The 72089-nt window shown below is 45.9% G+C and overlaps 1 protein-coding gene, 1 long non-coding RNA gene and 1 pseudogene across 3 annotated transcripts; all 3 read left to right on the forward strand.

The window, feature by feature from the left end:
- Positions 1-14960: 14960 nt before the first annotated feature.
- On the forward strand, positions 14961-17131 carry LOC125548537 (annotated as a pseudogene).
- Positions 17132-30784: 13653 nt separating this feature from the next.
- Positions 30785-37658, forward strand: LOC125544513. 2 transcript variants are annotated; one of them, XR_007299528.1, is made up of 4 exons: positions 30785-31596; positions 31732-31797; positions 36942-36980; positions 37163-37658. It is a non-coding gene; the product is annotated as an uncharacterized LOC125544513 (long non-coding RNA). The 2 variants fall into 2 exon arrangements; XR_007299527.1 differs by having other exon boundaries at positions 30785-31797.
- Positions 37659-45443: 7785 nt separating this feature from the next.
- LOC125544514 (formin-like protein 15) lies at positions 45444-46685 on the forward strand. Its single transcript, XM_048708236.1, has 3 exons — positions 45444-46076; positions 46170-46229; positions 46317-46685. Exons 1-3 carry the CDS (start codon positions 45552-45554, stop codon positions 46320-46322), a joined length of 591 nt encoding a protein of 196 aa, XP_048564193.1. The 5' UTR covers positions 45444-45551; the 3' UTR covers positions 46323-46685.
- The last annotated feature ends 25404 nt before the right edge of the window (positions 46686-72089 follow it).

Consider the following 72089-nt stretch of genomic DNA (forward strand, 5'->3'; position numbering starts at 1 on the left):
GGATTTGTCACTCCGATTGTCGGAGAGGTATCTCTGGGCCCTCTCGGTAATGCACATCACTATAAGCCTTGCAAGCAATGTAACTAATGAGTTATTCACGAGATGATTCATTATGGAACGAGTAAAGAGACTTGCTGGTAACGATATTGAACTACGTATTGAGATACCGACGATCGAATCTCGGACAAGTAACATACCGATGACAAAGGGAACAACGTATAGTGTGATGCGGTTTGACCGATAAAGATCTTCGTAGAATATGTAGGAATCCATATGAGCATCCAGGTTCCACTATTGGTTATTGATCGGAGACATGTCTCGGTCATGTCTACATAGTTCTCGAACCCGTAGGGTCCGCACGCTTAAAGTTCTGTGACGGTCGATTTTATGAGTTTATATGTTTTAATGTACCGAAGGTAGTTCGGAGTCCAGGATATGATCACGGACATGACGAGGAGTCTCGAAATGGTCGAGACATGAAGATTGATATATTGGAAGCCTATATTTGGACATCGGAAGAGTTCCGGGTAAAATCGAGATTTACCGGAGTACCGGAGGGGTTACCGGAACCCCCGGGGGCTAATGGGCCTTATTGGGCCACAAAGGAAAGAGAGAGGGGCTGGCCTAGGGCAGGCAACACGCCCCCTTCCCTCTGGTCCGAATTGGACTAGGAGAGGGGGGCGCCCCCCTTTCCTTCTCTTTCTCTCCCTTCCTTTCCCCCTCCTAGTAGGAGTAGGAAAGAGGGGAATCCTACTCCTACTAGGAGGAGGATTCCTCCTCCTGGCGCACCAACAAGGGCCGTCCAGCCTCCCCCTTGCTCCTTTATATACAGGGGCAGGGGGCACCTCTAGACACACAAGTTGATCACAAAGATCTCTCCCAGCCGTGTGCGGTGCCCCCCTCCACCATAATCCACCTCGGTCATACGGTAGCGGTGCTTAGGTGAAGCCCTGCCACGGTAGCTTCATCAACATCGTCACCATGCTGTCATGCTGACGAAACTCTTCCCCGAGCTCTACTGGATCGTGAGTTCGCGGGACGTCACCGAGCTGAACGTGTGCTGAACGCGGAGGTGCCGTATGTTCGGTACTGAGGATCGGTCGATCATGAAGACGTACGACTACATCAACCACGTTGTCATAACGCTTCCGCTTAACGGTCTACGAGGGTACGTGGACGACACTCTCCCCTCTCGTTGCTATGCATCACCATGATCCTGCGTGTGCGTAGGATTTTTTTGAAATTACTACGTTCCCCAGCAGTGGCATCATAGCCTGGTTTTATGCGTAGATATTATATGCACGAGTAGAACACAAGTGATTTGTGGACGATACAAGTCATACTGCTTACCAGCATGTCATACTTTGGTTCGGCGGTATTGTTGGATGAAGTGGCCCGGACCGACATTACGTGTACGCTTACGCGAGACTGGTTCTACCGACGTGCTTTGCACATAGGTGGCTGGCGGGTGTCAGTTTCTCCAACTTTAGTTTAACCGAGTGTGGCTACGCCCGGTCCTTGAGAAGGTTAAAACATCACTAACTTGACGAACTATCGTTGTGGTTTTGATGCGTAGGTAAGAACGGTTCTTGCTCAGCCCGTAGCAGCCACGTAAAACTTGCAACAACAAAGTAGAGGACGTCTAACTTGTTTTTGCAGGGCATGTTGTGATGTCATATGGTCAAGACATGATGATATATTTATTGTATGAGATGATCATGTTTTGTAACAGAGTTATCAACAACTGGCAGGAGCCATATGATTGTCGCTTTATTGTATGCAATGCAATCGCCCTGTAATTGCTTTACTTTATCACTAAGCAGTAGCGATAGTCGTAGAAGCAATAGTTGGCGAGACGACAACGATGCTACGATGGAGATCAAGGTGTCACGCCGGTGACGATGGTGATCATGACGGTGCTTCGGAGATGGAGATCACAAGCACAAGATGATGATGGCCATATCATATCACTTATATTGATTGCATGTGATGTTTATCCTTTATGCATCTTATTCTGTTTTGTTTGACAGTAGCATTATAAGATGATCTCTCACTAAATTTCAAGGTAAGAGTGTTCTCCCTGAGTATACACCGTTGCCAAAGTTCGCCGTGCTGAGACACCACGTGATGATTGAGTGCGATAAGCTCTACGTTCATCTACAACGAGTGCAAGCCAGTTTTGCACACGCACAATACTCAGGTTAAACTTGACGAGCCTAGCATATGTAGATATGGCCTCGGAACACTGAGACCGAAAGGTCGAGCGTGAATCATATAGTAGATATGATCAACATAGTGATGTTCACCATTGAAAACTACTCCATCTCACGTGATGATCGGACATGGTTTAGTTGATTTGGATCATGTGATCACTTAGATGATCAGAGGGATGTATATCTAAGTGGGAGTTCTTAAGTAATATGATTAATTGAACTTGAGTTTATCATGAACTTAGTACCTGATAGTATTTTGCTTGTCTATGTTTATTGTAGATAGATGGCCCGTGTTGTTGTTCCGTTGAAGTTTAATGCGTTCCTTGAGACTGGGTCCGTAACTTGAGGATTATCCTCATTGCTGCACAGAAGAATTACATCCTGGAAGCACCACTGAGTGCCAAACCTGCTGCAGGAGCAACACCACATGTTATGAACGTCTGGCAGAGCAAAGCTGATGACTACTCGATAGTTCAGTGCGCCATGCTTTACGGCTTAGAACCGGGACTTCAGCGACGTTTTAAACGTCATGGAGCATATGAGATATTCCAGGAGTTGAAGTTAATATTTCAAGCAAATTCCCGGATTGAGAGATATGAAGTCTCCAATAAGTTCTATAGCTGCAAGATGGAGGAGAATAGTTCTGTCAGTGAGCATATACTCAAAATGTCTGGGTATCATAATCACTTGATTCAACTGGGAGTTAATCTTCCTGTTGATAGTGTCATTGACAGAGTTCTTCAATCACTGCCACCAAGCTACAAAAGCTTCGTGATGAACTATAATATGCAAGGGATGAATAAAACAATTCCCGAGCTCTTCGCAATGCTAAAGGCAGCGGAGGTAGAAATAAAGAAGGAGCATCAAGTATTGATGATCAACAAGACCACCAGTTTCAAGAAAAAGGGTAAAGGGTAGAAGAAGGGGAACTTCAAAAAGAACAGCAAACAAGTTGCTGCTCAGGAGAAGAAACCTAAGTCTGGACCTAAGCCTGAGACTGAGTACTTCTACTGCAAATAGACTGGTCACTAGAAGCGGAACTGTCCCAAGTATTTGGCGGATAAGAAGGATGGCAAGGTGAACAAAGGTATATGTGATATACATGTTATTGATGTGTACCTTACCAAAGCTCGCACTAGCACCTGGGTATTTGATACTTGTTCTGTTGCTAATATTTGCAACTCGAAACAGGGACTACGGATTAAGCGAAGACTGGCTAAGGACGAGGTGACGATGCGTGTGGGAAATGGTTCCAAAGTCAATGTGATCGCCGTCGGCACACTACCTCTACATCTACCTTCGGGATTAGTTTTAGACCTAAATAATTGTTATTTGGTTCCAGCGTTAAGCATGAACATTATATCTGGATCTTGTTTGATGCGAGATGGTTATTCATTTAAATCTGAGAATAATGGTTGTTCTATTTATATGAGTAATATCTTTTATGGTCATGCACCCTTGAAGAGTTGTCTATTTTTGTTGAATCTCGATAGTAGTGATACACATATTCATAATGTTGAAGCCAAAAGATGCAGAGTTGATAATGATAGTGCAACTTATTTGTGGCACTGGCGTTTGGGTCATATTTGGTATAAAGTGCATGAAGAAACTCCATACTGATGGACTTTTTGAATCACTTGATTATGAATCACTTGTTACTTGCGAACCATTCCTTATGGGCAAGATGACTAAAACGCCATTCTCCGGAACTATGGAGCGAGCAAAAGATTTGTTGGAAATCGTACATACTGATGTATGTGGTCCAATGAATATTGAGGCTCGCGGCGGGTATCGTTATTTGGTCTACTACTTAATGAAACATAAGTCTGAAACATTTGAAAAGTTCAAAGAATTTCAGAGTGAAGTGGAAAATCATCGTAACAAGAAAAAATAAAGTTTCTACGATCTGATCGTGGAGGAGAATATTTGAGTTACGAGTTTGGTCTACATTTGAAACAATGCGGAATAGTTTCGCAACTCACGCCACCCGGAACACCACAGCGTAATGGTGTATCCGAACGTCGTAATCGTACTTTACTAGATATGGTGCGATCTATGATGTCTCTTACTGATTTACCGCTATCGTTTTGGGGTTATACTTTAGAGACGGCTGCATTCACGTTAAATAGGGCACCATCAAAATCCGTTGAGACGACGCCTTATGAACTATAGTTTGGCAAGAAACCAAAGTTGTCGTTTCTTAAAGTGTGGGGCTGCGATGCTTATGTGAAAAAGCTTCAACCTGATAAGCTCGAACCCAAATCGGAGAAATGTGTCTTCATAGGATACCCAAAGGAAACTGTTGGGTACACCTTCTATCACCGATCCGAAGGCAAGACATTCGTTGCTAAGAATGGATCCTTTCTAGAGAAGGAGTTTCTCTCGAAAGAAGTGAGTGGGAGGAAAGTAGAACTTGATGAGGTAACTATACATGCTCCCTTATTGGAAAGTAGTTCATCACAGAAACCGGTTCCTGTGACACCTACACCAATTAGTGAGGAAGCTAATGATGATGATCATGAAACTTCAGATCAAGTTACTACCGAACCTCGTAGGTCAACCAGAGCAAGATCCGCACCAGAGTGGTATGGTAATCCTGTTCTGGAGGTCATGTTACTTGACCATGACGAACCTACGAACTATGAGGAAGCGATGATGAGCCCAAATTCCGCAAAATGTCTTGAGGCCATGAAATCTGAGATGGGATCCATGTATGAGAACAAAGTGTGGACTTTGGTTGACTTGCCCGATGATCGGCAAGCCATTGAGAATAAACGGATCTTTAAAAAGAAGACTGACACTGATGGTAATGTTACTATCCATAAAGCTCGACTTGTTGCGAAAGGTTTTCGACAAGTTCAAGGAGTTGACTACGATGAGACCTTCTCACTAGTAGCGATGCTTAAGTCCGTCCGAATCATGTTAGCTATTGTCGCATTTTATGATTATGAAATTAGGCAAATGGATGTAAAGACTGCATTCCTGAATGGATTTCTGGAAGAAGAGTTGTATATGATGCAACCTGAAGGTTTTATCGATCCAAAGGGTACTAACAAAGTGTGCAAGCTCTAGCGATCCATTTATGGACTGGTGCAAGCCTCTCAGAGTTGGAATAAACGTTTTGATAGTGTGATCAAAGCATATGATTTTATACAGACTTTTGGAAAAGCCTGTATTTACAAGAAAGTGAGTGGGAGCTTTGTAGCATTTCTAATATTATATGTGGATGACATATTGTTGATTGGAAATGATATAGAATTTCTGGATAGCATAAAAGGATACTCGAATAAGAGTTTTTCAGTGAAAGACCTCCGTGAAGCTGCTTATATATTGGGCATCAAGATCTATAGAGATAGATCAAGACGCTTAATTGGACTTTCACAAAGCACATACCTTGATAAAGTTTTGAAAAAGTTCAAAATGGATCAAGCTAAGAAAGGGTTCTTGCTTGTGTTACAAGGTGTGAAGTTGAGTAAGACTCAATGCCCGACCACTGCAGAAGATAGAGAGAAAATGAAAAGTGTTCCCTATGCTTCAGCCATAGGCTCTATCATGTATGCGATGCTGTGTACCAGACCTGATGTGTGCCTTGCTATTAGTCTATCAAGGAGGTACCAAAGTAATCCAGGAGTGGATCACTGGACAGCGGTCAAGAACATCCTGAAGTACCTAAAAAGGACCAAGGATATGTTTCTCGTTTATGGAGGTGACAAAGAGCTCATCGTAAATGGTTACGTTGATGCAAGCTTTGACACTGATCCAGACGATTCTAAATCGCAAACCGGATACGTGTTTATATTGAACGGTGGAGCTGTCAGTTGGAGCGGTTCTAAACAAAGCGTCGTGGCGGGATCTACATGTGAAGCAGAGCACATTGCTGCTTCGGAAGCAGCGAATGAAGGAGTCTGGATGAAGGAGTTCATATCCGATCTAGGTGTCATACCTAGTGCATCGGGTCCAATGAAAATCTTTTGTGACAATACTGGTGCAATTTCCTTGGCAAAGGAATCCAGATTTCACAAGAGAACCAAGCACATCAAGAGACGCTTCAACTCCATCCTGGATCAAGTCCAGGTGGGAGACATAGAGATTTGCAAGACATACAGATCTGAATGTTGTAGACCTGTTGACTAAGCCTCTTCCACGAGCAAAACATGATCAGCACCAAGGCTCCATGGGTGTTAAAATCATTACTGTGTAATCTAGATTATTGACTCTACTGCAAGTGGCAGACTGAAGGAAATATGCCCTAGAGGCAATAATAAAGTTATTATTTATTTCCTTATTTCATGATAAATGTTTATTATTCATGCTAGAATTTTATTAACCGGAAACATAATACATGTGTGAATACATAGACAAACATAGTGTCACTAGTATGCCTCTACTTGACTAGCTCATTGATCAAAGATGGTTAAGTTTCCAAACCATAGACATGAGTTGTTATTTGATCAATGGTATCACATCATTAGGAGAATGATGTGATTGACTTGACCCATTCCGTTAGCTTAGCACTTGACGGTTTTTGTTTACTGCTATTGCTTTCTTCATGACTTATACATGTTCTTATGACTATGAGATTATGCAACTCCCGAATACCGGAGGAACACTTTGTGTGCTACCAAACATCACAACGTAACTGGGTGATTATAAAGGTGCTCTAAAGGTGTCTCCGATGGTACTTGTTGAGTTGGCATAGATCAAGATTAGGATTTTTCGCTTCGATTGTCGGAGAGGTATCTCTGGGCCCTCTCGGTAATGCACATCACTATAAGCCTTGCAAGAAATGCAACTAATGAGTTAGTTGTGGGATAGTGCATTACGAAACGAGTAAAGAGACTTGCCGGTAACGAGATTGAACTAGGTATTGGGATACCGACGATCGAATCTCGGGCAAGTAACATACCGATGACAAAGAGAACAACGTATAGTGTTATGCGGTTTGACCGATAAAGATCTTCGTAGAATATGTAGGAACCCATATGAGCATCCAGGTTCCACTATTGGTTATTGACCGGAGACATGTCTCGGTCATGTCTACATAGTTCTCGAACCCGTAGGGTCCGCACGCTTAAAGTTCTGTGACGATCGGTTTTATGAGTTTATATGTTTTAATGTACCGAAGGTAGTTCGGAGTCCGAGATGTGATCATGGACATGATGAGGAGTCTTGAAATGGTCGAGACATGAAGATTGATATATTGGAAGCCTACATTTGGACATCGGAAGAGTTCCGGATAAAATCGGGATTTTACCGGAGTACCAGAGGGGTTACCGGAACCCCCGGGGGCTAATGGGCCTTGTTGGTCCATAAGGGAAAGAGAGAGGGGCCGACCTAGGGCAGGCAGCGCGCCCCCTCCCCTCTGGTCCGAATTGTACTAGGAGAGGGGGGGCGGCGCCCTCCTTTCCTTCTCTTTCTCTCCCTTCCTTTCCCCCTCCTAGTAGGAGTAGGAAAGAGGGGAATCCTACTCCTACTAGGAGGAGGATTCCTCCTCCTGGCGCACCAACAAGGGCCGGCCGACCTCCCCCTTGCTCCTTTATATACAGGGGCACGGGGGCACCTCTAGACACACAAGTTGATCACAAAGATCTCTCCCAGCCGTGTGCGGTGCCCCCCTCCACCATAATCCACCTCGGTCATACTGTAGCGGTGCTTAGGCGAAGCCCTGCCACAGTAGCTTCGTCAACATCGTCACCATGCGTCGTGCTGACGAAACGCTTCCCCAAGCTCTACTGGATCGTGAGTTTGCGGGACGTCACCGAGCTGAACGTGTGCTGAACGCGGAGGTGCCGTACGTTCGGTACCGAGGATCGGTCGATCGTGAAGACGTATGACTACATCAACCGCGTTGTCATAACACTTCCGCTCAACGGTCTACGAGGGTACATGGACGACACTCTCCCCTCTCATTGCTATGCATCACCATGATCCTGCGTGTGCGTAGGATTTTTTTTGAAATTACTACGTTCCCCACCATTGATGTAAATGCAAGGAGTAGGGATTGCCATGCAACTCATGCACTAGAGCTATAAATGTATGAAAGCTCAACAAAATAAACTAAGTGGGTGTGCATCCAACTTGCTTGCTCACGAAGACCTAGGGCATTTGAGGAAGCCCATTGTTGGAATATACAAGCCAAGTTCTATAATGAAAATTCCCACTAGTATATGAAAGTGACAAAATGAGAGACTCTCTGTCATAAAGATCATGGTGCTACTTTGAAGCACAAGTGTGGAAAAAGGATAGTAGCATTGCTCCTTCTCTCTTTTTCTCTCTTTTTTCTCTTTTTTCGGCCTTCATTTTTTGCCTTTCTCTTTTTTTTAATTTCCTCACATGGGACAATGCTCTAATAATGATGATCATCACACTTCTATTTATTTACAACTCAATGATTACAATTCGATACTAGAACAAGATATGACTATATGAATGCCTCCGGCGGTGTACCGGGATGGGCAATGAATCAAGAGTGACATGTATGATAAATTATGCATGGTGGCTTTGCCACAAATACGATGTCAACTACATGACCATGCAAGGCAATATGGCAATGATGAAGCGTGTCATAATAAATGAAACGGTGGAAAGTTGCATGGCAATATATCTCGGAATGGCTATGGAAATGCCATAATAGGTAGGTATGGTGGCTGTTTTAGGAAGATATAAGGAGGTTTATGTGTGATAGAGCATATCATATCACGGGGGTTGGACGCACCAGCGAAGTTTGCACCAACTCTTAAGGTGAGAAAGGGCAATGCACGGTACCGAAGAGGCTAGCAATTATGGAAAGGTGAGAGTGCGTACAGTCCATGGACTCAAAATTAGTCATAAAGAACTCACATACTTATTGCAAAAATCTACAAGTCATCAAAAACCAAGCACTACGCGCATGCTCCTAGGGGGGGGGGTAGATTGGTAGGAAAAGACCATCGCTCGTCCCCGACCGCCACTCATAAGGATGACAATCAAAGAACACCTCATGTTTCAAATTTGTCACACGGCGGTTACCATACGTGCATGCTACGGGACTTGCAAACTTCAACACAAGTATTTGTCAAATTCACAACTACTCAACTAGCACGACTCTAATATTACCATCTTCATATCTCAAAACAATCATCAAGTATCAAACTTCTCATAGTATTCAATGCACTTTTTATGATAGTTTTTATTATACCCATCTTGGATACCTATCATTTAGGACTAATTTTATAGCCAAAGCAAATTACCATGCTGTTCTAAAAGACACTCAAATAATATAAGTGAAGCATGAGAGATCAATAATTTCTATAAAATAAAACCACCACCGTGTTCTAAAAGATATAACTGAAGCACTAGAGCATAACTATCTAGCTCAAAAGATATAAGTGAAGCACATAGAGTATTCTAATAAATTCCGATTCATGTGCGTCTCTCCCAAAAGGTGTGTACAGCAAGGATAATGTGGTAAACTAAAAAGCAAATACTCAAATCATACAAGACGCTCCAAGCAAAACACATATCATGAGGTGAATAAAAATATAGCCTCAAGTAAAGTTACCGATGGAAGAAGACGAAAGAGAGGATGCCTTCCGGGGCATCCCCAAGCTTAGGCTTTTGGTTGTCCTTGAATTTTACCTTGGGGTGCCTTGGTCATCCCCAAGCTTAGGCTCTTGCCACTCCTTATTCCAAAATCCATCAAATCTTTACCCAAAACTTGAAAACTTCACAACACAAAACTCAACAGAAAATCTCATGAGCTCCGTTAGTATAAGAAAACAAATCACACCTCAAGGTACTGTAATGAACTCATTATTTATTTATATTGGTGTTAAACCTACTATATTCCAACTTCTCACATCGACCGCTATCCAGCATGCATCTAGAGTATTAAGTTCATAAAGAACGGAGTAACGCCTTAAGCAAGATGAAATGACGTAGACAAAGTAAATCCAACCAATATGAATAAACGTCGTTGTTTTATCCTTAATGGCAACGATACAAATACGTGTCATGTCCCTTTGTATCATTGGGATTGAGCACCGCAGGATCGAACCCATCACAAAGCACCTCTCCCATGGTAAGATAAATCAATCTAGTCAGCCAACCCAAACTGATAGATCGAAGAGAGATATAGAGCTATAATAATCATGCGTAAAAGAGTTTAGAGAAGACTCAAATAATATTCATACATTATCTGATCATAAAACCACAATTCATCGGATCCCAACAAACACGCCGCAAAAAAGGATTATAATGAATATATATCCAAGAACGTTGTATTGAAAATCAAAGAAAGAGAAGAAGCCATCAAGCTACTAGCTATGGACCCATAGGTCTGTGGTAAACTACTCACACATCATCGGAAGGGCAACAAGGTTTATGTAGAGGCCCTCCTTTATTGATTTCCCCTCCGACAGAGTGCCGGAAAAGGCCTCCGGATGGGATCTTGCAAGAACAGAAGCTTGCAGCGGCAAAAAGGTATTTTGGGTGGCTCTTTGTTGGTTTCCCGATTTTAGAGAATTTATAGAGTTGGAATTAGGTCAAATGAGGAACGAGGGGCCCACAAGCCACATGGACGCGTCTACCCCCTGGGCGTGCCCATGTGCCTTGTGTCCTACTCCCACCTTCTGGCCTCCTCCCGAAGCTTCTAGGGTCTCTTATGTAAAAAAAGAGTAAAAAAGTTTCGTTGCATTTGGACTTTGTTTGGTAGCGATTTCCTGGAAACAAAAAAACTGGCAAAAAATAACAACTAACACTTGGCACTTGGCACTAAGTTAATAGATTAGTCCCAAAAAATGATATATAGTTACATATAAAACATCCAAAATTGATACTATAATAGCATGTAACAATCAAAAATTATAGATACGTTGGAGACGTATCACCTAGCAACCAGCCCACGTCGTCCTGGCTGCCCCCTTCGCCGAGCGTGCCCGTGGCTCCGCCCACTGTTCAACCGTGACCCGTGCGACATCGCGACACATAGGCCGGTGTAGAGGACCTTAGCGGCTTCCTCCTGACCTCCTAGCGCTCGCCCGACCCCCGACCAAGCTAGTCGTAGTCTGGCGCAGGCCCAGCTGGCCATCAACGTCGATCACTATGGAGCCATGACCCTCGGCCATCCTTCAGCCTATAAAAGGAGACCCCCGGAGTCCAATCCAACTTGCACCACTTATTCTCCTCCCTTACCATTATCGGCTGCCGCCCTCATGCTATTGCGCCTTCCGCCTCTTTCCACGGCGAAGCTCTGCTGATGGCGAGCCTAGCTCAATTCACTCCACCCATGACTCCTTAAGCCCAACCGCCGCCACCACTGGCCTCGCCTCACTCCACTAACCTCACCCACCCCTCGAGCCAGCTCAATTAGAGCCCTCTCGCCGGAGCTAAAGCTCACCGAAGAACACCGCCATGCACGAGGAAGGGAACGCCACGGTCAGAACATCTCTGGCGATGCCAGGGTATGAGAAGGTTCGTCGGAGAGCCCCTGATAACCCACAAGTATAGGGGATCGCAACAATTTTCGAGGGTAGAGTATTCAACACACACTACAAAAAAATACACTTTCGTGATGATACGTGTGTCACAGTAGGTCATGTTTTCTGTCATGCATGTACATCCATGACGATTTTATGACAGGATGAAGATAGTCATACCTGTGATGTCATAGAAGTGTTCCATGACATTACCAAAATTATCATCACGGAAGTGTCCACTTCCATGACGATAAATCACGCGTCATAGAAGTGCTTTCGTCAAGGGTGACCGACATGTGGCATCGACCGTAACGGGTTGCCATTAAGCTATCGGGTCCGGTTTTGGATCTGGTGGGCCCTTCTTTCATGGCTAAGTAGGTAGGAATACCATGTTTTGTGAAATTACTATACCTAAAAGGACTCGTCAAAAGATCCCCCCTCTATTTGATGGTCACCAAGACACATGGTGACGATTAGGGAAGCCAAGAAGACATCAGAGCCGAGCATGACCTCGGAATCGAAAGCCGACAAGGAGGATGGAACTCGCCTACGAAGCCGAAGGCTCAAGCTCATAAAGTCATCTGGAAGAAGATACCCAACATCCTGGGCTTGAAGACTAGTTCATGGGCTACAGTTGATGTCTTGGATCAGGGGGCGTTTGCCACGTTGGCCCGCCAGTGATGGGTCGGGCCGATGACCCATTGAAGATTGTTGACATGGCCATATTGGCACTGGCCTTCAATGTAATCAATACGAAGATCTCCTGGAGGCTTGGCGTACACTTCAAGCGTATTTTGAATAGTTGGCATGTTTATCCCTACATTGTAACCGACCATGTGTAAACCCTAGGCACCCCCAGCATCTATATAAGCCGTGGGGTTTAGTCCATAGGACATGTATTCACATTCGCAAGGTTTAGAGCTTAGATAAACTCATACGATCTCGAGGTAGATCAATTTGTACTTTACCCCATTACAATCAATCTATAAGAAGGAGGACGTAGGGTTTTACCTCATCAAGAGAGGCCTGAACCTGGGTAAAACATCGTGTTCCTACTCTCCCTGTTACCATCTAGCTCTGACCATCAAGTTTGGGACCCCTACCCGAGATATGTTGGTTTTAGCACCGACGGGGAGGGGGGCGTCGCCCTGGCTTGGAGGGTGGCCAACATGGCTGCACCCCTCACCCCCTATATAAAGAGAAGGAGGGGTTGGGCGCCACCACTCGAAGCCTTGGCCGCCACCCTCCCTCTTTTCCTACATCTCCTCCTCCGCTAGCGCTTGGCGATGCCCTGTCGGAGCTCCACCATAACCACCACCACGCCGTCCTGCTGGCCTAGATCCCATCTACCTCCCCCCCCTCGCTTGTTGGATTAAGTAGGAGACATCACCGAGTCGTACGTGTGCATAACTTAGAGGTGGCGTTCGTGCGGCGCTCGATCGGATTGGGTTGTGAAGAGTATGACTACATTAACCATGTTCGTTGAAAGTTTCCGCTTTCGGTCTATAAGGGTATGTAGACACACTTCCACTCGTTGCTAGCATCTCCTAGATTGATCTTGGGTGAATTTGTAGAAAAAAATTGTTTTTCATGCAACGTTCCCAACACCAATATCTCTCAACTAAGAAACAAAATAATTAAGCATTACTAAGATAACTTGGTCAACTATTATGTTTTCATATGATTGCCAACTACTCCCTCTGAAGCTAATGTAGGATGTTTTAGGTCACTGACACAGGGAGTAGCAAGTTATACTTGCATCACACGTAAAAGACTGGATAACCAAAGTACACCCAAATATTGCCAGAACACATTATAAAATGCAAATGTGAAAATTCTAAGTCACAAAACATAGATTAATTTGCGCACACCATCATAGTCGCAATCAGATTATAGCTATAAAATATTCAGAGATAGCATGGTATTGAAAATATGAAAACAACATACTTTTAAAAGGTACTCCCTCCATAAAAAAATGTAAGATTGTTTAGATCACTAAAGCGATGATCTAAAAGATCATTTTTTTCAGAGGGAGTACTGCCGTGGCCTTGAACCAAATGAAAAATGGTAGTTCAATATAGATGAAAAAGATTGTGGAAGAATTATTGCATAGAGGAGTCTAGAACAAAGGAGAAGTGGCAATGTGTTTGAGATTTGTGCATAAGACTATGTGATTGTGTACTCTTAAAAAACATAAGTGGCAAATTTATGTTTAATCCCATAATGTGATGTTACTCATAGTGTCCAATGTCTATTTATCGTGCTTAATCCCAATCATGGAATCTTTTGAATACTAGTGCACATGAGGTTTGTACAAGCTTGGATCCATTTCCCCGTGTTCCCGGTGCTTTTCTAAAGCTGGCTAGTCATAGTGGGAGTAACTTAGCTAGTAATACATCGCATTTCAAGAAATTTTTGCTTATGTGGTCAGTAGTTAGTGAAAAGTTGTAACGTAATACTACCTCCGTCATGGTTTATTAGTCCCCTTTGTATTTTGTGCCAAAGTTTGACCTGAAATTTAACTAATAAAATATTAATGCATGTCACAAAAAAATAATATAATTGAAAACTATGTTCAAATACGAATCCGGCGATACAATTTTCGATGATGCATTAATATTTTGTTAGTTAAATCTATAGTCAAAATTAGGCACAAAATGCAAAGGGAACTTATAAATCATGACGGAGTTAGTATCTTACTGTAACATAGCGTTTCCCAAAATAAAATGAGTCTACAAGCTAATAAATGAAGCCACCTATGATACTACTACATCCGTCCTGGTTTATTAGCCTCCCTCTTATTTAGGGTCATATTTTGACCTTTATTTTAATTAATAACTATAAGTTATATATAGCAAAAATAATATCATTGGAAACTATGTTTGAAGACAAATCCAACTATATAATTTTTTATGACATATAATTACATTTTAATAGTTAAATTTATGGTCTAACTTTGATACAAAATATAAAGGAGACCAATAAACCAGGATGGATGTAGTACTACTATATTATTTTGCATAAAAATAATAATTTAGACTAATGTCATATGCATAACGCTGATATAAGTTACTACTTCCAAGTGTGACCAGCCTGGCGTGACCTGAAGAGCTGGAATCACCCCTACATGGCCCACGATAGCTCTGCTTTTTTTTAAGGGTCACGATAGCTCTGTTTTGATTCCAATCGTTTTCCGTGATTGAGCTACGTGATCAAAAAAACGAATGCACACGGTGCTTTTATTACGGATATTACGAGCTTTGTAGAGATAGATGCGCCGTCTCTTCGTGGAGTAGTGCAACCTTTTCGGTTTATCTTCCCAGAGCTCCCATCAGTATTAAATTAGTCTCATCAGTTGTTTGGCGTTGCCTCTCGTCGGCAAGTGTATCTCTTCAGCTCCCTTCATTTGCGATGACGGAGACCGGTGATGACCTGGGCAGCGCCGTGATGGGCATCGACCTCGGGACGGCGTGGTCGTGCGTCGGCGTGTGCCGGCAGGGCCGCGTGGAGATGGTAACCAACGAACACGGCGGCCGGACAACGCCGTCATTCGTCGCGTTTACCGACACGGAGAGGCTCGTCGGTGACGCGGCCAAGAACCAGGCCGCCCGGAACCCCGCCAACACCATCTTCGGTGAGTGCACACGATCTCTTTTTCTGTTTTGAACATTGTCTCGGCTTCTCGAATGGCTAACCGGTTCTGTGTGCTAGGTACCAAGCGATTGATGGGAAGGAGATTCGGCGACGCGTCCGTGCAGGCCGACACGAGGCTGTGGCCGTTCAAGGTCATCGCCGGCCGCCGCGACAAGCCAATGATCGCGGCGAGCTACAAGCGCAAGCCGAAGCTAGTTGCCGCTGAGGAGATCGGCTCGATGCTCGTCGCGAAGATGAAGGGGGACGCCGAGGCCTACCTCGGCGCCCCCGTCACGGACGCCGTGGTCACGGCCCCCGTGTCGTTCGACATCCTGCAGCGCCGCGCAACCAAGGACGCCTTCGCCGTCGCGGGGCTGAACGTCATCGGCGTCGTCCACGAGCCCGTGGCCGCGGCCATCGCCTACGGCCTCCACGAAAGCACGGAGGCGAAAAACGTGCTCGTCTTCGACCTTGGAGGTGGTACCACCAGCGTGGCGCTCCTCGCGGTTGCGGCGAGCAAGATCACGGTCCTGGAACCGCCGGTGAGCCCCAACTCGGCGGTGAGGATTTCGACAGCCGCATGGTGGAGTACTTGGTCGACCAGTTCAAGACAGAGTACAAAAAAGATGTCAGTGGCAACGCGAGGGCTCTGGTGAGGCTGAGAACAGCCTGCGAGCACGCGAAGAGGACGCTCTCGTCGGCGACCTGGGCTGCCATCGAGATCGACTGTTTGCTCGACGGCATCGACTTCCGCACGGCCATCACCCGCGATCAGTTCGAGGACCTCAACTTAGACCTGTTCTGCAAGTGCTTGGACCCCATCAAAAAGTGCCTCAGCGACGCAAAGATCCGGAGGAGCGATGTGCACGACGTCTTCCTCGTCGGCGGGTCCACTCGAATCCCCCGCGTGCGGCGTATGCTTCAGGACTTGTTCGACGGGAAAGAGTTCTGCCCAGACATCATTCCCGAGGAGGCGGTGGCCCGTGGAGCTGCCATCCTGAGCGCCATGGCCAGCCGCGTGCCCGCCGGTGACTTGCTGGACCTGTTCCTGCTGGACGCCACGCCGCACTCGCTCGGCGTGGAAGCGTCCGGAGATGGCATCATGACCGTGATCGTCCCAAAGAACACCACCATTCCTATCAGGAGGGAGCAGATCGTTTCCCTCCAGCCCCATCAGAAGAGAAGTGTCGTTATCTCGGTGTTTCAAGGGGAGAACGCCACTGCAAGGAAGAACAGGTTGCTCGGAGAGCTCAAGCTTTCGGTTGTCCATCATGGTGATGGAGCGCACACCGGAGCCAAGCGCCAGATTTCAGTGTGCTTCGACATCGATGCCGACGGCGTCCTGACAGTGTATGCGACAGACAAGGCGACCAAGCGTAGGCACCAGATGAGGTTCATGGACAAAGGGCAGCTAAGCAGCGAGGAGATCGCGAGGATGGCCGAGGAGGCAGCGGAGTACATGGCAGAAGACGCGGAGAAGAGGGAGAGGGCGGAAGCAAAGAATCTGCTCGAAGAATACTTGTACCAGATGCGCCGTGCAATTGAGGTTGAGAGGAAGAAGGTGGACGATGCGCTCTCTACCGTGGAACTGATGATTCAGCAGGTGCTCGACGACCAGGTTTCCAGCGCCAGAAAGTTCCTAGACGATTTGGAAGGGCTTAAGAAGTCAGCGAAGCATACAATTGTAGGAGAGCAGGGTCATGCGTAATGCTCATCTTACTGCCGCTCGTCTTAACTTGTCTGCTATTAAAGGGGATGAAACGTCGTGATGGTTCGACCACCTCATTCGATATCCTCTGCTCCCCTCCTGTGATCCCACTCTTCCCCGCACGATAAGAGCATCTCCAGCCACGTCCCCAGAAAAGCCTTCCCAGGCGATTTTTTTGTGCCGACACTGAAAAATCGGCCCAGTCACGCCCCAGGAGCCCGATTTTCGCCGGCCTGGCCGAATTTAGCACCGGCGGATCCAGGCCGAACCCGGCGCGCTGGGAGGCGCCGGGACAAGCGGTTTTGGCGCCAAAAAGCCGCGGGACCGCCGCGTCAGCGACACCGTGCGTCGTCTTCCCCGAACGCCTCGGTTTCCTGCGGGGAATCAATGGCAAGGCTACCGCCCGTCAGCATTACCATTGATTCCTCACGGGCGGCGCATCATGGGACGGCGCGCCGACGCCTCCCCTCCCTCGCACGCGTACACATGGGGTGGCGCCGCTATATAAGCCGGTGACCTCCCTCGTCTCTGGCCACACCAGCCACACCAGCCCTAGCCTGCCCTCTACCTCTCTCGAGAGCCGTCGTCGAGCCCTCCCTCTCTCGAGCGCCGCCGTCGAGCCCTCCCTCTCCCTCCCTCCCTCTCCCGATGGCCGAGCGATTCCCCGGAGATGAGGCCGCAGCCTCCGTGAACAGGAGTCTTGGCTCCTGTTCCAGGCGAACATCCCGGCGCCGCTGGACATGCGCGCCGGGCCAACGGGGTGGAGACTCAGCAACGGGGGAGTGCCCATTCCCCCGTTGCCCGATGCCGTGGCGAAACCGGGCTACTTCGCCGACGAGGTCGTCATCGTGCGCGCCTCCCTCACTGATGCCCAGCTCGTCCTCCCCGAGTACGCCGTCGACAACATAGCGGTGTGGATGGCGTACTTCCAGTGCCTGCAGCAGCAGAGGATGGTGTCCACCAACTGCGCGTCGGTGGTGGCCGGCCTGAAGAACAGCGAGGACGCCACCTGTGGTGGGGTGTCCCCGGCCGCACCCTCTAGGGCGTTCCGACGAACCTCGAGGGCAGCAACGACCCGCTGTTGGCGTACCCCCCGGCGAGGGCGGCCGCCACGGCCACGGCCCACCGCCGACGCGACGGGCAATGGTTGCCCAGGAGGTTTGGCGCCTCCTCTTCTGTTGGGGAACGTAGCAGGATTTTAAAATTTTTCTACGCATCACCAAGATCAATCTATGGAGTCATCTAGCAACGAGGGAGAGAGGAGTGCATCTACATACCCTTGTAGATCGCGCGCGAAAGCGTTCAAGAGAACGGGGTTGATGAAGTCGTACTCGACGTGATCCAAATCACCGATGACCTAGTGCCGAACGGACGGCACCTCCGCGTTCAACACACGTACGGTTGGGAAAACGTCTCCTCCAACTTGATCCAGCAAGTGGAAGTAGAGGTTGATAAAGATCCAGCAGCACGACGGCGTGGTGGTGGATGCAGCAGGATCCTGGCAGGGTTTCACCAAGCGCAAGCGGGGAGGAGAGGTGTTACGGAGGGAGAGGGAGGCGCCAAGAGCAAGGGGTGCGGCTGCCCTCCCTCCCCCCTCTTTATATAGGGGCCTTGGGGGGCGCCGGCCCTAGGAGATGAATCTCCAAGGGGGCGGCGGCCAAGGGGTGGCTTCCCCCCCAAGCCAAGTGGGGGGCGCCCCCACCCCCAGGGTTTCCCAACCCTAGGCGCAGGGGAGGCCCAAGGGGGGGTGCACCAGCCCACTAGGGGCTGGTTCCCCTCCCAATTCAGCCCATGGGGCCCTCCGGGATAGGTGACCCCATCCGGTGGACCCCCGGGACCCTTCCGGTGGTCCCGGTACAATACCGGCGACCCTTGAAACCTTTCCGATGGTCGAAATTGGACTTCCTATATATAAATCTTTACCTCCGGACCATTCCGGAACTCCTCGTAACGTCCGGGATCTCATCCGGGACTCCGAACAACTTTCGGGTTACTGCATACTAATATCTCTACAACCCCGGTGTCACCGAACCTTAAGTGTGTAGACCCTACGGGTTCGGGAGACATGCAGACATGACCGAGACGACTCTCCGGTCAATAACCAACAGCGGGATCTGGATACCCATGTTGGCTCCCACATGCTCCTTGATGATTTCATCGGATGAACCACGATGTCGAGGATTCAATCAATCCGTATACAATTCCCTTTCTCAATCGGTACGTTACTTGCCCGAGACTCGATCGTCGGTATCCCAATACCTCGTTCAATCTCGTTACCGGCAAGTCACTTTACGCGTGCTGTAATGCATGATCCCGTGATCAACCACTTAGTCACATTGAGCTCATTATGATGATGCATTACCGAGTGGGCCCAGAGATACCCTCCGTCATATGGAGTGACAAATCTCAGTCTCGATTCGTGCCAACCCAACAGATACTTTCAGAGATACCTGTAGTGTACCTTTATAGTCACCCAGTTACGTTGTGACGTTTGGCACACCCAAGGCACTCCTACGGTATCCGGGAGTTGCACAATCTCATGGTCTAAGGAAATAATACTTGACATTCGGAAAAGCTACAGCAAACGAACTACACGATCTTTGAGTTATGCTTAGGATTGGGTCTTGTCCATCACATCATTCTCCTAATGATGTGATCCCGTTATCAATGACATCCAATGTCCATAGTCAGGAAACCATGACTATCTTTTGATCAACGGGCTAGTCAACTAGAGGCTCACTAGGGACGTGTTGTGGTCTATGTATTCACACATGTATTACGATTTCCGGATAACACAATTATAACATGAACAGTAGACAATTATCATGAACAAAGAAATATAATAATAACCATTTTATTATTGCCTCTAGGGCATATTTCCAACAGTCTCTCACTTGCACTAGAGTCAATAGTCTAGTTACATTGTGATGAATCGAACACCCATGCAGTTCTGGTGTTGATCAAGTTTTGCTCTAGGGAGAGGTTTAGTCAACGGATCTACCACATTCAGGTCCGTATGTACTTTACAAATCTCCATGTCTCCATTTTGAACGCTTTCACGAATGGAGTTGAAGCGACGCTTGATATGCCTGGTCTTCCTGTGAAACCTGGGCTCCTTGGCAAGGGCAATAGCTCCAGTGTTGTCACAGAAGAGAGTCATCGGGCCCGACGCATTGGGTATGACTCCTAGGTCGGTAATGAACTCCTTCACCCAGACTGCTTCTTGTGCTACCTCCGAGGCTGCCATATACTCCGCTTCACATGTAGATCCCGCCACAACGCTTTGCTTGCAACTGCACCAGCTTACTGCCCCACCATTCAAAATATACACGTATCCGGTTTGTGACTTAGAGTCATCCAGATCTGTGTCGAAGCTAGCATCGATGTAACCCTTTACGACGAGCTCTTCGTCACCTCCATAAACGAGAAACATATCCTTAGTCCTCTTCAGGTACTTCAGGATATTCTTGACCGCTGTCCAGTGTTCCATGCCGGGATTACTTTGGTACCTTCCTACCAAACTTACGGCAAGGTTTACATCAGGTCTGGTACACAGCATAGCATACATGATAGACCCTATGGCCGAGGCATAGGGGACGACACTCATCTTTTCTCTATCTTCTGCCATGGTCGCATTGAGCCGTGCTCAATCTCGTACCTTGCAATACAGGCAAGAACCCCTTCTTTGACTGATCCATTTTGAACTTCTTCAATATCTTGTCAAGGTACATACTCTGTGAAAGACCAATGAGGCGTCTCGATCTATCTCTATAGATCTTGATGCCTAATATATAAGCAGCTTCTCCAAGGTCCTTCATTGAAAAACATTTGTTCAAGTAGGCCTTTATGCTTTCCAAGAATTCTATATCATTTCCCATCAACAGTATGTCATCCACATACAATATGAAAAATGCTACAGAGCTCCCACTCACTTTCTTGTAAATGCAGGCTTCTCCATAAGTCTGCGTAAACCCAAACGCTTTGATCATCTCATCAAAACGAATGTTCCAACTTCGAGATGCTTGCACCAGCCCATAAATCGAGCATTGGAGCTTGCACACCTTGTCAGCATTCTTAGGATCGACAAAACCTTCCGGCTGCATCATATACAATTCTTCCTTAAGGAAACCATTAAGGAATGCCGTTTTGACGTCCATTTGCCATATCTCATAATCATAGAATGCGGCAATTGCTAACATGATTCGGACGGACTTCAGCTTCGCTACGGGTGAGAAAGTCTCATCGTAGTCAACCCCTTGAACTTGTCGATAACCCTTAGCGACAAGCCGAGCTTTATAGATGGTTACGTTACCATCCGCGTCTGTCTTCTTCTTAAAGATCCATTTATTTTCTATGGCTCGTCGATCATCGGGCAAGTCAGTCAAAGTCCATACTTCGTTTTCATACATGGATCCTATCTCGAATTTCATGGCTTCCAGCCATTTGTCGGAATCTGGGCCCGCCATCGCTTCTTCATAGTTTGAAGGTTCATCGTTGTCTAACAACATGATTTCCAAGACAGGGTTGCCGTACCACTCTGGTGCGGAATGTGTCCTTGTGGACCTACGAAGTTCAGTAGCAACTTGATCTGAAGTTTCATGATCATCATCATCAACTTCCTCTCTAGTCGGTGCAGGCACCTCAGGAACATTTTCTTGAGCTGCGCCACTAACCGGTTCAAGAGGTAATACTTCATCAAGTTCTACTTTCCTCCCACTTATTTCTTTCGAGAGAAACTCTTTCTCTAGAAAGGACCCATTCTTGGCAACAAAGATCTTGCCTTTGGATCTGAGGTAGAAGATATACCCAATAGTTTCTTTAGGGTATCCTATGAAGACGCATTTTTCCGATTTGGGTTCGAGCTTTTCAGGTTGAAGTTTCTTGACATAAGCATCGCATCCCCAAACTTTTAGAAACGACAGCTTAGGTTTCTTCCCAAACCATAATTCATACGGTGTCGTCTCAACGGATTTCGACGGAGCCCTATTTAAAGTGAATGCGGCAGTCTCTAAAGCATAGCCCCAAAATGACAGCGGTAAATCGGTAAGAGACATCATAGATCGCACCATATCTAATAGAGTGCGATTACGATGTTCGGACACACCATTACGCTGAGGTGTTCCAGGCGGCATGAGTTGTGAAACTATTCCACATTTTCTTAAGTGTGTGCCAAATTCGTGACTCAAGTATTCTCCCCCACGATCTGATCGCAAGAACTTGATTTTCCTGTCACGTTGATTCTCAACCTCACTCTGAAATTCCTTGAACTTTTCAAAGGTCTTAGACTTGTGTTTCATTAAGTAGACATACCCATATCTACTCAAGTCATCAGTGAGGGTGAGAACATAACGATAGCCACCGCGAGCCTCAACACTCATTGGACCGCACACATCAGTATGTATGATTTCCAATAAGTTGGTTGCTCGCTCCATTGTTCCTGAGAACGGAGTCTTGGTCATTTTACCCATGAGGCATGATTCGCACGTGTCAAATGATTCGTAATCAAGAGACTCTAAAAGTCCATCTGCATGGAGTTTCTTCATGCGTTTGACACCTATGTGACCAAGGCGGCAGTGCCACAAGTATGTGGGACTATCATTATCAACCTTACATTTTTTGGTATTCACACTGTGAATATGTGTAACATTACGCTCGAGATTCATTAAGAATAAACCATTCACCAACGGAGCATGACCATAAAACATATCTCTCATATAAATAGAACAACCATTATTCTCGGATTTAAATGTAGCCATCTCGAATTAAACGAGATCCTGATACAATGTTCATGCTCAAAGCTGGCACTAAATAACAATTATTGAGGTTTAAAACTAATCCCGTAGGTAAATGTCGAGGCAGCGTGCCGACGGCGATCACATCGACCTTGGAACCATTCCCGACGCGCATCGTCACCTCGTCCTTCGCCGCCTCCGTTTATTCCGCAGCTCCTGCTTTGAGTTACAAATGTGAGCAACCGCACCGGTATCAAATACCCAGGAGCTACTATGAGTACTGGTAAGGTACACATCAATTACATGTATATCACATATACCTTTAGTGTTGCCGGCCTTCTTGTCCGCTAAGTATTTGGGGCAGTTCCGCTTCCAGTGACCACTTCCCTTACAATAAAAACACTCAGTCTCGGGCTTGGGTCCATTCTTTGGCTTCTTCCCGCCAGCTTGCTTACCGGGCGCGGCAACTCCCTTGCCATCCTTCTTGAAGTTCTTTTTACCCTTGCCTTTCTTGAACTTAGTGGTTTTATTCACCATCAACACTTGATGTTCCTTTTTGATTTCCACCTCCGCTGATTTCAGCATTGAATATACCTCAGGAATGGTCTTTTCCATCCCCTGCATATTGAAGTTCATCACAAAGCTCTTGTAGCTCGGTGGAAGCGACTGAAGAATTTTGTCAATGACCGCGTCATCCGGGAGATTAACTCCCAGCTGAGTCAAGCGGTTATGTAACCCAGACATTTTGAGTATGTGCTCATTGACAGAACTATTTTCCTCCATCTTACAGCTGAAGAACTTGTCGGAGACTTCATATCTCTCGACCCGGGCATGAGCTTGGAAAACCATTTTCAGCTCTTCGAACATCTCATATGCTCCGTGTCTCTCAAAACGCTTTTGGAACCCCGGTTTTAAGCTGTAAAGCATGCCTCACTGAATGAGGGAGTAATCATCAGCACGTGACTGCCAAGCGTTCATAACGTCTTGGTTCTCTGGGACAGGTGCGTTACCTAGCGGTGCTTCTAGGACATAATCTTTCTTGGCTGCTATGAGGATGATCCTCAGGTTCCGGACCCAGTCCGTATAGTTGCTGCCATCGTCTTTCAGCTTGGTATTCTCTAGGAACGCGTTGAAGTTGAGGACAACGTGGGCCATTTGATCTACAAGACATATTTTAAAGATTTTAGACTAAGTTCATGATAATTAAGTTCATCTAATCAAATTATTCAATGAACTCCCACTCAGATAGACATCCCTCCAGTCATCTAAGTGAAACATGATCCGAGTTAACTAGGTCGTGTCCGATCATCACGTGAGACGGACTAGTCAACATCGGTGAACATCTTCATGTTGATCGTATCTTCTATACGACTCATGATCGACCTTTCGGTCTTCTGTGTTCCGAGGCCATGTATGTACATGCTAGGCTCGTCAAGTCAACCTAAGTGTATTGCGTGTGTAAACCTGGCTTACACCCGTTGTATTCGAACGTTAGAATCTATCACACTCGATCATCACGTGGTGCTTCGAAACAACGAACCTTCGCAACGGTGCACAGTTAGGGGGAACACTTTCTTGAAATTATTACAAGGGATCATCTTATTTAAGCTACCGTCGTTCTAAGCAAATAAGATGTAAAACATGATAAACATCACATGCAATCAAATAGTGACATGATATGGCCAATATCATTTGCTCCTTTTGATCTCCATCTTCGGGGCTCCATGATCATCGTTGTCACCGGCATGACACCATGATCTCCATCATCATGATCTCCATCATCATGTCTTCTTGAAGTTGTCTCGTCATCTATTACTTCTACTACTATGGCTAACGCTTTAGCAATAAAGTAAAGTAACTACATGATGTTTATGTTGACACGCAGGTCATAAATAAATAAAGACAACTCCTATGGCTCGTGCCGGTTGTCATACTCATCGACATGCAAGTCGTGATTCCTATTACAAGAACATGATCAATCTCATACATCATATATATCATTCATCACATCCTTTTGGCCATATCACATCACATGGCACATGCTGCAAAAACAAGTTAGACGTCCTCTAATTGTTGTTGCAAGTTTTTACGTGGCTGCTATAGATTTCTAGCAAGAACGTTTCTTACCTACGCCAAAACCACAACGTGATATGCCAATTTCTATTTACCCTTCATAAGGACCCTTTTCATCAAATCCGATCCGACTAAAGTGGGAGAGACAGACACCCGCCAGCCACCTTATGCAACTAGTGCATGTCAATCGGTGGAATCAGTCTCACGTAAGCGTACGTGGAAGGTCGGTCCGGGCCGCTTCATCCCACAATGTCGCCGAATCAAGATAAGACTAGTAACGGCAAGATAATTGACAATATTGACGCCCACAACTGCTTTGTGTTCTACTCGTGCATAGAAACTACGCATAGACCTAGCTCTGATATCACTATTGGGGAACGTAGCAGAATTTTTAAAAAAATTCTACGCATCACCAAGATCAATCTATGGAGTCATCTAGCAACGAGGGAGAGAGGAGTGCATCTACATACCCTTGTAGATCGCGCGCGGAAGCGTTCAAGAGAACGGGGTTGATGGAGTCGTACTCGACGTGATCCAAATCACCGATGACCTAGTGTCGAACGGACGGCACCTCCGCGTTCAACACACGTACGGTTGGGAAGACGTCTCCTCCAACTTGATCTAGCAAGGGGGAAGGAGAGGTTGATGAAGATCCAGCAGCACGACGACGTGGTGGTGGATGCAGCAGGATCCTGGCAGGGCTTCGCCAAGCGCAAGCGGGGAGGAGAGGTGTTACGGAGGGAGAGGGAGGCGCCAAGTGTTGGGTTTCGTAGTAATTTCAAAAATTTCCTACGCACATGCAAGATCATGTGATGCATAGCAACGAGAGGGGAGAGTGTTGTCTACGTACCCACGCAGACCGACTGCGGAAGCATTGACGCAACGTAGAGGAAGTAGTCGTACGTCTTCCCGATCCGACCGATCAAGCACCGAAACTACGGCACCTCCAAGTTCGAGCACACGTTCAGCTCAATGACGATCCCCGGACTCCGATCCAGCAAAGTGTCGGGGAAGAGTTCCGTCAGCACGACGGCGTGGTGATGATCTTGATGTACTACAGCAGCAGGGTTTCGCCTAAACTCCGCTACAGTATTATCGAGGACTATGGTGGCTGGGGGCACCGCACACGGCTAAGGAATAGATCACGTGGATCAACTTGTGTGTCTCTGGGGTGCCTCTGCCTCAGTATATAAAGGACTAGAGGGGGGAGGCTGGCCGGCCAGGCTTGGCGCGCCAGAAGAGTCCTACTCCCTCTGGGAGTAGGATTCCCCCCCCCCCAATCCTAATTGGAATAGGATTCGCGGAGGGGGAAAAGAGAGAGGGGGGCCGGCCACCTCTCCTAGTCCTAATAGGACTAGGGGAGGGAGGGTGGCGCGCAGCCCACCTTTGGGCAGCCCCTTCTCTTTTCCACTAAGGCCCATAAAGGCCCATATACCTCCCGGGGGGTTCCGGTAACCTCCCGGTACTCCGGTAAAATCCCGATTTCACCCGGAACACTTCCGATATCCAAACATAGGCTTCCAATATATCAATCTTTATGTCTCGACCATTTCGAGACTCCTCGTCATGTCCGTGATCACATCCGGGACTCCGAACAACCTTCGGTACATCAAAATGCATAAACTCATAATATAACTGTCATCGTAACCTTAAGCGTGCGGACCCTACGGGTTCGAGAACAATGTAGACATGACCGAGACACGTCTCCGGTCAATAACCAATAGCGGGACCTGGATGCCCATATTGGCTCCTACATATTCTACGAAGATCTTTATCGGTCAGACCGCATAACAACATACGTCGTTCCTTTTGTCATCGGTATGTTACTTGCCCGAGATTCGATCGTCGGTATCCAATACCTAGTTCAATCTCGTTACCGGCAAGTCTCTTTACTCGTTCCGTAATACATCATCTCGCAACTAACTTATTAGTTGCAATGCTTGCAAGGCTTATGTGATGTGCATTACCGAGAAGGCCCAGAGATACCTCTCCGACAATCGGAGTGACAAATCATAATCTCGAAATACGCCAACCCAACATCTACCTTTGGAGACACCTGTAATGCTCCTTTATAATCACCCAGTTACGTTGTGACGTTTGGTAGCACCCAAAGTGTTCCTCCGGCAAACGGGAGTTGCATAATCTCATAGTTATAGGAACATGTATAAGTCATGAAGAAAGCAATAGCAACATACTAAACGATCGGGTGCTAAGCTAATGGAATGGGTCATGTCAACCAGATCATTCAACTAATGATGTGACCTCGTTAATCAAATAACAACACTTTGTTCATGGTCAGGAAACATAACCATCTTTGATTAACGAGCTAGTCAAGTAGAGGCATACTAGTGACACTAAGTTTGTCTATGTATTCACATATGTATCATGTTTCCAGTTAATACAATTCTAGCATGAATAATAAACATTTATCATGATATAAGGAAATAAATAATAACTTTATTATTGCCTCTAGGGCATATTTCCTTCAGTCTCCCACTTGCACTAGAGTCAATAATCTAGATTACACAGTAATGATTCTAACACCCATGGAGCCTTGGTGCTGATCATGTTTTGCTCGTGGAAGAGGCTTAGTCAACGGGTCTGCAATATTCAGATCCGTATGTATCTTGCAAATCTCTATGTCTCCCACCTGGACTAGATCCCTGATGGAATTGAAGCGTCTCTTGATGTGCTTGGTTCTTTGTGAAATCTGGATTCCTTTGCCAAGGCAATTGCACCAGTATAATCACAAAAGATTTTCATTGGACCCGATGCACTAGGTATGACACCTAGATCGGATATGAACTCCTTCATCCAGACTCCCTCGTTCGCTGCTTCCGAAGCAGCTATGTACTCCGCTTCACATGTAGATCCCGCTACGACGCTTTGTTTAGAACTGCACCAACTGACAGCTCCATCGTTTAATGTAAACACGTATCCGGTTTGCGATTTAGAATCGTCCGGATCAGTGTCAAAGCTTGCATCAATGTAACCATTTACGACGAGCTCTTTGTCACCTCCATATACGAGAAGCATATCCTTAGTCCTTTTCAGGTATTTTAGGATGTTCTTGACCGCTGTCCAGTGATCCACTCCTGGATTACTTTGGTACCTCCCTACTAGACTTATAGCAAGGCACACATCGGGTCTGGTACACAGCATTGCATACATGATAGATCCTATTGCTGATGCATAGGGAACATCTTTCATATTCTCTCTATCTTCTGCAGTGGTCGGGCATTGAGTCTTACTCAATTTCACACCTTGTAACACAGGCAAGAATCCTGTAATGCTCCTTTATAATCACCCAGTTACGTTGTGACGTTTGGTAGCACCCAAAGTGTTCCTCCGGCAAACGGGAGTTGCATAATCTCATAGTTATAGGAACATGTATAAGTCATGAAGAAAGCAATAGCAACATACTAAACGATCGGGTGCTAAGCTAATGGAATGGGTCATGTCAACCAGATCATTCAACTAATGATGTGACCTCGTTAATCAAATAACAACACTTTGTTCATGGTCAGGAAACATAACCATCTTTGATTAACGAGCTAGTCAAGTAGAGGCATAATAGTGACACTAAGTTTGTCTATGTATTCACACATGTATCATGTTTCCAGTTAATACAATTCTAGCATGAATAATAAACATTTATCATGATATAAGAAAATAAATAATAACTTTATTATTGCCTCTAGGGCATATTTCCTTCACCAAGAACAAGGGGTGCAGCTACCCTCCCTCCCCCCCTCTTTATATAGGGGCCTTGGGGGGGCGCCGGCCCTAGGAGATGAATCTCCAAGGGGGCGGCGGCCAAGGGGTGGCTTCCCCCCAAGCCAAGTGGGGGGCGCCCCCACCCCTAGGGTTTCCCAACCCTAGGCGCAGGGGAGGCCCAAGGGGGGGGGCGCACCAGCCCACTAGGGGCTGGTTCCCCTCCCAATTCAGTCCATGGGGCCCTCCGGGATAGGTGGCCCCACCCGGTGGACCCCCGGGACCCTTCCGGTGGTCCCGGTACAATACCGGCGACCCTCAAAACCTTCCTGATAGCCGAAACTGGACTTTCTATATATAAATCTTTACCTCTGGACCATTCCGGAACTCCTCGTGACGTCCGGGATCTCATCCGGGACTCCGAACAACTTTCGGGTTACTGCATACTAATATCTCTACAACCATAGCGTCACCGAACCTTAAGTGTGTAGACCATACGGGTTCGGGAGACATGCAGACATGACCGAGACGACTCTCCGGTCAATAACCAACAGCGGGATCTGGATACCCATGTTGGCTCCCACATGCTCCTCGATGATTTCATCGGATGAACCACGATGTTGAGGATTCAATCAATCCGTATACAATTCCCTTTGTCAATCGGTACGTTACTTGCCCGAGACTCGATCGTCGGTATCCCAATACCTCGTTCAATCTCTTTACCGGCAAGTCACTTTACTCGTGCCGTAATGCATGATCCCGTGATCAACCACTTGGTCACATTAAGCTCATTATGATGATGCATTACCGAGTGGGTCCAGAGATACCTCTCCGTCATACGGAGTGACAAATCCCAGTGTCGATTCGTGCCAACCCAACAGACACTTTCGGAGATACCTGTAGTGCATCTTTATAGTCACACAGTTACATTGTGACGTTTGGCACACCCAAGGCACTCCTACGGCATCCGGGAGTTGCACAATCTCATGGTCTAAGGAAATAATACTTGACATTCGAAAAAGCTACAGCAAACGAACTACACGATCTTTGAGCTATGCTTAGGATTGGGTCTTGTCCATCACATCATTTTTCTAATGATGTGATCCCGTTATCAATGACATACAATGTCCATAGTCAGGAAACCATGACTATCTTTTGATCAACGGGCTAGTCAACTAGAGGCTCACTAGGGACGTGTTGTGGTCTATGTATTCACACATGTATTACGATTTCCGGATAACACAATTATAACATGAACAGTAGACAATTATCATGAACAAAGAAATATAATAATAACCATTTTATTATTGCCTCTAGGGCATATTTCCAACATCTTCTTCCTCCTCCTCCCGCTCTTCCTCACACTCGTCCGGCGCTTCGGCGTTGCTCAGCGTCAAGGTCGAGCCCGCGGCGGAGACGCCGCTCGGCCGGCGCATTCGCAGCGCCGGCATCGTCATCAATGAGGGCGGCCGGCGCGCCTCCTCGTCGGCTCCTCCGCGCTTCGTCAAGCCGAAGACGGAGCCGGGCCTGGTGCCGGTGAAGACGGAGCCGGGCCTGGTGCCGGTGAAGACGGAGCCGGGCCTCCCCGTGGTGAAGACGGAGCACGGCGGCGACGTCGAGCTCGACGACGACGCGGCCCTAGAATGGGCGCGCGCGGACTCCCTGAAGATTGCGAGGGAGCGTCAGTGCGCCGCCCTGCGGCGATTCACGCAGCGCTGCCGGGGCCGCGACGAAGGTGGAATTGTCGTCATTGAGGACAACTACGACGCCGCCGCGCCGCCGCCACCAGCCCGCATAGGCGACGCCGGTCAGGGGTCCACCAGGGACGGCCGCGTCAAGGAGGAGAAGTCGGACGACGACGACGACGACGGCGACGGCGACTACTCCGCTTTTAGCCAATTCCTTTTTTAATTATATATATTATGTAATAAAAACCCATGTAATATATGTCGAACTTCCCCGAACTTTGAACTTTGCTATATTTTTTAATTTTTTTGAACGTGCCTGGGGACGGCCCTGAGACCGGCGGCTGGGGACCAACTCACCCCCAGTCTGATTTTTTGCGTCGGCTCACCCCAGGGGGTGATTTTAGGCGCCTTTTGAGGGGCGATGGCTGGAGATGCTCTAAGAAAAAGCCACGATAAAACCACATCGAAACAATCGCAGAAAAAATGTACCCCCAGGCGCGTTCCAGTTCCAGGCCAGTGAAAAGAAAAATAACCCGCACCCCACGTTCTCCACCTCCTCCTCGGACGACCTATCAGATCTACCCCCGAACACGAAGCACCCCGCACTCCCTCTGCCCCGACCAGTCCAGCGCCGCCCTCTCCACCGAATGCCCGAAGGCCGCAGCGACCAGCAGACGCCTCCCTCTCCAACGGATGGCCCTCTCTCTCCCCGACCACGCAGGTGCCTCTCTGTACCCCTATCAAATTCGATACCGCCCCGCCCAGGGACCTTCCGCCATACTCGACTCGCCAGAGCTCGCCTCTTCCTTCGTCCCCTCCTCCCCGGCCCCTATGCTTGTCTCGTGCACTTCGGTCTTCACGATCATGGGCTCATTCATTTTCCGCCCCTTAGCCTCTGCAACAGACGCCCCACACTTTCCTCAGCCCTCGCCCTGTCGCCTCCACCAATCCCCCATGCCACCAGCCAGCGACGCTGTGCTCTCCTCAAGACCTAGCTCATGCCTCCGATGTGTCCGTCATGCTCGACGGTGGAGCATGCCAGGAAAGCGCTCAAACTGAATCACATCACTTGGGCTTCATCCCTGTCCGAAGAGATGAGAGATGGATTCGCTGTCGCCAACCACTAAACCATGATCCTTCGTGGCGAGCGCCTACTTCTCGGAGCCTGCCCTCCCGCGGTCTCACCGCGCAGCCATCCATCGGCTAGGAGCCCCTAGGGGGATGTTGTCGGTGTAGAATGCGTCTCCAACACTGTGGGTTGGGGACCGAGCGATGGGCCGTGGCGGATTCCAGTCAGGGTGTTGCTCGGCTAGCGCAGATGCAAGCTGCAGAAGAATAGAATAATTCGATTTAAGGAAGGCAGGCGTACTATAAACTTCGGTACTGCTAATTACTACCTTCATTTGGTCATATCTGATTCTCTGTTATCCTACACTGTGATCTTAGTTTGATTACCCATGGAATGCGTTATATTCTCTGATGGTATTTATAGCTTTTTTAAACTGGTTGGTGCAGGATTCGTTAACATGAATTCCCAGACGATATTACCATCCAAATCGTGAAGAGCAGCTTGCGCACAAGGTAACCAACCAACCCCAACTTTGATTCTTACTGCGCACGCTTAGAAATCACATGGAATCGGTAAAAATCCTGAGTTCTAAGGGCATCTCCAGCCGCGCCCCCAACAGGGCCCTCCAGACTACTTTTTCGACGCCGGCATCGAAAAAACGGCCCAGTCGCACCCCAGGACGCCGAAAATCGCCGGTTCGAACCTTTTTTCTGCCCGGCGGTCACAGGCCGAACCCGGCGTGCTGGGGAGCAGTTGGGGGCTCCGGCGTTAGGGAAAAGCACGCCTGGCCCACACCGACAGGGGAAAAGTCAAGGTTTTCTTCCCCCGACTCGCCTCGCATCCCCCGCGCCCTCGGCCACCACTAGCTATATCCCGGCGACGGCCGCCGCCCTACTCCGCTAGATAGCCATTCCCCGCCGGAAAATAGCAGCGCTTCGCCGCGGCAGCCCCTCCCACAGCAGCTGGGCGTTTCCGGCCGCCGTTTCCGGCCGCCGTTTCCGGCCGTGGAGGCGCGGTTTAACGGCGGGTACACGCCCACCGAGCGCAAGGTGTTCGGCGTTTTGCCTGCCTCGGCGATGGACTCGGATGAGGAGGAAGAGCTCGCCGCGCTGCTGGAGGAGGAAGCCGTGGCCGACGTCCAGGAACAAGAGCATCTCATGGTGCTCGCCGCCCTCGCCCAGCTGCTGGCGAGCAATGAAAAGCCGCGGCGAGGTGGCTCGGCGCCGGGGCAGATGAAAGCAAAGAACCGGCATCGTCTCCAAGGCTACTGCATGCTCTACTCCGACTACTTCGCCGATGCTCCACTTCATGGCGAGAGAACATTTCGGCGCCGTTATCAGATGAGCCGAAAGCTCTTCCTCAGGATTGTGAATTCCATCCGGGAGTTCGACAACTACTTCAAGTGCAAGATGGATTGCACTGGCGCTCTTGGATTCACCTCCATCCAGAAGTGCACGACAGTGATGAGGATGCTTGCATATGGAGCTCCCAGTGATTCACTCGACGACTATGGGCGCATGGCCGGGTCCACCAGCATAGAGTGTTTCTACAAGTTCTGTCGGGCAGTGGTGGCAGTGTTTGGGCCACAATACTTGAGAACACCCAATGCGGAAGACACTGTTCGGATCCTAGCCCAGAATGCAGCAAGAGTATTTCCTGGGATGCTTGGAAGCATTGACTGCATGCATTGGAAATGGAAGAATTACCCATTTGGTTGGCAGGGGATGTACAAAGGTGCCAAAGGCGGTTGTAGTGTGGTGCTTGAGGCGGTAGCCACACAGGACCTCTGGATTTGGCACTCCTTCTTTGGTATGCCAGGAACTCACAATGACATCAACGTGCTGCAGTGCTCTCCTGTTTTTGCCAAGCTCGTTGAGGGCCATTCTCCTCCGGTGAACTTCGAGATCAATGGGCACCAATACAACAAGGGGTATTATCTAGCTGACGGCATCTATCCGAGATGGTCGACATTTGTGAAGACGATCTCAAACCCTGTGGCAAGAGGCAAGAACGCCTGGTTTGCGAAGCTTCAGGAGGCTTGCAGGAAGGATGTCGAGCGGGCATTTGGTGTGTTCCAATCTCGATTTGTTGTTGTTTGGTACCCCGCTCAGACCTGGTCCAAAGATCAAATGTGGGAGATTATGACTTGCTGTGTCATCTTGCACAACATGATCATCGAGAGCGAGCAAGAAGACCCAGTGTTTGACACTGAACCATACTACAGGCAGGGTCCTCTAGCCGAAGTTGATCACCAGCTACCGGCAACTTGGACTGCCTATCTCAGTATGCGTCAGGAGATCCGAGACCCACAGGTGCATCATCAACTGCAGAAAGATCTGATTGAGCACCTATGGAGGCTCAAGGGGGACGCCGTGTGATGAAATACGAGTTTTTATTTGTTGAACTATATAATTTGTATTGAACTATTTGTTGTTGTACTATTTTGTTAAAGTATTTGATTTTTCTGTGATGAAATATGTGATAAGAAATAATTGTGTTAATAATTAAACGCCGAGACACGGCGAAACCACGCCGAATATGGGCCTATTCTCGCCCATATGGGCCCTTTATTCGCCGAAATTGGGCTGCAAAGTGGGCCAATTTCGACGCCTGGGGGCGACGACTGGGCGCAAAACCGTCCCCAGCGCCGATTGTATCGCCGGCTCGCCTCCAGGGGGCGATTTTTATGCGTCCTGGGGGGGGGCAACGGCTGGAGATGCCCTAATGAAATCTTCTGCAACTCCCACTGGCATCTAAATGCGGCTACATACGGAAGCTGGTGTCGGGGGCCAACGGGTCCAGGGTGACCCACCTCCAGATCATGGGCATGCCTGGTGGCGCCAAGGCGTTTGACCTCGTCATCACGTTCTGCTACGACATCAACTCCGAGATCACCACCGACAACTTCGCCATGCTGCACTGCGTCACCGAGCACCTGGAGATGACCGAGGAGTACAAGCCTGGGAACCTCATCGGCAGGACCGAGGCCTACTTGGAGGAGGTGGCGCTGGTGAGCCTGAGGATGAGGTCACCGCGCTCCGCAGGGCCAGGACCGAGGAGCTCCTCCCGACGTTCGATCGACAAGGTGCAGATCATTAAGGCCAACTTCACCGCACGACCCTATCCTGTCCGGCCCCGTCCGTTTGGGGTAAAACGGACAAACGAGGCGGCCCAGCGCGCGGGAGCAAACGGACTTTTGTCCGTTTTGTGTCCGCTTTCGACCCATCCGTGGCCCAAGTTTGCGCCGCTTTTGGGGTGAAATGGACACCACACGGACGCGCGGGTCGTCTACGCGTGTCCTTCCCCGGCTCGCCCGTCGGTGGCACAGGGCAGGCCTTTTTCTATCCGCCCCCTCCCTCCCTCCGGCCGCACCCCCTCCACTCTTCCCCTCGCTGCCGCCGCTGCCATTGCAGCCGTGCAGTTCGGACGCGAGCTCGCCCAGCCCATTCCCCTCGGCGCCGCCGAGCTATCCAACCACGGCCACCTGGTGTGCGCACCCGCCGGCCGGATTTGGGGCGGATCCGGTCGGTCTTGAGCTCGGCTGGCTGTGGGAGGCCGGGCCGCGCCATGGACTGGCCGGGCACCTCGCCGGAAGGCCCTGGCAGTGGCTCCTTCTCTAGCCGCTCGGATCTGCACCGTCGGTGGTCCGCCGGCAGATACACGAATGGCGGTCTGCTGGGCTCGGTGCTTGCCCAAAAGCTCGCCGGCGCACCGTTGCCACTCATTAAGTGCGACCACTACACAAGGATGGTCGTGCGCCGCGTGTCTACAACGTCGGAACATCCCGGATGGGTGTTCATCAAGTGCTTAAACGACGAGGTATGCGCTTTTTTTAGCTTCGGTCTGTGCTCTAGATTTGACTAGTTGTGCTAACTTCAAATTTTGTTGTGTAGAATGGATGCAAGTTTTGGTATTGGGAAGAAGAGTACATCGATATATTGATAGAGCAAAATTTAGTACATGTTCGTGCACTTTTAGCTAGCATAGAGGCTGTAAATGAGACAAGTGCACTTGTTGCTAGATTAGAGGCTAGACACGAGACTAGGTCTGAGGAAGCAACATCTACTTCTGGCTTGAAGAAGAAAGAAGGATGCCAGATAGAGCCTCCTCCACAGATCAGCAATGAGTGCTCGAGAAGGCCCTAACCCAACTCAAGGGGGCAGTTGTGGAAGTTGACTATCTTCTAAAATGTATTCTTGTTGTTCTTATTTTATTTGGCCTTGCTTTACTAGTCAAAATGTGATGATGTATTGTCATGTATCAAAAATGAATGATAAAAAAAAGTTAAGGACTTGTAAAGAAAAATGCACGCGAACAGGATGCGGTCGAGATGCGTCCGCGCGCTGGGCGTACGACCACCGCATCCCAGGACACGCCCGGACACGACCCTAAATCTCTATCCAAACGGACAGAATCCGGACAAAACGGACGTCCGTTTGGGATCGCGCGGTGAAGTTGGCCTTAGCAGGTGCATCGATGCCATAGCGACCATGACCTGCGGCGATGGCAGTCATGAGGGACTGGACGGTGGCGATGACGGTGTGGGCGCGGTGCCAAGCCGCCAAGCCCATGAATGACTGGCGGGCCGACGAGCTGGACGGTGGGAGTTTAAACCGTACTCTTTGGTATGAACCCCATGCGTAAACTTTGATAGTCCCTGTGACACAATTTCAGTTCTTGGGTAAAATTCAGTTCTTGAAATGTACATTCTGTACATTTTTTTAGTTGAGGAAGAGAGAACTTGGAGATGGTTTGCTTGTTGATTCAACTCACGGGAGAGGATTTTCTATCATGCACGGGACCTCCCGTGCATGCATTCAACCGCCTTGTTTATTACTATATGGGATCACTGACATCACCTATAAGATTTTCTATCTCATCTAGCATACATTCACATGTTATTCTACTCATCGAGTTTCATCCAAAAAAATATATGCATACTGTATGTTGAAATAAAAGTTTGATTTACATTCTGTTTGCATAATTGTGTTTTTTCTAACAAGATCTTTCAAACAAGATTAATATTGAATATATTTTTAGAAAATGTTTTTTACAAGTAAACTACCATGCTCCAAACTTGTTTCATACAAATTTATTAATTTGATGCAAAAATTCAACAATGAGTTATTCAAACAAAACTTTGAACTTTAATAGTGTTTGACAAAGTATCTCATAGTTTTGTGTACTTTTAATAGTGTTTCGGTGTGTTTAAAATTTGATTATTTTTAGAACATGCTGAAACACATTCAAAAGTGGTATAGTTTTAAAGTTCTCCTTGTCATAAACACAAATATGTAAACGGATCATAAATTGTACCTTTGGTTTAAAAGATAAAATAGTTTTAAACTTGGAAATAAAATAACAAAGCATGGGATGGTGAAGCATAGGTTTGCATGTGGTCAGAGAAAGATCTGACAAACTACAAAGAGCATTAATGCGCAACATCGAATCTCCAAGAAAAATGAACGGCCCTCCCATGCACAGGACCTCCCGTGCATGGGAGAAATGTTTTTCTCTTCAACTCACCGCATGTTTGGTGAAATCAAAGGCCTATTTGGCACTGTTCCGTGGGGTTTACTATAGACCTTGAAGCTTTGCTTCTGTTATCTATTAGATATTTTTCTAAACTCTCGACCTGTATTTTTTGTTTGAGCAGGGGCAGTGCAGCGAACACAAGCAAAGAAAATGGTAGAAGGTGAGAAGGACTATCTGTGCGAAGTCTTGTATAATATGCACAGTGAATTGCATATCCATTATCTATCTATTTGATAAGTATTGACATGTAGTAAGACATGTCTAATCTGAATTTTGATATATAGAAGGCATGATAGTCTGTATGTTCAATTTTTGATTGTATGTTGAATTCTCGTGCTCTAGATCCGCCTCCACCGACATCACACACTCATCCTTGATCTCCCACCAGCGATGCCCCGAGGTCATTGACACATGCAACCAAGTGATTCCAACGACGTCGAGGAGGTTGTGGGTGAGAGCTCCTGTTCTCCTGGGGAGAGCATGTTGGCGTGTTCGAGGTGTCCAAGAAGAAGGGAGGAGGCACTCATGTGGGCTGCTCTAGGAAATACACCAGATTGAGCGAGGTTAGATTAAAGCTTCTTAATTCTTCACTAGAATTCTTTGGAGTTGGAAGAAGTGCGCGCATATGGAAGAAGGTACTGCAAGCCGGGGGCACATAGGAAGACCGGACAGAGAAACAGTGAAGGAAGATGCAGACCATCATCAAACTTTATCTATTTGTGTTTCGGATGCGACTTGCATGTGGTCAAAGACATGATGATCACCAAGAATGGAGGGAAGTGGGAGAAAAACATCAGAGTTTGTGAACAAATTTTGAAAGAAAGACCAATTGGTTCAATACTTTGTCCGAAAACTTCACTCTATGACTTTGTAAATAAATGATACGGCATTCAATATGCACTTGGATTATTTTTCACATGTCTCTGGTTAAAATTCCATTTGGTGGGCAAGCATGTACTAATAGAACTCTCTTCAGTTTCTGTATATCATTATCAGATTTCGATAAGAATGCATGCATCTTTTGTTTTCATCTTCCAAAACCAGTATGTTTATGGGTTTATGCAACACTTGCTTTGACCAGACAATGACAATACGTTCAGCTCAAGAAAATCACAGGAATCATTTATTTGAATGGCATGGTAGTCTAAATTCCAAATACTTGAAAAAATGCACCTACATATGAGCCTAACCAATCCATAAAATAACAAATTACAAGTAAGAGCTATCTTATCATCATTGTGAAACAATATGAAATAAAATAGTGGGATGAAACCGAAGCTAGAGCAAGTAGTAGACCAAGATAAAAGTGGCAGAGGAAGAGCAAAGTTTGTCTTGTTGGGGTAAGATAAATAAGATGTGCGCCGAGAAAAATTTGAACCAACGAAAAAAGAGATGGAGCTGCCAGGACAAATACAACCAGTGCAACATTGTTATGTTGTCCTGTGGCAACGCACAAGTATTTAGCTAGTAAGAGTTAAATACACTACAGGTGTCCTAACTTGTTCGGCGCGGTCAGTTTGATGCCTAAACTTGAAAAATACACAAAAGTGATGTCGTAATTTGTCTGGGCGTTCAAATACGGTATCTTTGGACGTATGCCACTGTATCAAGTGCTCATGTGGCATGCCAGTGCGTCTTTGGGCCACATGTCATGTGGTTGCAGGCGCTCGACGCGCGTTATGAGCTATATGTGTAGTTTTTTTTACAAGAATGCCCCTGAATTTTAATTAATTCTCACAAAAATACCCCTTGATTTTAATTTTAATACTCGCAAAAAATACCAGGAAGCGAGCGTGCATGGAATTCGAACTAGGCGGCAACACTCTGGTTTGCGCTTAATTTTCAGCAAGCAGTTTATATAGATGATTGCACGTGCCGCTCTGCATTTGCTTTTACCGGAGTAATTTTCTTTTTATTTATTTCCAAGTTACTATGTTGTTTTTCTTCGAGTGAAGTTTCTGTTTAGTTTCCATGATACATAAATCTTTTCATATATAAAATAATTATAAGTATGAAATTATTGTTTATTTCATACCTCTATTCTATTTTCATTATTGTGTACTTTGAAGAGATAGACATTCTAAAATTGATGTGGATTTAAAAAGTTGAACGTATATTAAAAGCACGGTGAGTATTTTTTGAAATACACGTTCATGTTCATGTTTATTTTTAGTTTTCATATTATTTTAGAAAATGCTCACCATGTTTTTTGAAAATGTTGAATGCGTATTAAAAAACTATTGTGTAATATTATTCTTAAATTTCTACAAACACGCTTAACATGTTAGTACATTTCTAGAATTTATTATTGTCACACAATAATATTTAATGCACGTTGAACAGTTTTTAAAATACAATATTGTCAATTTTAAATAATTGTGTATTTTAAAATAGGATGAAGATACACAATAATTGTTCGTGCTTATGGTCCTCAATGAAGATGCATAAATTTACACAATAACTTTTAATATACGTTCAACTCTTTATGTCCACATAAATTTTAGAAAAAAAATCATGTTTATCTCTTCAAGGTACATAATAATGAAAATAGAATAAAGATATAAAATAAATAATAATTGCATATTGATAATTATTTTATTTTATTCACATGGAAAAAATTATGTATCATAAAAATTAAGCAGAAACTTCATTCGAAAGAAAAACAAAGCAGCACTTCAAAAAAAAAACTGTAGAGAACATATGCAAAGCGATACATGGAATCGTCCATATAATAAGTAGTTCGAAATCCCTCCATGCCAACTTGTGATTATATTTTTATGACAATTAATTATCCCTAAAAAACCCAGTGTGCGTCCAATGCCCGTAACGATTTTTTTTCGAGAATTAACTTAAGTCTAAGGGCATTTCTATAAAAACATACTACACGCACAGCTCACAACGCACCCGCAGCCACTGACATGTGGCCCAAAGACACACTGGCATGCCACATAGGTACTTGATACGGCGTCCAAAGACACCGTATTTGAACACTCAAACAAGTTACGGCATTATTTTTGTGTATTTTTTAAGTTTAGGCACCAAACTGATTGTGTTGGACAAGTTAGGGCACCTGCGGTGTATTTAAATCTTAGCTTAACCTTTCAGTTAGGAGCAGTGCTATAGGGACGATATATTTTCACCCGACATCTGGATGATATCAAATTGTCTGTTAGATTGCATCTTTTCACAAATCAGTACCGTTCAAGATGGACATTGTCTATGCACCGTCGTGTGTGGAGCAGTTTCGTTCAGTTGGGCGAATGTGATGTACTGGACATCTAGAATTTTATTTTACTTTTACGGGAAAGTGCATATTAGAATTTTGCAATCTGAAATATTGCACCGAAAGTATTAAGTTCAGTTGGGCGAATGTGATGTACTGAACATCTAGAATTTTATTTTACTTTTGCGGGAAAGTACATATTAGAATTTTGCAATCTGAAATATTGCACCAAAAGTACTAAGAATCCAACAAAACATACTTCATGTGATCACAAATATAAGACATTTTAGATATTTTAGAATGGACTACATACAAGTTAAAATGGGTGAACAAACACATCAAAAGAAGTCTACATACATCGGCGGGGTTCTATGGGACCTTAGCACGACGACTTCTCGACTGTCTACTACAACAACTTGTGTCTGACTCCGGCGATGGAGGTGCGATGATGGTAGCGCGCCTTCGGCTTGCTTCAGTGCTTTTAGTCATCGCTATGTGGTCTATGAATCTAGATGTATTTTTTATTTTTTTATGGTGTTCGTTGTACTGTCTGTTGGGGAACGTAGCAATAATTCAAAATTTTCTACGTATCACCAAGATCAATCTATGGAGTCATCTAGCAACGAGGGAGGAGTGGATCTACATACCCTTGTAGATCGCGCACGGAAGCGTTCAAGAGAACGGGGTTGATGGAGTCGTGCTCGTCGTGATCCAAATCACCGATGATCCTAGCGCCGAACGGACGGCACCTCCGCGTTCAACACACGTACAGCCCGGTGACGTCTCCCATGCCTTGATCCAGCAAGGAGAGAGGGAGAGGTTGAGGAAGACTCGATCCAGCAGCAGCACAACGGCGTGGTGGTGATGGAGGAGCGTGGCTATCCTGCAGGGCTTCGCCAAGCACCGCGAGAGACGAGGAGAAAGAGAGGTAGGGCTGCACCAACAGGGAAAGATCAGATCGTGTGTTGGGCAGCCCCTAGGCCTCACTATATATAGGAGGAGGGGAGGAGGGTGCGCCCCCTCTAGGGTTCCCACCCCTAGAGGGGCGGCAGCCCTAGATGGGATTGGGGGGCGGCCAAGGGGAGAGGGGGGCGCCCCCTAGGGTGGGCCTTAGGCCCATCTGAGCCTAGGGTTTCCCCTTCTCCTCCTTTGCTGCACCTTGGGCCTTCTGGGAGGCGCACCAGCCCACTCAGGGGCTGGTCCCTCACCACTCTTGGTCCATGCAAACCTCCGGGGCTGGTGGCCCCACTTGGTGGACCCCCGGGACCCTCCCGGTGGTCCCGGTACGTTACCGATAAACCCCGAAACTTTTCCGGCGACCAAAACAGGACTTCCCATATATAAATTTTTATCGCCAGACCATTCCGGAACTCCTCGTGACGTCCGGGATCTCATCCGGGACTCCGAACAACATTCGGGTTACCGCATACTAATATCTCTATAACCCTAGCGTCATCGAACCTTAAGTGTGTAGACCCTACGGGTTCGGGAGACATGCAGACATGACCGAGATGACTCTCCGGTCAATAACCAACAGCGGGATCTGGATACCCATGTTGGCTCCCACATGTTCCACGATGATCTCATCGGATGAACCACGATGTCAAGGACTTAATCAATCCCGTATACAATTCCCTTTGTCTAGCGGTACGATACTTGCCCGAGATTCGATCGTCGGTATCCCGATACCTTGTTCAATCTCGTTACCGGCAAGTCTCTTTACTCGTTCCGTAACACATCATCCCGTGATCAACTCCTTGATCACATTGTGCACATTATGATGATGTCCTACCGAGTGGGCCCAGAGATATCTCTCCGTCACACGGAGTGACAAATCCCAGTCTCGATTCGTGCCAACCCAACAGACACTTTCGGAGATACCCGTAGTGCACCTTTATAGTCACCCAGTTACGTCGTGACGTTTGGCACACCCAAAGCACTCCTACGGTATCCGGGAGTTGCACAATCTCATGGTCTAAGGAAATGATACTTGACATTAGAAAAGCTTTAGCATACGAACTACACGATCTAGTGCTATGCTTAGGATTGGGTCTTGTCCATCACATCATTCTCCTAATGATGTGATCCCGTTATCAACGACATCCAATGTCCATGGTCAGGAAACCGTAACCATCTATTGATCAACGAGCTAGTCAACTAGAGGCTTACTAGGGACATGGTGTTGTCTATGTATCCACACATGTATCTGAGTTTCCTATCAATACAATTCTAGCATGGATAATAAACGATTATCATGAATAAGGAAATATAATAATAATCAATTTATTATTGCCTCCAGGGCATATTTCCAACACTGTCATGATTGAAGATGAATAGATCGGAAGCTTTCTCGCAAAATTAAAATAAAAAATTAAAACTGCATTTCTAGAGCACAGATGTTAAAAGACATGTCTTACCGCACAACAGGGCAATGTAGTGAATAAAAAGGCATAAAGCCATATTTCTGGCTATTTAATAATACTTTTAAATTTTATGCATTTTTCACATTCCTTGATTACAAGGTTTCTTATTTTGAGAATCACTTTTACCTTCTCTAAGGACCCATCTACAAAATTCAAAAGGTTTTATATTTCTTTTTCAAATCTTGTTTTTACAAAAAAAAAGTGGTTTTCAATAACCTCTTTGGAATATTCACCTACCCACCCACCTGTGTCCCTTCGTGTCCGGAGCATTACCACACGCGCACCGGGGAGCTGCCCATGCAGGATGTAGCCGCCGGGGGCGCCGCCCCTCCCCGCCCAACACGTCCGGTCGCTTTCGTCATCCTCCTCCCGCCGCGGCGCCGTTCCAGGTGGGCACCACCATTGACAAGCCGAGGCTGCCGTCGGTGGCGCCCGCGTGATGGATCCAGGTCGTGGGTGTGTTGGGGAGCCGTGGCCTCTCCATGGCGCTCCACCTCGGTCCCCGTTGGCACGAGCAAGGGCAAGGCACTGCCAAGATCCTCTCAAGAGACCTCTCCTACCCCCGTGGTTCCTGGCAGTGCTTGTTGTGTCAGGCAACATTTTTTCTCCAACGATGAAGGGGCTAGGACATGTCCGTTTCAAATGAGGTAGCACCGTTGGGTGCACCATCCGTGTCCACATGTCCGTTTGACGACTTAGATGGACAAAAAACGAACAGATTTCGTGTTTATTTGGGTCTCCCACTTGGAGTTGCCCCAATGTGTGTTTTTTTAACACAATACAATCAAAGTCGCTCACATATGCTCCTTCGTAGGAACGCACGCACGCACACTTTTGAGAGACCAAGTCGACATAACATCTTAAAATTTTACGAAGTCACCATAGACGCCTTGTAGTTGAGGGAAACATTTCCTTTCACTGAACGAACATTGCCGGAAGCCTAAAATACGTTTAAAAATAATGCAAGCACTAATGTCAAGTTTAGGACTTGAACTCTGGTCGAGGAAATTGCACAAACCATCACTTGTTGGGGCTAGTGTTGCATAAAACACCTACTATACAGGTTTGTTACGACGAACACCACATATTGGTGTAATACATTGTAAATAGGTCTAATCTAGTGTTTAGATGCATTGACATAATTCTAGATAGATAGGTCCCGATTGTAAGGGCAATTTCAACCGGCCGATCCAAACAAACATGATTTTTGTTTGTTTTGGTCAGCCAAGCAGACGCCTGTCGAATTTTTATTTAGATCGGTCAATGCGCCCACTTTGACTGACACATTTGTCCGCGTGGTCTTAAATAAATAAATAGGCACACAAAATATTTAAATTTAAAACATAATTAAACATTAAAATCTTCAAGCAAAATCCACTTCAAACATAATTAAACATAAAACATAATAAAAACAAAAAGCCTCCCAGCCATCCTTGCCCATAGCCCTAAGTGTCATCCTCGTCGTTGGAGCGGGTGAGGTCAAGGAACTCCAGCGGCTGCGCCCAGGGGAACACCGTCTGGTAGGCTGCCAGCGTGGCCTCCTCCGACGGGGCCGCCTGGCTCCGGGCGCCTCCTCCTCTTGCTCCCGCCGCTCCTCCTCCTCCTACTCGCGCAACCAGCGCTGTCGGTGCTCCTCCTCCCCGTGCTCGCGTTGCATGCGGTGCTCCCCATCGGCCCGCTCCTCCTCTAGCGCAATGCCACTGCTCAAGTTAGGCTACTTGCTCCTCCTCCGACGCTCGAGCCACGCCCGCGGCGTGCTGACCCTCCCGCACGACGCCCTGCCACCGCGTAAGTCCCGGTGGCTGCGGGCGGAGCCGCCACGGGCGCATACAATGACGGTGGTAGTGAAGGATAGACGCAATCGCCGGCCGCGGAGAGCTAGAGCTCCTCCTCCGAACCAGGTGTATGAGACTAGTCATTATTATTTTGTGATGACCACTACTTGGATGTAGTGGCCACATAGAAACTACTTGGATGCTAAAATCTAATGGCAACAATATCTACCATGTTTTTGGTGCTAGTGATCACATGCCGAACTTGTTTCATTCAAAGTTTTGTTCAAAATTTAATAATTTCAGAAAATGTGAAAAATTTGACATTACCATTTAAGGAAAGTTTTACCCCATTTAGACCAATGGTTTGCTAGAATATGGAAGTTTTAGTTAGCTCATACTATTTTTTATTCAAATTTTGACATTTTCAGTAAAATGTGAAATAATTCCTGTAAATATTACATGTATTCAATATTAATTTGGGAAAGTTACGGCTCAATTGGACCACATGTTTGGGAAGATAATGACAGTCTAATATGTTGGCTTTTGTGGCTTTTTTTATTGCCACATGTGCACTTACAAGCGGTACCTATCTGTCTGGAATTATATCAATGTGTCTAAACACTAGATTATACCTATTTGCAATGTATTATACCAATATGTGGTGTTTTTTGCAACAAACCTGTATAGTAGGTGTTTTGTGCAATATTAGCCTCAATAAGTGATGGTTTGTGTAATTCCCTCACTCTGGTCGGATGGGATACCGCTTTTCCTCCTAATCATCGTCTCATGTCTTTGACCCCCAATTTTTCGTTGTGCACATCTCGCCGCCAAAGAAAAATAAAAGTCTTGCACATCGAAAAGACCGAAAGAGGCACCGATCGAGCCAGAACGGGCTGGGTGCCTGGGCCCCCGGCGTTACGTCTGATGGCGGCGGCTCGACCCGCCGCTACCCGCGAACACGTGATGACACCACGTCCGTTTCCTCCGTAACCCCCGCACCCGACGGGGCGAGAGAGAGAAGGGGAGGAAGGCGCCACACCCATCAGGCGCGCGACACACCAGAGGCGAGGGAGGCACAGACGTCCGACGCGCACGTAATTCTGGAAGGAGCCCCGCAGACGAAATCCCAAGGCAGCAGGGGTAGAAAAGAAGAAATTCTCGGAACAAACTGGCCTTTCCCCGTTTTAAAAATCCCACCTTTCTTTCTCCCTAGTCCTCATCCCCCCGTCTCGCTTCCTTCCGCCCCCTTCTTTCCCTCCCTCCCTCCATCCTCTCCTCCCCGACGCGCTACCCGGCTGCCCCTCCCTCCTATGGTCTCCATGGCCGCCGCAGCAGACGACGACCACGACCGCCGCCGCATCGCCAACCTCTCGCCGTCTCCCTCGGACGCCCCGGCTCCCGCGCAGCCGCACCGCAGGCGGCTCCACAGCTTCTCCTTCCCCACGCTCAGCTGGGGCACCCACCGCCTCCTCCGGTGCTCCAAGGACCCCGCCTCGGCGCCTCCGCCTCCGCCTCCGCACACCCCGTCCCCGGACAAGGAGATGGCCCGCCGCTCCACGGATGGCGGTGCCGGAGGCGGTTCGCCCCAGCGCCCCCCTCAGCGGCCCTGGAACCTCCGCACCCGCCGCTCGGCCACTGCCGCGCCCGGTGCGGTCGGGCCGGAGGCCGCGGCCGATGCTGCGGCGGAGCATGCGCCAGCGCGGCCTGCGCAGAAGCGGGGGTTTTCCATCGTGCTGTCCAAGGAGGAGATCGCCCAGGACTTTGCCTTCTTCCGCGGCACGCGACCCCCGCGCCGGCCCAAGAAGCGCTCTCGCCCGATGCAGCGCCAGCTCGACGTAAGGATCGGACCTGCGTTTGTAATTCTCAAGTTTTCGGTGTTTGAATTTGGCGTCTTATTGGAGTTTTTTTTGTTCTTGTTGGAATTGCAGTCGCTGTGCCCTGGATTGTCCCTAGTGGATTTGACGCCGGACTCGTACAAGATCGAGGAGGTAAGGAACAAGGGATCGTTTAATTTGTTGTTGCGATTCAGTCCTTTTCTTTGATTTGGCTCTGAAGATGCGCCTGTGTTCTTGCAGAGGTGAATGCTGATATGGCGGAGATTCAAATGGGAAGGGATTCAGATGTGGTCATCTCTTTTGTTCTCCGATGTTCTGATCGCGTTTCTTTCTTATGTGAATGGCTAAACATCTCTGCTTCATAACTCAGAACTGTGTTATGGTGGAACATTTTAGATGAAGTTCAGTGTAGTATCTCTTTAGATGATGTGTTGCCATGGAGTTGGTGAGTAGTTTAAAGTTAAGGAATTTGGTTATTGGGCTTGTAGGATTTCTAATTGTACCAAGGTTATGATCCTTAGTGGGGTGTAATTGTCCTGTTATGTACATGGGTAATGATCTATGAAGGTCTCTTTATATGAAAATGCAGGAAACAGTTCAATTTTGCTTCGTTGTAGCGTTGAGGTGTTTTAAGTGTTCTTGTGCATTGATCACATTTCTTTTCTTCCGTGATTCGTAAAAATGTCATTCTCTTCTGTCGATATGTTGGGATGTACGGAGTAGTTTCTAAGTATATAGGTAAAGTAAAGGAATTTGGTTGTTGGACCTGTTGCATTGCTAAAATTGTATGAAGGTTATGAACTTATGATCCTTAGGTGGGGTGTAATTGTCCTGTTATTTACATGGGCTTTAATCCGTGAAGGTTTCCTATATGAAATTATAGGAGAACAGTTTAGTTCTGCTTCTTATTGTAGCTCTGAGGTGTCGAAGTACTCTTGTGCAAGTCGCTAGGTCTGCATTTGCTTGTTGTGATTGCATACTTTCCGAATCGGCTTAGCAAACATAAATTAATAGTTGCACTGTATATTTGCATAGCATGGAAAGAAGATGCTTTGACTGTACTCTGATAGGTTATACATGTTTTAATAAAATGATTTGATGTTGTGTAACATAACTTGGAGTATCCATAATGGAAGATCATTTATATGCATGGCATGGCCATCTCCTAGTTTTGCGCAAAATTGGCGGGTAAGTAAAATTATCAAAGGTAACGACTATCTTTTAAGCTTGTTTTATTATCTCTCTGACATTTGTTGTGGAGCTTTAGTTACCTCCTTTTTACCTGATATTCACTCCATTTTATTACCGAATTTGGTACTCCCTCCGATCCAAATTAATTGACGGAGCTTTAGTATTGCCTCGATATCTTGATTCCGCTGTCTGTTGCATTTGTAGCGCGTGCTTGGTTCAATGCCAATATTTGGCATGCCATGTTTAAAGGAATTTGATTGGCCAACAAAATTTTGTGGTAACCTTTAGCCAAGTTGTCAATGTTGTCAAGTTCTGGTTTTGCCAAATATTGGCTAGCCGACTTCTAGTAATAAATCAAGCATGCCCCTAGCGACGTAATTGCATGCACTTCATTTTCTTGTTTTTAACACTATAACCCTAGGTTGACGGATTGTTGCGTATAATGGGCTATTCATCTTGGTAGTTCAGTTATAGTAGTACCTCATGGATGAAGCAACAAAAGTGTAGGCCATATACATTTTTATCAGGAGATAAAAGCAACATGAATTGGTGAACCTCCATCTGAGCCCCAATTTACAGTTTGGTCTCTTTAGAATTATTTTTTTAAATCAATTGATATCCCTGGACATTCTAAAACAGTCTGGCTGCTAGGCAAGTGAGCACAACTCAATGCTCTTGGTGTATTGAAGTTGCACCCCCTACTTGAGCAGATCGATTAACTTCTCCCCGGAAGGGTTTTGTAGCTCTGCGCTACATCAGTTTCTTTTACCACATACTTACTGAAGTATAGCTTTGGTTAGATTTGTGGATATCATTGGTGGAAAGGGAGATACATATGTTTTCTGAGGTTTTGTAATCCATTCTTTGACTAACTAAGCATATGGTGTGAGCTTGAAGATTTGTAATCCCTATCTTACATATATTTCTCATTCTCATCTGGTCTGTTTTTTCAAGGGTCATCTGGTCTGTTACACTCAACCAGAATTGATCTGTAGGCGCTGGGTTGAGGATATGCTTTTTTAATGCTCAGTATTGTAGTCTAGGATGGAGCTTGTCTGTTCCTACCGGAGGCCCCCCTGCCAGTGTGTGCCACGGTCTGCTGCTTGGGTCAACCGCCCCAAACAAAGGTCTCTCATCTAGTCTTGCTCTCTTTATTTCTGACTTGTCTTACTAGGTTCTTGCCTGACTTGTGAATTTTTCAAAGGATCTGTTGTCTACTTCATCCTAAGAGGCTAAAAATATTCAAGTTAACTGGGAAACAAAGGAAATATTTGTGGCGGGTGGAGATTATATATGTCTGCAGATTCATTATTGTAGAACCAAATGTGCACTAGAATTGTACTCCCTCTGTTTCTAATGTAGTCCGTATTGAAATCTTTAAAAAGGCTTATATGGAGTACATGAACAGAGGGAGTATAACCAAAGCAACTCTTATAGACGTAAACATGTGCTATTTCCTTCTTTATTTTTTGAGGATACGTAAACATGTGCTATGAGGGACATAGGAGCAGAGCTGCGCCAGCAATGCGTTTCCTCCTGATTTGCCACTCGTTTCCCCCTGATTTGGGCTCTCCATTCCCATTGTCATGTCATGTCTATGTTCTTTATCTAGTATACTAAAAGCGTGATCAGCGTCGATTCACTCGAATTGTTTTCAGATAAGGCGATCGGATTTTGCAAAGCATCTTTCGAAACAGGAGGACCCATCATCTTATCTCCTCTACAGTTCTCAGCACAACACCATTTTGGACCGGTCTTTCTTTCCGAGATTCCGTATTAGATTATTTATCGCTGGTTCAGTACAATTTTGTTGTAAATGAGCGACAACTAATATTATGAAGCGGAGGAAATACTTCCTCCCTCCGGAAATATTTGTCCTAGAAATGAATAAAATGAATGTGTCTATAACTAAAATAAGTCTAGATACAACCATTTCTAGGACAAGTATTTTCGGACGGAGGGAGTACATGCTTGCATTCCTTACTTGCCTAGGGTGGGAAAGAAACTGTTTTCAATTGGTACTCGCTGGATTTCTGTCTATCTTTTATCTTTTTTTAGAAAAGAATTTCTTTCTATCTTAATTAATGAATGAGACAAATCTTTTGCTTCGGTTTTAATAAAAATAATACAATTTCATTCATAGACTCCTCAAACCTTGAAAGAGAATAAATTTGTGAACCAACATGTGGTTGGATAGTTAGGAGGACAGTGCTATCTCCTGTCATCAGAGTTCAAGTTCTGAATTTATTCTAGGCCTTCGGTGATGTGCGTTCAGTGGAAGAAGATGTTTCTGTCAACTACGAAGGTGTCTGTCGACTTGGTCAATCTCTAGATGTCGACTTCGTATAATGTGTTGGCTAAGTCTCTGAAGCTACTCATAAGAATAGGGTGTGCGTGCGTATGTTCATAGGAATAAGTATATATGCGTATGTATGAGCGTCCTCGTCTGTATTGTGTTAAAATAATGTAAAAGAAATTCTAGCCAACCTAGCAAGCTCAGGAGTAACTATTTTTGAATCTAAAGATAGAAAAGTCACAAGCAATAAAACAACAATCATCAAAAACTGTCGTCGCCTCTCCTGCGGACCGTACACGCCAAAACTTCCATCATCAGAACATCCACAATGATCTATTCTCCAAAACCCTCCTACAATATGTGTTCGTTTATTGTTCATCAGGATAGCCCTGGTCGTATCCTTAAGAAAATCATGATCAAAGGAGCATTAACATTAAGCTTCACAAATCCCATTAGAGGGCGAATTCATCCACACCCCCTCGTAGAAACGTTTGAAGAGGAATCAACAATATAATTAACCGTAAGAGCTTGTATCGTCGTTGAAATTTGGATAACATCTTGAATGTTCTCCTTATGGATGATTTTACGTCTTTCTCACCACAAATACCAGGTCGTAATGGTAATCATCTCCCGAATTCTGAAACCCCATAATAGATAAATCATGATCTGGCATGTGTAACAAGAATTCCAGGACAGCCTCACCAACACGATCAACTTTGCAAGCTCTAACAATAACTTCGTAAAAACCTAGTCTTCTCCAAACCTCCTTACACTGGTAGAAAAAGGGCCTGTTGTCCCGGTTCATAAGGGCCTTTAGTCCCGGTTCCTGAACCGGGACTAAAGTGTCGGTACTAATGCCCTGTCCCTTTAGTCCCGGTTCAATCCAGAACCGGGACTGATGGGCCTCCACGTGGCCTGTGCGCGGAGCCCAGGCAGGAGACCCTTTGGTCCCGGTTGGTGGCACCAACCGGGACCAATAGACATCCACGCGTCAGCATTTCTGTGGCTGGGGTTTTTGTTTTTTTGAAGAGGGGGGGGGTTGGGGGGTTTTGGGGGGTTAATTTAGGTGTTTCATATATTGTGTTAGCTAGCTATAATTAATAGAGAGAAGTGTCCTCTCTTATGTCCGTGCTTGGTCGACGCTACGTACTATACATACGTATAGAGAGGACTAGACACGCTAGCTAGCTAGTAAGCAACGAAGGAAACAGAAGATCGTCATGAACATATATGCATACAGAGAGAAGTGATATCGACCACCTCTCCTTCTCCGAGAGATTGGTCGAACAACAAGTTCTCGTATATCTATCCGACACTACCGGCTACATATATACAATAATTATCTCTTACAAATATAATCATACGGACTCATGGTCCACATAGTATTCTCCGTCTTCAGCGATCACGTGGTCAAGAAAGAATGCCGCCAATTCCTCTTGAATATCTCGCATGCGAGCTGGTGCTAGGAGTTCATCCCGCTTCCGAAACATCTAATTTGAAGAAGGGGGTCAATACATATATATATGAATGAATGAAACTCAACACAAATGATGGTAATAAAATAAAATTGTGAATGTTGTTATTTACGTACTTCATATTGTTCGTCAGAGTACCCGCCCCGCTCACAGGTCGTGTGGCGGATGGACTCGCAGACGTAGTATCCACAGAAATCATTCCCTTGTTCCTGCCACAACCACTTTACAAGAAATAGAGGTCAATCAAACTGATAAGCAAGAATGCTAAATGGTATTGATGAAACTAGCGCTTGAATCACTAGGAGATGCGCGGAACATGCTACTATAGTACTTACTTTCGGGTGTCTAAATTCCAGCTCCTTCGGCAGTCCCGGAACTTTTCTGGTGAATTTTTTCCAAACCTTGCCGGACAAAGAAAACAATTACTTGATATCAGGAAATGAACAAAGTTGCTGATATGGTGGATAATGATCGATTTAACTTACTTCTTGAGGATTTCAGCCATGTCCGCATACTCCTGGGGATCTTTTCGTTTAGAGTCCAAGACGGTTACTACTCCCTGCTCAAGCCTAATCTCTAGGAGAATATAGTGGAAACTGCACACCCATGCATAACTCATCAATTACATTACTATAACCTGGACTAATATATAAGGGAAACCGAATATGCACAAGACAGTAACACTCACTTGAAGTTGTAAGGAAAGAGTATTATATCTTTGTTTTCATTTTTTTTGAATGATCGTAGCAAGTTGGCCTCGGTATCTCCGGGACGATGTTCAACCTCAGTTGCATCTATGAGATATGTGTTAACGAACCCAATATCACCGATTTGTCTTTTCTTCAATTCGGCGATCTTCATTCTGCATAATATAGTGAGAATAATTATAAATACATGCAATGAAAGAGATGAGCTATATAGAGAGACTTAATGACAGAAGTAGTAGTACTTACAGACAGTAGCAGGTGATCGTTGTTTTATCGAGGGCCAATTGATTGAAAAACTTATAGAACTCCTCAAATGGAATAGGCAACAGTTCAATTCCAACGAGGTCATGCTCCGGTTTAACTCTCGCATACAAAGTACTCCTCCCCCCAGACTCTCTGCAGATTTTCAAGTACCAATCATGTAATCTTCGCATCATCGTTGTTAAAGATTTTTCATCTTTGACGAGAGGCTTCCCGTACTCGTATCTGTGTATCTACACCTCCATGGGATCATAATGTACATCGTCGGGCAGGTAATCGTCAACATTGCCATAACCGGGCACCATCCTCGGATCGACGATGTCGCTAGGCACCTTGAGGGGGGGGGCACGATTGCTTCGCTTGTTCGCCGAGCTGGGCAATTTGTTTCCCAGCTGCTCATCGTTCTTTCAGCCTTTGATCACCGACTGTACTTCCCGACCGCTCCGCTTCGGCCCATGTCTTTGCAATAATGCGCTCATAGTTGCCTTTCGGCGGAGACTTGGGTGGTTTTGCCAGGGCAGCCAGAGTGCGCTTCACTTTCACCGGATCTACCTTCTCCTCCGGAGGTGGATGTCTCTTTGCTCTCAACCCTTGAAACCAGTCATCCACTTCGGTTCGCGCGATCTTTGCGTTCTCCTCCGGGGTCCTCTCGTATGGTAACTTCTGTGGACTCTTCAGAGAAGGACCGAATCTGTATGTCCTCCCGCCTCTGGTTGTACTGCTAGACGCCGGCCAAGTAGACGAAGCGGTTGTCTTCTTTACTTTCTTACGAGGCGGAGGAGAAGGACTACGACGCGCCGGAGCAGCTGCTGGAGCGGCGGCGGGTCTCTTCCGCCCTTGCTGGCGAGGCGGAGAAGGAGGAGGCTGGCTGCTCGGGCGCGCCGGCGCAGGCGGAGTGCCGCCACGCGCCGGAGAAGGAGCCGGCCGAGGGCCCTGATCATCACTCGCCGGAGGAGGAGGCGGTGGAGGAGGCGGAGTGCCCTGACTCGCCGGATGAGGAGGAGGAGGCGGAGGCGTCCAGTTCGGAAGGTTGATGAGCTCCTTCCGCCATAGGCATGGAGTCTTCAGAGCAGACCCCAGCCGAGTCTCCCCTTCACCGGTAGGGTGGTCAAGGTGGAGGTCCTCAAATCCCTCCGTTATTTCATCCACCATCACCCTAGCATATCCTTCTGGAATCGGCCGACAGTGAAAAGTTGCATCGGGTTCAGTAGGATAAACAGAGCCAACAGCCGCCTTGACCTTCAAATTCATCCATTGCGTCATAAGGTGGCAATTTTGAGACTCCGTGATAGCATCCACGGGATAGCTAGAAGGAGCCATCAAGGCATGCTTCGGCTGGAGCAGCTCGGTGGAAGCCACGCTGCTTCTGCGCTGAGATGGCGGGGTAGCTTCAGGGGAAGCTTCGGCAGTACGTTTGCTGCGATTTTCTTCTCGTTCCTCTATCGCGTCTACCCTTGCTTGCAGCACCTGCATTTGGGTCTGCTGCACTTTTTTCCTCCTCTCATGGGATTTGTAACCGTCTGCGTCCGGAAACCCAACCTTCCATGGAATGGATCCTGGCGTGCCTCGTGTCCGTCCAGGGTGCTCAGGATTCCCGAGGGCCATTGTGAGCTCGTCGTTCTCTCTGTCTGGAAAGAACTTCCCTTGCTGCGCTGCTTCGATATACTGCTTAAGCTTCCTGACTGGTATGTCCATTTGATCGTTCGTCCAAATGCACTTCCCTGTTACAGGGTCCAAGGTTCCGCCAGCCCCGAAGAACCAAGTCCGGCAACGGTCTGGCCAGCTAATTGTCTCTAGTTCGATCCCTTTATCAACCAGATCATTCTCAGTCTTGGCCCACTTAGGCCGGGCTACGAGGTAGCCACCTGACCCCGTGCGATGGTGAAGCATCTTCTTCACAGCATTTTGCTTGTTTGTCGCCGACATCTTCTTACTCTTTTCTGATGTCTTGTGGGCCACAAATGCGGGCCAGTGATCTGTGATCTTCTCATATCTGCCCTTGAATTCTGGTGTCTCATTATTTTCAACAAACTTATTCAGCTCTTTCTTCTACCTCCTGAATAGTTCTGCCATCCTCTTAAGAGCAAAAGACTTGATTAATTGCTCTTTAACTGGGTTCTCTGGATTATCCTCTGGCGGTAGGGTGAAATTTGACTTCAGCTCAGTCCAAAGATCATTTTTCTGCATATCATTGACATAAGACACCTCAGGGTCTTCTGTAGCCGGCTTAAACCATTGCTGGATGCTTATCAGGATCTTGTCCCTAACCAGAACCCCGCACTGAGCAACAAATGTGCTCTTTGTCCGGAGGGGTTCAATCGGTTGGCCGTCGGGCGCGATTGCTATGATCTCAAACTTTTCATCCGAGCTCAACTTTTTCTTCGGGCCTCGTCTCTTTACCGAAGTTGTGCTCGATCCGGAGGGCTAGAAAAAAGAACAAAGACTTAATTAATATGTGTACATACCAAAACAATGAATGCATCAATCAGCTAGTCAGCACAGGCTTAACTAATATATATACCTGGCCGGACTCGGTTCGGTCACCGGAGCCGTCATCACGGTCTCCTTCTTGCACCGGCATTGGGTCACCGGAGCCGTCCTCATGTTCTTCTTCTTGCACCGGCATTAGGTCACCGTAGCCAGCTTCTTCACCCTCTCCTTCCAGACCATCGGTGTTGTTGAGAAACAACGAGACGGCATCACTTCCTTCTGCGATTATGTCCCTCAACAACGCTTCTTTTGCTTCGTCTAGGGCGGTGTCCATAGTTTCTACAAATATTTACAACATGGCAATTATTATTCAAACATGACAGATGGATATATTAGTGCCAAACGTAGAACTAGCTACCTAATCATAGTAAGGAATCATATATATTAATTAGTGGCCTTGACCCCCCCCACGTGTTGAAGCTATCGGGAGGGGGTATATATCGACAACGACGACACTACATCTATATGTCCCTCGACGACCCTCGTTCCCGATAAAAAAAGAGGAAGAAGAAGAAAAAAAAGAGGAGAAGAAAGAATAGAGGAGAAGAATCTCCTCTATTCTTTCTTCTCCTCTTTTTTTCTTCTCCTCTATTCTTTCTTCTCCTCTTTTTTTCTTCTTCCTCTTATTTTTTTATCCTCTTCTTCCTCTCATGTTCGAGAGGATCGCCGAGGGGTCGGAAGGTTGGCTAGTGTCAAAGGATTCAACAAAACCATGTCTTCATCATTAGGCGAAAGTAACAGGTGCATGATGGTACGAAGCTCTCCAAAGTTATTTTGGAACGGAGTCCTAGATAGGATAATTCGCTTTTTGGTACAAAGTTCAGCAAGAACCTTCCAAATATCGTTATTTGGAAGGCCTTTGCTGAAATTCATACAAAAAGGCAAATTATCCTATCCGGGACACCATTCCAAAATAACTTTGGAGGACTTCGTCATGCCCTGGTTACTTCCGGCTAATGATGAAGCCATGGATTTCTTCAATACTTTGACACTAGGAAACCTCTCTCGACCCCTCGGCGATCCTCGACCCCTCGAACCCTCGACGACCCTGGAACCCTCAACCCCTAGACGACCCTAAAATAAAAAGAGGAGAAGAAGAAAGGAATATCTAGAGGAGAAGATCGAAGAAAAAAAAGAAGAAGGGGGCGTTGTTTATCTACATCTATCCCAATAAGCTGTCTATCGAATCGTTGCAATTGATGTTCGATCTCGAAGAGAAGGAAGAGATCTTCAAAAAGTAGGTTTTTATGATCCGATAAAGAATCAAACTTGTTTAAATGTTCCAGCTATTCTCTCTTTTTTTCTGGGTAAAGAGGAACTTGTCATTTTGAATTCTTGGGTTCAGGAATTCTTCTATAATTTAAATGACTCAATAAAAGCTTTCAAGAGGATTCGCGGCATGTCAAGCCCTGGTAAGGTTCTTCGCTTTGCATCGAATTAAACCAAAAAAGAGGAGAAGAAGAGAAAATCTATTTTCTCTTCTTCTCCTCTATTCCTTTCTTCTTCTCCTCTTCTTCTTTTTCTTTTTCTTATTTATTTTTCCCCTTCTTCCTCTCCTCTTCTTCTCCTTTCTTCCTCTTCTTTTTTTCCTTTTTCCTCTCCTTCTTTTTCTTCTTCTTCTTCCTTCTTTCTAGCTAGATATATAAAACTTTTCTAAAAATGTAACTTTTGCATATATACATGGAAAAAATTGTTATCGGGGAGGGAATATATTCTATTTTCTCTTCTTCTCCTCTATTCCTTTCTTCTTCTCCTCTTCTTTTTTTTCTTTTTCTTATTTATTTTTCCCCTTCTTCCTCTCCTCTTCTTCTCCTTTCTTCGTCTTCTTATTTTCCTTTTTCCTCTCCTTCTTTTTCTTCTTCTTCCTTCTTTCTAGCTAGATATATAAAAACTTTTCTAAAAATGTAACTTTTGCATATATACATGGAAAAAATTGTTATCGGGGAGGAAGTATATCGACCCCCCCTCGACCCTCTTTTACTTCTTCTTCCTTCTTCCTTCTTCCTATTTTCTTCTCCAACACAAAACACATCTCATCTCATCTCATTTCATCCAAAAATAATTCTTTGCATATGAACATACATACATTTACTTTTTTCTTAAATGTTACATATGAACATTTTCTTAAATGAGCATATGAACATTTTTTTAAATATTAATGAGCATATGAACATACATATCAACAAAAAATAGACCTTTTTCTTGGTAACAAAAAAAATTGCAAAAACGAGCATTATATATACAGCATATACAGAGCATTATACAGTGAACATACATACATACATACATACATACATACATACATACATACATACATACAGTGAGCATATACATGAGCATTATACGGCGACGGCGACGATGGTTGGCGGTGGCGCGCGCTTACGGATGACGTGCGGGGACGGCAATGAGAAGGAAAAGGGGAGGAGGCAGGGGCTCACAGTGCGGGGAGGGGTCGAGGTCGCCGGCCGAAATCGGTGCGGGCGACGATGACGGCATCGGCGGGGGCGGCAGGCGGCTTCGGGGCAGCCTGGCGGCGACGGGGCAGGGGCGACGACGGGGGCGCGTGGACGGCGTCTGGGCGGCGGGCGGCGTCGGGGCAGCGGATCGGCGTCGATCTGGGCAGCCTGGCGGCGTCGATGAGCTCGGCGTCGTCGGGCGGGCCGGGGGGCAACTGGCGATGAGTTCGTCAAATTTTCCCAAGTGCTACTTATATACCAGGCCTTTGGTCCCGATTCGTGGCACAAACCGGGACTAAAGGGGGCATTGGTCTCGGTTGGTGGCACCAACCGGGACCATAGGTCTCTTTTCAGCAGCCGAAAGGGCGGGAAGCAGAGGCCTATGGTCCCGATTGGTGGCACCAACCGGGACTAAAGGGGGGCATTGGTCACAGTTGGTGACACGAACCGTGACCAATGCCCCCTTAGTCCCGGTTGGTGCCACCAACCGGGACCAATGGCCTTGTGCTGCCCCGCGCCCAAAAGTTTAGTCCCACCTCGCTAGTTGAGAGGGCTCGGGAGTGGTTTATAAGCGCTGCTGCGCCCACCCTCCCGAGCTCCTCTCAACTGCAGGTTTTCGGGCCTAATCTGTCACCGCAATGCCTGTGGGCCTACTGGGCCTGCTGCGGGCCTGAATCCTAGCCCATGGTAGGGTTTCTAGTCGTATTCAGGCCGTGGTGGCCCAGTAGGTGGCATTTTTTGTTTTTTTGTTGCTTTATTTATTTTCTTTTGTTTTTTGCTTTTTTTTAATTCTTTATGCTTTTAGTTTTAGAAAAATTATAAACTTTTTGTTAATGCCATTAGTTTTCAAATTTGAAAATAATTTTTTAGTTTTTTAGTTTTCTTTGTTGCTTTATTTATTTTATTTTGTGATTAACTTTACTATAAAAATAGTTTTTTCCTGTTTTTTTGATTTGTTTTTTGCATTATTTATTTTCTTTTGTTTTTTGCTTTAATTTTTAATTCTGTTTGCTTTTAGGTTAGCAAAATTATAAACTTTCTGTTAGTGCCATTAGTTTTAGAAAAATTATAAACTTTCTATTAGTGCCATTAGTTTTCAAATTTGAAAACACTTTTTTGTTTTTTTGTTTTCTTTGTTGCTTTATTTATTTTATTTTGTGATTAACTTTACTATAAAAATAGTTTTTTCCTGTTTTTTTGATTTGTTTTTTGCATTATTTATTTTATTTTGTTTTTTGCTTTAATTTTTAATTCGGTTTGCTTTTAGGTTAGCAAAATTATAAACTTTCTGTTAGTGCCATTAGTTTTAGAAAAATTATAAACTTTCTATTAGTGCCATTAGTTTTCAAATTTGAAAACACTTTTTTGTTTTTTTGTTTTCTTTGTTGCTTTATTTATTTTATTTTGTGATTAACTTTACTATAAAAATAGTTTTTTCCTGTTTTTTTGATTTGTTTTTTGCATTATTTATTTTCTTTTGTTTTTTTCTTTAATTTTTAATTCTGTTTGCTTTTAGGTTAGCAAAATTATAAACTTTCTGTTAGTGCCATTAGTTTTAGAAAAATTATAAACTTTGTGTTAGTGCCATTAGTTTTCAAATTTGAAAACACTTTTTTAGTTTTTTTGTTTTCTTTGTTGCTTTATTTATTTTATTTTGTGATTAACTTTACTATAAAAATAGTTTTTTCCTGTTTTTTTGATTTGTTTTTTGCATTATTTATTTTCTTTTGTCTTTTGCTTTAATTTTTAATTCTGTTTGCTTTTAGGTTAGCAAAATTATAAACTTTCTGTTAGTGCCATTAGTTTTAGAAAAATTATAAACTTTCTGTTAGTGCCATTAGTTTTCAAATTTGAAAACACTTTTTTAGTTTTTTTGTTTTCTTTGTTGCTTTATTTATTTTATTTTGTGATTAACTTTACTATAAAAATAGTTTTTTTCCTATTTTTTTGATTTGTTTTTTGCATTATTTATTTTCTTTTGTTTTTTGCTTTAATTTTTAATTCTGTTTGCTTTTAGGTTAGCAAAATTATAAACTTTCTGTTAGTGCCATTAGTTTTAGAAAAATTATAAACTTTTTGTTAGTGCATGTATTACGAGGGCCGAACCATAAGACATGAAAGCATTTCAAATGAACTCTGAAAAAGTTGAAAGTTGGGATGGTATCATAATTTCACCCACATAGCATGTGCATGTACAAAATGGACAATGGTAGCATGTTCGTCTGTTACAAATTTGGCATGGTATCATCATAATAGTTGCGGGAGAAAGTCTTCACTTTTTCTTCGCTTGTGTCATTTGCTTATTGCGCCGTAACCATGGATAATCTTCATTGTTTATCAGGATGCTTGGGTCAGCCTTGACATTGAAGGGAGGAATTTCATGAAACTTTTCATAATCTTCAGACATGTCTGTCTTGCCGTCCACTCCCAGGATGTCCCTTTTTCCTGAAAGAACTATGTGGCGCTTTGGCTCATCGTATGATGTATTCGCTTCCTTATCTTTTCTTTTTCTCGGTTTGGTAGACATGTCCTTCACATAGATAACCTGTGCCACATCATTGGCTAGGACGAACGGTTCGTCAGTGTACCCAAGATTTTTCAGATCCACTGTTGTCATTCCGTACTGTGGGTCTACCTGTACCCCGCCGCCTAACAGATTGACCCATTTGCACTTAAACAAAGGGACCTTAAAATCAGGTCCGTAGTCAAGTTCCCATATGTCCACTATGTAACCATAATATGTATCCTTTCCGCTCTTGGTTGCTGCATCAAAGCGGACACCGCTGTTTTGGTTGGTGCTCTTTTGATCTTGGGCGATCGTGTAAAATGTATTCCCATTTATCTCGTATCCTTTGTAAGTCAATACAGTCAAAGATGGTCCCCTGGACAACAAGTACAACTCATCACAAACAGTATTGTCACCTCTGAGACGTGTTTCCAACCAACTGCTGAAAGTCTTGATGTGTTCACATGTAATCCAGTCGTCGCACTGCTCCGGGTGTTTGGAGCGCAGACTGTTCTTGTGTTCATCGACATACGGGGTCACCAAGGTAGAGTTCTGTAGAACTGTGTAGTGTGCTTGAGACCAAGAATATCCGTCCCTGCATATTATTGAGTCTCTTCCAAGAGTGCCTTTTCCAGTTAGTCTCCCCTCATACCGCGATTTAGGGAGACCTATCTTGTTAAGGCCAGGAATGAAGTCAACACAAAACCCGATAACATCCTCTGTTTGATGGCCCATGGAGATGCTTCCTTCTGGCCTAGCACGATTACGGACATATTTCTTTAGGACTCCCATGAACCTCTCAAAGGGGAACATATTGTGTAGAAATACGGGCCCCAGGATGACTATCTCGTCGACTAGATGAACTAGGACGTGCGTCATGATATTGAAGAAGGATGGTGGGAACACCAGCTCGAAACTGACAAGACATTGCGCCACATCACTCCTTAGCCTTGGTACGATTTCTGGATCGATCACCTTCTGAGAGATTGCATTGAGGAATGCACATAGCTTCACAATGGCTAATCGGACGTTTTCCGGTAGAAGCCCCCTCAATGCAACCGGAAGCAGTTGTGTCATAATCACGTGGCAGTCATGAGACTTTAGGTTCTGAAACTTTTTCTCTGGCATATTTATTATTCCCTTTATATTCGATGAGAAGCCAGTCGTGACCTTCATACTGAGTAGGCATTCAAAGAAGATTTCTTTCTCTTCTTTCGTAAGAGCGTAGCTGGCAGGACCTTTATACTGCTTCGGAGGCATGCCGTCTTTTTCGTGCAAACATTGCAGGTCCTCCCGTGCCTCAGGTGTATCTTTTGTCTTCCCATACACGCCCAAGAAGCCTAGCAGGTTCACGCAAAGGTTCTTCCTCACGTGCATCACGTCGATTGAGGAGCGGACCTCTAGGTCTTTCCAGTAGGGTAGGTCCCAAAATATAGATTTCTTCTTCCACATGGGTGCATGTCCCTCAGCGTCATTTGGAACAGCTAGTCCACCGGGACCCTTTCCAAAGATTACGTAGTGTAAATCATTGACCATAGCAAGCACGTGATCACCGGTGCGCATGGCGGGCTTCTTCCAGTGATCTGCCTCGCCTTTGAAATGCTTGCCTTTCTTTCGACATTGATGGTTGGTCGGAAGAAATCGACGATGGCCCAGGTACACATTCTTCCTGCATTTGTCCAGGTATATACTTTCAGTGTCATCTAAACAGTGCGTGCATGCGTGGTATCCTTTGTTTGTCTGTCCTGAAAGGTTACTGAGAGCTGGCCAATCGTTGATGGTCACGAACAGCAACGCCTTAAGGTTAAATTCCTCCTGTCTGTGCTCATCCCACGTACGTACACCGTTTTCATTCCACAGCTATAAAAGTTCTTCAACTAATGGCCTTAGGTACACATCAATTTCATTGCCGGGTTGCTTAGGGCCTTGGATGAGAACTGGCATCATAATGAACTTCCGCTTCATGCACATCCAAGGAGGAAGGTTATACATACATAGAGTCACGGGCCAGGTGCTGTGATTGCTGCTCTGCTCCCCGAAAGGATTAATGCCATCCGCGCTTAAAGCAAACCATACATTCCTTGGGTCCTTTGCAAACTCATCCCTGTACTTTCTCTCGATTTTTCTCCACTGCGACCCGTCAGCGGGTGCTCTCAACTTCCCATCTTTCTTTCGGTTCTCACCGTGCCATCGCATCAACTTGGCATGCTCTTCGTTTTTGAACAGACGTTTCAACCGTGGTATTATAGGAGCATACCACATCACCTTCGCAGGAACCCTCTTCCTGGGGGGCTCGCCGTCAACATCACCAGGGTCATCTTGTCTGATCTTATACCGCAATGCACCGCATACCGGGCATGCGTTCAGATCCTTGCATGCACCGCGGTAGAGGATGCAGTCATTAGGGCATGCATGTATCTTCTCCACCTCCAATCCTAGAGGGCATACGACCTTCTTTGCTGCGTATGTACTGTCGGGCAATTCGTTATCCTTTGGAAGCTTCTTTTTCAATATTTTCAGTAGCTTCTCAAATCCTTTGTCAGCCACAGCATTCTCTGCCTTCCACTGCAGCGATTCCAGTACGGTACCGAGCTTTGTGTTGCCATCTTCGCAATTGGGGTATAACCCTTTTTGTGATCCTCTAACATGCGATCGAACTTCAGCTTCTCCTTTTTACTAATGCATTGCGTCCTTTCATCGACAATGACCCAGCGGAGATCATCATCATCGGGCACATCGTCTAGTTCCTCTTGATCTTCAGCAGCTTCACCCGTTGCAGCATCATTGGGCACATCGTCTGGTTCCTCTTGATCTTCACCAGCTCCCCCCGTTGCAGCATCACCGTATTCAGGGGGCACATAGTTGTCATCGTAGTCTTCTTCTTCGCCGTCTTCCATCATAACCCCTATTTCTCCGTGCCTCGTCCAAACATTATAGTGTGGCATGAAACCCTTGTAAAGCAGGTGGGAGTGAAGGATTTTCCGGTTAGAGTAAGACCTCGTATTCCCACATTCAGTGCATGGACAACACATAAAACCATTCTTCTTGTTTGCCTCAGCCGCATCGAGAAACTCATGCACGCCCTTAATGTACTCGCGGGTGTGTCTGTCACCGTACATCCATTGCCGGTTCATCTGCGTGCATTATATATAATTAAGTGTCCAAATTAATAGAAGTTCATCATCACATTAAAACCAAAGTGCATACATAGTTCTCATCTAACAACATATAGCTCTCCAGAGCATCTAATTAATTAAACCATACATTGAAACTATGTAAAACATTTCAATGCGAAAACAAATGCGATCATAATCGCAACCAAGGTAACAATTGATCCAACGGCATAATGATACCAAGCCTCGGTATGAATGGCATATTTTCTAATCTTTCTAATCTTCAAGCGCATTGCATCCATCTTGATCTTGTGATCATCGACGACATCCGCAACATGCAACTCCAATATCATCTTCTCCTCAATTTTTTTATTTTTTCCTTCAACAAATTGTTTTCTTCTTCAACTAAATTTAACCTCTCGACAATAGGGTCGGTTGGCATTTCCGATTCACATACATCCTAGATAAATAAAATCTATGTCACGTTGGTCAGCATAATTTTCATAAACAATAAATGAACCAATAGTTATAAAGATAATATACATACCACATCCAAATCATAGACAGGACGAGGGCCGACGGGGGCGGATACCAAAACCATCGCACTATATAAGATGCAATAATAAATGTAAGAAAATGATACAAGTATCTATCTAAACATACAAGTAAGAATATTTTTCCTTTCAGAAAGAAGATAAGAACAAGAGGCTCACCACGGTGGTGTCGGTGATGAGATCAGCGCAGGTGATCGACGGCGGTGAAGACGGGGACGGGGCGTGACGGACCGCTGAATCTAGACAAATCTCGAGGAAAATGGAGCTTGGAGGTCGAGCTTTGAGAGGAGAAAGCTTAAGTAGTGTGGCTCGGGCATTCCATCGAACACCTCATGTGCATAGGAGGTGAGCTAGAGCACCACAAAGCCCTCTCCCCCTCGGCCAGAGAAAAACAGAGCATTAGGGTGCTCTGCTCGCGAGCGAGGGGTATATATAGGCACCTCATTGGTCCCGGTTGGTGACATGAGCCGGGACTAAAGGGGAGCCTTTGGTCCCGGTTTTGGTCCCGGTTCAAGCCACCAACCGGGACTAATGGTGGTGGGCTAGGAGCGAGGCCCATTGGTCCCGGTTCATCCCACCAACCGGGACCAAAAGGTCTAGATGAACTGGGACCAATGGCCCACGTGGCCCGGCTGGCCCATGGGCTCACGAACCGGGACCAATGCCCACATTGGTCCCGGTTCTGAACTGAACCGGGACTAATGGACTGACCCGGCCTAGACCAAAGCCCTGTTTTCTACTAGTGTTAGGTTTCTGTTATTGAAACAACAATTGATTCGTGTCTTCTAGCCCAGAAGCACAAGAAGGACAAATTGGTGAAACAGTCTGTAGCGACCAGACCTCAAACAGTGTGATCTCTGTGCTCCGTTGTCATCCCTGGATCAGTAATGCTGACACCACACAGTACTCGGAGGATTTATAGCAGAGTAGCAATCACACACTTATTACATCGAGTGTCTCTAAAGAGAATTTATTACAATAAATATGGCTTAAGGCCATCTAATAACGATAACAGCGGAAGGCTTGGAAGATAAGTGAGTCCATCAACTCCAACGGCATCACTGAGTATAGAACCACGACCTAAAAACTCCTTAATCTTCGTCTGAAAAGTCCGCAACATTAACGTTGCAGCCCGAAAACGGGTCAGTACATGGAATATGCTGGCAAGGTAACACATAGAGAGTAATGGAATGAAACAGCTATACTATATGCATATTTGGCTGGTGGAAAGCTTTATGGTTACAGTTTTGCATAAAGCCAATTTTTCCCTACTTCAAAGGAATAAAATTTATTTAACTATCATGGTGGTTGTTAAACATTGAGAATGGTTGACAGCATTCTCAATCCCAATTAAGCATCATCATTAATCAAAACCCAACAAAATTAATTTAGAGTAACATGTTGAGATTCACATGATAATCCAGGTACTAGATACTCAAGATGTCCATAACCGGGGACATGGCTAACCATGATTAGTTTATTACACTCTGCAGAGGTTTACGCACTTTTCCCCACAAGACTCGATCGCCTCCATTTGTTTTCTCGCACTACATGGTGTTTGAGAAGACGGATGACCGAGACATAGTCTTTCAGAAGCGCTAGCACCTTACGATCGGGTAGACCGTACCACCTACATCCCCTACATCTGCTAGTCTACCACTATAAGAGTTCGCACAACTTAGTCAACTATGCTAGATCCCATAATAGCTTGTGGCTGCACACGGAAGTTTCTAGTATGAATAGTCTCATGATCCCTTTGAGCCTGGGTGGCGGTCCAAAAGAAATCAGGCAAGTCCTGGAATATCCAGGTGCCTCAATCCACCCAGATGTGTGTTTAAGTTGCCACCTTAGATAAACCATTAATTAACAAACTCACATCTGTCATGGATTTCACTCACCCAATCCACGTCTACTAGCATAGCATGGCATAATAAGCAAACGTAGAAGTAACTCCCAAAGGTTTGATAATAAACAGGTAATAGGTACTACCTCATCTACTTCCCATCCCACGGTTTAATTAGATCCTAATCATGCAATGTGTGAGGATTGATCTAATGCAATAAAACTGGGTAGTAGAAAAGGTATGATCAAAGTGTTACTTGCCTTGCTGATGATTCGAGAAACCTAACGATTCGAAGTAACAGGCGGCGCACTCCGGGTACTCTATCGCAGACAAACAAATAAGCATACAATAAGTACTCATCTAATGCACAGGTAAAACTCAAATAAGAGATCTAACCAGAAGGTTCAACTTAAGAACTCCGGTTGGCAAAAAGAATCAAATCAAACGAAGTAGAGAAAGTCAAATGGCGAAAGAAAACAACTTCGTCCTAGTAATCTAGATCTAAGTCAAATTTTACAGTAGCAAAAACTTGTTTAAGTTGATTATTCGGATAGAGGGTTTCGAGACAAAACTCCAGGCGCTTGAATCGCCTGATTCCGATAAACGAGCGAAAAGTTATACTAAAACGAAAATCGGATCAGAAATCGCGATCAGAAAATAACCGCGGAAAATCCGACGAAAAAGAAAAACGACAAACGGATTAATTCGTTAATTAACCTAATCCGAAAATAATAAAATAATAAAAAACCGAAAATAAAACCGACGAAAACCATTCGGTTTTTTTTAAAAAACCGGCACGGATTTCGAGGCGGCGACGAACCTCGGGCGACACGCGTCGCGGCGGCGGCGGTGGCTCCGGCGGGCGGGTGGGCTGGCAGCGGCGGTTATGGGCTGGGGGCTCGGGTGCGGCGCTATTTAAAGGCGTCCCCCGGGCGGAGTCCCGCTCGGGCACGGCCCAAGGTCGGTTTCGTTTTTTTAAATAATTACGCTCGGAAGAAAAATAAAAAGAAATACTAAACGGATTCCAAAAATCCCGAAATAAATTTTCCCGGGCTTCTAAAATCAAGCCCGACAAAGTGAACATTTATTTGGGCCCTAAATGCAATTTTGAAAAACGCGCATTTTTCCTAAATTCAAATAAAAATATCGAAAAACTCCGAAATAAATCTTATTTGATTTTATTATTAAATCCTCAATATTTCTATATTTTGGGAAAGTCATTTTATTCCCTCTCTCATATTTTTGTAATAGAAATAATCGATGATAAAATAAATAAAATCAAATGATCCTATTTTCAAAATTTGAGAAAACTCACATATGAAAATAACGAAATCCCCAACTCTCTTCGTGGGTCCTTGAGTTGCTTAGAATTTTCTAGGATCAAAACCCAAAAGCAAATAAAATATGATATGCATGATGATCTAATGTATAACATTCCAAATTGAAAATTTGGGATGTTACACAGTCTATTGACAAGCGTAATATGACATAGGAGAGTACCATGCAGCGCCCATAAAAAAAATTCCATTTTTGCCGGACAAGATAAATTTGAAATCTTGCACCAAATGGGAATAAATTTGGTTCGACCCATTCCATTTGTATGATAGAGTTTCCTTCCATGTTGGTAATCTCATTCAACAAAATGTGTAGAACAAACATATTTTTTTCCATTCTTAGTATAACTCCAGACAATAAAATCTGACGTGTCAAACAGAGGGAGGGGGATATTGAAGGAAATATGCCCTAGAGGCAATAATAAAGTTGTTATTTTATATTTCCTTATTCATGATAAAGGTTTATTATCCATGCTAGAATTGTATTGATCAGAAACCTTAATACATGTGTGAATACATAAACAAACACCGTGTCCCTAGTGAGCCTCTACTAGACTAGTTCGTTGATCAAAGATGGTTAATGTTTCCTAACCATGGACATGAGCTGTCATTTGATAACGGGATTACATCGTTAGGAGAATGATGTGATGGACAAGACTCATCTGTTAGCTTAGCATAATGATTTTTCAGTTTTATTGCTATTGATTTCTTCATGTCAAATACATATTCCTTCGACTATGAGATTATGCAACTCTCGGATACCGGAGGAATACCTTATGTGCTATCAAACGTCACAACATAACTGGGTGACTATAAAGATGTCCTATAGGTATCTCCGAAGGTGTTTGTTGAGTTGGCATATATCGAGATTAGGATTTGCCACTCCGAGTTTCGGAGAGGTATCTCTGGGTCCTCTCGGTAATACACATTATAAGCTTGCAAGCAAATGACTTAGGAGTTGGTCACGAGATGATGTATTACGGAACGAGTAAAGAGACTTGCCAGTAACGAGATTGAACTAGGTATGATGATACCGATGATCGAATCTCGGCAAGTAACATACCGATGGACAAAGGGAATTACATATGTTGTCATAACACACTACTGCAGGATGCTGCTAATGTAACACTACGATCAGAGACCCTTCGAAAAAACTGTGTGCGATGCAATAATTGCAAACGGTGGTGTAAAAAAACCATCAAAAAAGGTGCAAAACGTTTGCGATGGTGGATGCATCAAACACGGTTTAGATTTTAGTCGCGTGTGCGATGCAGGGCATACGATTCAGTTCAATTAACTGTTTGCGATGAGGAGGAACAAAAGAAACATGCAGTCAGATGAAGGTGTGTGCGATATACAACATATGGTTCACTCGGATGAACTGTTTGTGATTAGGCAACACAAAAGAAACGGTCATCCAGATCAAGATGTGTGCGATATATGGCATGCGGTTCAATCGGATGAACTGTTTGCTTTGAGCCAAGAGAACAAAACGGTTCAATATAACAAGATGTGTGTGATACGCGGTAAACGGGACTGTAGTCGGAAACGTTTGGGAAGACCTATAACAACACAGATGATTCCTGTTAACAAGCCGTGTGTGTTGTGAGCAAACGATTGCTGGTATACAATTGTGAGTGATTGATGAAAACATCACCGACGGGTTCCATTGTTTAGTCTGTGTGTGATGTGATTTTCTTTCTCCGCACAACATATATACTTAAAAAGACAGCATTGCATTGCATAACCAAATTAAGCATACAATTACACAAGTGACTACACACATAACATTTCCACACAGCAAAGTAAGCAATTACATGCATACTAAACTAGGAGAAACGAGGATCTAATCATCTACTTATTGTTGCGACGACGCTTGCCATTGCTCTGCTTTCGGCTGGATCCCTGGTCGTTTTGGGGAAGGAGGCACTTCCTCATGTCAACGATCCGCATGTACATGCCGTAGCTCGTGTATGCCTCCTTGGCCGCGTACACGACCTCGGCATTGTTGAGTATCTCCATCCAGGCCAAGTGCCAGGCACGCTTGTCCTCGTTGCAGGAATCCTTCATGTGTTTGTAGTAGGGGTCGATGATGGCCTTGGCGAGGTGAACCAGTGAGTCCTTCTCATGCTCCTTGCTCCCCCAGATCTTGTATTGGCCCTGGATGTCGACAAGATTCTGGCAGGCGATGCCCGAATTCTCGAGCGCCTTTACATCGTTGGTGATGTCCACCGTAGCGAACATGTAGTGGGGGCTGTTGACAAACCTGGTGAAACGCTCGCAAGGCCTTGTGGCCAGGCAGTAGTGGTAGACGAGGACGTGGTGGCGCACGCACATCTGGGCGACGGCGACCTGGGGACGAGACCCGGCACAAGCGCGGGTGTACTCGAGGTCGAACCCGACCACCTTGTACTTCTCCTAAGCAAGCAACAACTCCATGATGTGGATGGAGTGCTCCACCCAGACTGGGTCGTTGGTGTACACCACCGAGAGGTCTGTGAACCTTCTTGGTGGGTGTGCTTCTTGCATTGGTGGGGCGCAATCGAAAGGTTGAAGAGACACAAGGGTTGAATGGTCGCTGTAATAATGGGGGTCGACCAGCCTGTAATCGTCATGTCTTGTCACGACGTTCATAGCGGAGGATTCCAGTGCATGCTTGACAACACCGCACCGCACACATTTCATTTGACCACGCGTGGGCTCGAAGAGGCGCCAAATGTATCGTCGGTGAGCCAATTCCCGCGCTACCACGCAGTTTACCGTGCTAGCTTCCCACCCCGGCTAGTTTGGCCACGCCTCGGCTAGAAGAGGGACAAATCATGGGCATTTATTGGCAAAAAGTTTTGTAAAAACAAAGTGTGTGGAATGACTTCGGTCATAATTTTACCCATGGGTGATGAGCTCAAAGTTACATAGAAGGGTGATGATGGACACTCGAGTGTGATAATTAATTCTGCGCTCTACAGGGCACACGGTTGAAGAAACCAACTGTGTGCAATAATGTCGAAGATCGCAGTCGAGTTAGCTATACAGATCGTGTGCTGTGAGGCCGACAAGGTAAACATATTCGAGAATGGTTAATAAAATCTAAGACCATTGCATCTTAAGGTCAAAATAGTGCTACCAATATACGAGTCTCGTACGATGCCATTTCAATGATTGGAACACAAAAGCTCGAAATGTTACAAGGTTCAAATTCCAGAGTTATATGGCTCAAATTCGAAGATTACAAGGTTCAAACTGATATTAGAAATGAAATTCAGCTCATGAGCTGCAAACGCTCGCGCTGATCCACTAAACATGGATATCAGAGAGGTTCAAACTAATATTACCACTTCTAAGTCTGGTTTTGAAACATCATAATTTTTGCAAAGGGGTCAGCCACTGAGAAGTCATGTATGGGGTTGACACGACGACTTCCGATTACTCTGTCATCTGAAGTTCCAAATTGAAATTCAGCATTTTTGGAGCCTATTCCATTCTGCCGCAGGCGCCGGCGCTGATCAACAAACCATTCATTTTTGCGAAATAAATGTAGGGCAAACCTCATTACCTTCAACACCTTTGCTCTCAAAACAAAGAACCTAGTGAATATAATCTCCGGTAAGGTCCCTCGGTAGGCATTCAAAGTAATTTCTGAGAGATGCAGATCTAGGCATTCGATGTGATTGTTATATTGTATCACATTATCCACCACTGGGCCTAATCTTATCTGCAAAAGTAGAAAACGTGGTAGTGCTTACCTGAAGTTTTGAACACTACTACATGCCTATTTGGTTTGCAGGATTTGTAAAATGCACTAACATGCCATCTTCAATCTGACATAACTATTGGGTATGACCCGCCTAGGAGGGGCCGGGTCATGCCACTGGCGGTTTAAAGATGAAGAAGCCCGATAAGGTCCAAGAAGATATGTAGATGGCGGTTCACAGAGCAAGCCATTGAAGGCCCAAGACCCGGAGACGACTTGAGGCCCATGGGTGTGAGCCGCCATATTGTTAACTTGTTCTATAAGGCAAGCTTAGTTAGAAACCGAGCTAGTCACGTTCGTGTGAGACGGACGGAACTCTGTAAGCCGCTGGGAATCAACCTGTATATAAAGGGGTGACACGATGGCGGGTTAACTCAAGAAACAACTGAACGAGAACTAGGTCAAGCGTATTCGCTCCCTGGTAATCGAAACCTGAGTAATACAACCTTAACCAAGAGTAGGCTTTTACCTCATTGAGAGGGCCCAAACCTGGGTAAACTCCCTGCGTCCTTTGTCCCGTTTAACCCCTTCAAGCTAACCTAGCTGCGATGGCTCCACACCTAAGTCCGTTTGCTAGGGCATCTATCGTGTTAAGTCCACGACAGTTGGCGCCCACCGTGGGGCCAGCGCACTGTGGTTTCGAGTTCTTGAAGGGCAACTTCGCAGGGATCAAGAGATACGCCGTCGGCTGGATGACTAAAAGCCGTCGAGGCAAGCTCTACATCAACGATGCTGGCTGGGGCCCTGAGGCCGGCTCAATCGAGTACAGGTACCGGGTCCCCTTCGGCGGAATCCACGTCTTCATTGGCAAGATCGGTGAGTCGGAGCCTGAGCCGGACACCTGCACTGACATCATCGAGACGGCTCAGCGTGCACGACCTGCCAAGGTTCAAGTCACCGTGAAGCACGCTTTTGTGGGTTTTACTCACGAAGTGGATCTTGAGGAAGGATATGTGTCTGGTGGAGAGACAACCATCTATTCTGGTGATGAGTCCTCAACCGGCGAGACCAATTCCATATATCAATTGTGAGATGGTGGGCTTGGCGGGCTGTTCCAATGGCGACAGTATTTCGGACCACTATGAGCCGCCGAATAGGGTTGCGATCTTCATGGACGACACAGAACCGGTGCTCAATTCGACAACTACTGCGGCTATGACCTCCAGTTCAAAGGCTGCGGCGACTGTCGGGGCAAGCGGTTCTACGCGCCCGCCGCTCAAGTGTTATCCGAGCTCTTGGAGGCTTTGGCGACCTTATTGGCTGTAGAGGTGACACCAGAAAATCAAGCACATCATAAGGTGGATGTTGCGAAACTGCGAGATGAGATAGCTCGAGCTAAGGAGGAGTTTAATGTAGAGAATGCTAGGATGGCAACAGAATGAGCTGCTTTGGACGCTGCGACACAACTATTGGGGAACGTAGCATGCAATTTCAAAAAAATTCCTACGATCACGCAAGATCTATCTAGGAGATGCATAGCAACGAGAGGGGTAGAGTGTGTCCACGTACCCTCATAGACCGAAAGCAGAAGTGTTAGTTTAACACAGTTGATGTAGTCGAACGTCTTCGCGATCCAACCGATCAAGTACCGAACGCACGACACCTCTGAGTTCAGCACACATTCAGCTTGATGACGTTCCTCAAACTCTTGATCCAGCAAAGTGTCGAGGGAGAGTTTTGTCAGCACGACGGTGTGGTGACGGTGATGGTGATGTGATCCACACAGGGTTTCGCCTAAGCACTATGACAATATGACCGGAGGAGTAAACTACGGAGGGGGGCACCACACACGGCTAAGAAACAATTGATGTGCATTGGGGTGCCACCCTGCCCCCGTATATAAAGGAGGAGAGGGGAGGAGGCCGGCCCTAGGGGGCGCGCCAAGTAGGGGGAAACCCACTAGGACTCCTAGTCCTAGTCGACCCCCATTTCCTTCTTTCGGAGGGGGAAATGGGGAAGGAGAGGGAGAGGAAGAAGGAAAGGGGGCCGTGCACCCTCCCCTTGTCCAATTCGGACTCCCCATGGGGGGCACCCCT

This window comes from Triticum urartu, chromosome 3, assembly GCF_003073215.2.
Source record: "Triticum urartu cultivar G1812 chromosome 3, Tu2.1, whole genome shotgun sequence".
Lineage (NCBI taxonomy): Eukaryota > Viridiplantae > Streptophyta > Magnoliopsida > Poales > Poaceae > Triticum > Triticum urartu.

What these genes read in the sequence shown, in the direction of transcription:
- LOC125544514 (XM_048708236.1), top strand. Translation starts at nt 45,552, where the DNA reads ATGGTCTCCATGGCCGCCGCAGCAGACGACGACCACGACCGCCGCCGC. An exon ending in CGATGCAGCGCCAGCTCGAC is followed by an intron (nt 46,077 to 46,169) that starts GTAAGGATCGGA and finishes TTGGAATTGCAG; the next exon opens with TCGCTGTGCCCTGGATTGTC.